The 71,263-nt window shown below is 38.5% G+C and overlaps 2 protein-coding genes across 7 annotated transcripts in view; both read left to right on the plus strand.

Moving 5' to 3' along the window:
- Nucleotides 1–3,469: 3,469 nt before the first annotated feature.
- MAP3K1 (mitogen-activated protein kinase kinase kinase 1) lies at nucleotides 3,470–60,248 on the plus strand. 3 transcript variants are annotated; one of them, XM_062609511.1, is made up of 21 exons: nucleotides 3,499–3,589; nucleotides 3,735–3,974; nucleotides 36,607–36,757; nucleotides 39,168–39,374; nucleotides 41,087–41,287; nucleotides 42,177–42,293; nucleotides 42,846–42,994; nucleotides 45,379–45,500; nucleotides 46,211–46,292; nucleotides 46,417–46,594; nucleotides 47,359–47,649; nucleotides 48,055–48,176; nucleotides 49,231–49,322; nucleotides 49,568–49,757; nucleotides 50,068–51,343; nucleotides 52,248–52,400; nucleotides 53,773–53,935; nucleotides 55,392–55,523; nucleotides 56,539–56,681; nucleotides 57,149–57,280; nucleotides 57,612–60,248. In XM_062609511.1, exons 2-21 carry the CDS (start codon nucleotides 3,967–3,969, stop codon nucleotides 57,759–57,761), a joined length of 4,059 nt encoding a protein of 1,352 aa, XP_062465495.1. In that variant the 5' UTR covers nucleotides 3,499–3,589; nucleotides 3,735–3,966; the 3' UTR covers nucleotides 57,762–60,248. The 3 variants fall into 3 exon arrangements, with proteins under 3 accessions (XP_062465494.1, XP_062465495.1, XP_062465493.1); XM_062609510.1 differs by having other exon boundaries at nucleotides 3,470–3,974; XM_062609509.1 differs by lacking the exons at nucleotides 3,499–3,589; nucleotides 3,735–3,974 and adding an exon at nucleotides 4,499–5,053.
- Nucleotides 60,249–62,887: 2,639 nt separating this feature from the next.
- The window catches only part of SETD9 (SET domain containing 9), an 8,897-nt gene continuing 521 nt past the window's right edge, over nucleotides 62,888–71,263 (plus strand). The window contains exons 1-6 of one of the 4 annotated variants that reach the window (XR_009962992.1): nucleotides 62,888–63,030; nucleotides 63,894–64,258; nucleotides 66,074–66,197; nucleotides 67,383–67,498; nucleotides 68,693–68,798; nucleotides 70,637–70,995. Coding sequence is in view for 3 of the 4 variants with exons in the window: in XM_062609530.1 (XP_062465514.1) it covers nucleotides 62,945–63,030; nucleotides 63,894–64,258; nucleotides 66,074–66,197; nucleotides 67,383–67,498; nucleotides 68,693–68,798; nucleotides 70,637–70,688 (849 nt within the window). In the remaining variant the exon portion in view is untranslated. Of the gene's footprint in view, nucleotides 63,031–63,893; nucleotides 64,259–66,073; nucleotides 66,198–67,382; nucleotides 67,499–68,692; nucleotides 68,799–70,636 lie in introns of all 4 variants that reach the window. The other 3 variants (XM_062609530.1, XM_062609529.1, XM_062609531.1) reach the window with 3 other exon arrangements.

Raw genomic sequence — 71,263 nt, forward strand, 5'->3', positions numbered from 1 at the left:
GAGAAAATTGATCCATGAAAGGATGGTGACTTATTCAAGGTCAGAAAAATCCTTGGTAGCACAGCCAAGAAAAATATTCAAAATAGACATCAAAGTAACAATATCTTAAAGACTGAGGTCACAAAATGAACTGATTTTAGTAGTTAATGAAAGATGTACAAAATGGTGATCAGAAAAAATCAAGCAGCAGATAGATTTCAGCTGTACAAGGACTGCAGTCTAGCTTGATGATTGCTCTGTTCCTTGTCTGCCTTCATATTTAAACTGCAAATTCTTTGTAAACAGATTACCTTTTGGTTTTGGATCATACGGTGGATAGACAAAAAGATTCCCCAGTCCGTAAGTAGATGATACAGGAAGAAAATTGATAACTGTCATGAATGTGACTAGACAGTGCAAGGCTGCTAGAAGAAACATCAGCACTCTTAGTTCTCAAAAAGAAACAGTAAACTGTTATCACATGTTTTGATAGAAAAAGGAGAGTTAAGTGCACCTCTTCTCTTATATAATGTGTCTGACACGTAGGTCATGACATATTCTTAAGTTTTGTGGATCCAAAATACATTTTTAATAAAAGTTCAGCTCTGTGTGAGGGAAGAAATTTTTAAACACATGTTCCATGGAAATCAATGCTGAAATTAATAGGTAAATCAGTATGAAAAATACTTAGGTAACAGTGAGACTAGATAATTCTCAGTGTCTCTACTAAATCCACAGAATTTCCTGTAACAGATTCTGATTTTACTCTCCTGAAAAGTCATATGTTATCCTGATTTTCTGAGGTGGAATTTCTTCTAAAAGGCATACACTGTGAAGTTAGAACTGGGCATCAGCAAGATGGCAAAGCATTTCTACAAGTGAGACACCAGAAGATTTTCATCAGGTCCTAGGAAAAAAGAATGAAAAGGACCTCAGATTCTATGTCCTAATTTAGCTGTTTGACTTCTCCATTACACACAGGAGTAAACAGGAAAGGGTTATGGCTTAGGAGCAAGACTGTTTTCCCTTCCTCATAATGGAAAGAATGAATGGAAGATCAAGGTTGGGATAAGTCTTTCTACACAGAAGTACAAGACTGGGAGGATCTAGTTTGTATGCAGTATTAAAGTACTTTTTGCATGTTTAGTCAAGATCAGAAGCTATGGACTGTGTTATCTCTCATATTTATTCTGTTTGCAGATGATGATGCCTAGGTTATGTATTCAGGGGCATAGCAGATTCCTATCTCTAGCATGTTGAAAATTGTTGGTAATTCATGACACTGTTACAGGTTTTGTGCAACAAGGAAAACCCTTGGCTTGCAAAATCTGAGTATGTTCCCAAACAGAAGTTTCTTTGTGTACAACAGTTGATGTTCCAAATGTTGCATGATGCTAATTTGAGGCCAAAGGCTTCTGTTTCATAACAAACCCTGGGTGCCGCTACTTACGACTTAGGGGAAACAGGCCCTCTGCAAACTGCTAAAAGTCTCATGTTACTCTCCAGAGCTGTACTTTAGTTAGACTGAGAAACAATCTGTGCAAAAGGTAACTGACTGTCTTTCTGAGCTCTTCTGTCAATTTTATGCTTTTTACAAAAAGGTCAACCAACTCACATTGATTAAACACAGAAGGATTTTTAAGAGCAGATCATAAAAAAACCACAGCTGTCAATCAGCATTTTCCAATACTGACTTCAGAATTTAGTACTTCCGTTAAAGTCTCAACATTGTGCATAAATCTACATTGCATACAGGCACTGCAGTACCTAGAATTCTGGAGTGAGGCCTTGCAGGTGTTTTCTTTTTGCTGCTGCACCTGTCCTGGTCAAAGTAGAGTGGAGAAACATCCATCTGAAAGAGTAAGGTGAACTTAAGGTTCATAGGCAAATTGTAACTCATTAGAGCTGGATTTCAGTCAGTAATCAGGGTATAAATAGCCCTTATAAGTCATGCCATGTATTCTTTAATGACTAAATAGTGAGGTTTTTTACACTTTCCATCTTATCCAAAAGTAACTCAAAACTTTGATAGACCTGGCCTTACTCAAAAGGCAAATTCATTCCTTAAAAGGGAAGGTGACAGTACTTGTCTGCGCTTTATTATTTCTTATACTGGTGCCTCCCACTGTCCTTGGAGTTCATGTTTTGCCCTGTTTAGCTGCTTTCCAGAAAGCATTTCACCTCAGTGCACATGCACATTCCTCAGCACCCATTGCCACCCTGACATTTTGCCTTGAATTTCCCAAGTTTTCTTCTCCTTTAAGCCTTGTTGGAGCCTTGGCACTCTGGGAGAGGTGTCCCATAGGACTTTGTCAGGCTGAAAGGATGTGTATGCACTCTTACCTCCTAGATTTACTTTTATTAGAAGTTTGCTTTTTCTTCTCTGTATCCTTTTCCAGCCACTTGCTATTCAAAGCTATATTCCTCCTCTCTGTGAAAAGTGTTTACTAAATTCATAAAACTTTTTTCTTTTCTCTTTAGAGTATTTTTAAAAGCATTGGTATTTGGGGAGTTGGGGGGGGGGGTGTTTGGTTTGCATTTTTTGTTTGCTTGTTTGTTTTCACATTATGGCAGAGAGGAATATTTGAAAAATATATTAGTGTAGTGTTTGTTGGTTTATTTTCCTATATAAGACTAGAGAATCCTGTGTACATGCAGGTTACACTACCAACAATTGGTAATAATTTGGTTTTGTTTCAACCATCTGCTTCAGAATTTGCATGCAACTAATCTCACGCTGCTTTTTCAAAGCACTTACTTTGCTCTCTTCTTCCCTGCATTTAGTAACATACTCAATTTGACAATAAGGCTTGGTTTAGGAATCTTCCAGAAAACTCTAATTTATAGTAGAGGGTTTAAACAAGTGTTAAATACTATCTTTATGAAAATCAGAGTTAATTTCTCTTTACATGTACATCCCTGAGTTATACATTATAGGAGCATATTTAGATGACCTGCTTATCCCAAAGGCACCCTACTTACAAGATAATAATGACGAAACTTTCTCACAACAACCTTCACTGAGAAACCCTCACATAGGTGGGTACAGTGTGGCATCTTGACAGACCACCTAAGTGACTCATTTAGTGTAACCTTGAGCATACTGACACGATTCTGCAGTTACATCCAGTGAAAAGAGATTCCTCGGGCTTTTCCTTCTGCAAGTCCGGGGGTAAAGACTTGTTCTAAATTGCCTGTTACACCGTTTAGCAAAGACTCTTAGGTCAGTATCTGAACACGGATGTACGGCACAAAAGAATCTGCCTCTGTTACGAGGCACTTCTCACTCAACTAGTGCTTCAGATCAAAGCAGTGATCCGAGCAAAGCGACCGTGCTAATAATCATTGCCGAAGTGCTTAGTTAATGTTACACTTGGGGTATACATAAGCAAATTCCGAAAAACAAGGAATTTATTCAGCTAACGAGAAGCACTTTGAACTGCGTGACTTCTACGTGCGTGGAGAATCACTCCAGCCCGAAAACAGCCTTGTTAACATTTCATTTTCCTTCCCTTATCTCAGATTAAATCAGCATTCAAACATGTAGGCTTGTTTAAGGGCAGCAAAACCTTTCTGACAGCAACGCGCTCCACTCTGTTCTTGTAAAACTGTAAGTCCCTTCTCTGCAGCCCGGGGGTTGAAAGCACAACCAGCCCGCTGTGGTCGGGTGGAAATCTAGACCAAGAGTAAATTCTGCTTGGACCTCCCCAAAGTTCTGGTCATGTGATGTCTCCTGCCTTTCTTCTCTCCCCCAGCCTGCTGGGACGCAGCCGCAGCGGTCGGGGTGTGTTATAACCCAAGTTGGATGTGCGTACGTGTAGTTACGGTGTGCTCCGCGGAGATCAGCGCTTCTGAGTAGTTACGGGGATGGAAAAGCGGCCGGGGACGGGTGAAGCGACGCCTGCCAAGTGAGGGCAGCCCCGGGAAGGACACGTGGAGGCTGCAAGCAAGGATGCGCAGTGAATTTCGAGCTAATCCCACAGAGGAATGAGCAGGTAAGCTCGGGCACAGCAGCGACTTCCCGGCGCCGAGGCACCGCGCGTAACTCAAACTGCCTCCTGCCCCATGGCTAGCTCCCTCCCGGAGAGCGCCGCCTGGGGATGTTTTATGGAACGGGGGCACACAGCACACATCAGGGTGCCGCGACGCTGCCCGGAGCCGGCGCCACTTTCGGGAAGGGCTTCCCCGGGCCTCAGCTCCTCACAAGACGGCGGCTGCTCCCCAGAGCCCCAGCCGCTCCCCTGCACGTGGGAAGGGCCCCGTGGGGGCGGGGACGCTCTCCCCGCCCGGCGCCTCCGCCGACTCCCTGGCGCGGCCCGTCCCATCGGTTGGTCTGCGGGTGGCCGGTCCCGGGCTGGCCCTTCCCCTCACGGCCGGGTGCGGCGGTAGCTGGCGCGGCGCCGCCAACCGCCAACACCTGCGCGGGGGCGGGCGGGGCGGGGCGCTGCACCTACAAGAGGCCGGCCCGCCCCTCGCGGCCTGCAGCCACCAATCAGCGGCCGCCTCTCTACGCCGGTTGCGCAGGCAGCGCTGTTTGCGCAGCGGGTCAGAGTGCTGTCTCTCCCCGGTCCTCGGGAGCCCGATGTGACCCGCCAGAGAAAATGGCGGCGGCGGCTGGGAATCGCACGTCGTCGTCGGGTTTACCCTCGGGCGGCGGCGCGGAGGCGGCCGCCGCCGCCTGCGGGAGCCTGAAGGGCGGCGCGGTCGCGGGCAGCGTTGCTGGGAGCGGCGGGGGGCTCTTGCAGGAGGCGGGCGGCGGCTGCCGAGAGCAGCGCTCCGACTGGAGACGGAAGCAGCTGCGCAAAGTGCGGAGCGTGGAGCTGGACCGGCTGCCGGAGGCGCCCCTCTTCCTCGCTACCGCCCCGGCCGCCGCTTCCTCCTCTTCCTCTTCATCTCCGGAGACTCCCGAGACGCTGCTGCTCCACTACCTGCCCGGGCCGCCGCGCTCCAGCCCCGCCAGCCCGGCTACCTCTCCTAGCCGCTGCGCCGAGCTCCTGGAACTGCTGACGGTGGGGAGCCCGGCGGGGACCGACCCCGCCGCGGAGCGGAGGATGGAGCCGTCCCCTCCCGGGAGGTGAGGGGACACTGGGGGGAACTGAAGCGGTGTGCTGGGCTCGACCCTGAGAGGTTGCGGTGACAGCAGTGGTGGCGCGGCTGTTTCTCGGGGAGAACTCGAGGTGGGCTCCGACGCGCCGTTCCCCGCGGCGGGTCGGCTGCAGATCGGCGGGAGCTGCCTGCGGAGAGCAGGGCTGGGGCTCATGGGCAGTCGGTGCGGTGTTGGGGTGACCGCAGTTGTCAGCGGCGGCGGCTGCGCGGAGCCCGGTAGCCGGAGGAGCGGGTCGGGCTGCGCGGCGTCCGAGCCGCAGGGGGTGGCTTGTGTTTTTGCGGGGGGTGCTTTTGTGTTTGATTCCTGCCGGAGTTCCGAAAGGCTTTGAAGTGTGAGTTGGGGTGGTGGCGGGGCCCGGGCCGGATGTGTCGGCTATTGGGTGTCGGGGCGAGCGCAGCCCGTGAGTTCTGCTGCAGCTCCGCCGTGCGGGGCCGGGAGCAGGCTGTGCTCCTGCCTCTTCGGTGCTCACCGGGCACCTGGCCAGTGCCTGCAGCTTCCCAGCGGTTCGCTGCACGAAAGTACGGGTTTGGTTTTTGTGTTATTGTTATTATTGAAGGACGTTTCCGAATTACTAATTACGATTTGTAGCATCGTGATATTGCAGAACTGATTTCTTTATGAACGGGGGGGCGGGTGGGGGGCTAGGGGTGGGGAACAGATCCTTTCATATGTCCACTCATTTCTCCAAGAGAAAGTATTTCTGTGGTGGTTTCCTCTAGACTATGCATTCCAGTGAATTAATTTAGTACATTCGTGTTTGTAGCCCCGATTTGCCTTCCATAAGTATTATTTGTTAAGTCCATTTTCTTGAGGTTTTATAGAACTACTTTTATTCTGCCTATTTGACATGTGTAGAAGTATGCAGGATGAAAGCGAAGTCATGTCCGTGGTGAAGCACTTTAAGTACTTCAGAATACTTTCATCTTTAACTTGCAGTTGATAGGTCTGGCTGATACATGTGTGGGAAGGCACTGCAGTGGGGATGGTGTAATTTTAATGTGAAGTTGACAGATTCATATGGATTTCTTGTATGGTTTTGTATGATGTGTACTACGTAGTTTAAGAACTTAGTATCAACATCCAAGGACCTGTTTTAAAGCTGCCTTATAGTTTGTGTGCCTAATTGTTTAAACTCCTTAACAAATCTAGTTTCAGCTTGGACACATGACTTGTATATTTTCAGTTGTGCCTTACATCAGGTAAACCTCAAGAATATTTTTTAAAGGTCGACTTGTCTTGGGACTACTGTAATAATAACCGTTTTGTAGAATAATGTTCTATTTAAATGAATTCCAAGCAATTTAAATGGATTTGGGTCTATTTTTAGGACAGTATAAAAATACGTAATACAGTGCAGTCATAACAGGTAAGAAATATCTCTGTACTTAGAGGATTAGTGAGAAATATTGTGGGGGGAGGATAAAGTTTTAATTTTACTGAGTTACTTGTCTTTTTATGACTCTTAGCACTGTCTTTGTCTCTATCAAGTAGTGAAATTATAATGTACTATATCTCGTATTACAATTGTAACCAGTTTCATGACTTTCAAAGAAAATAAGAATTGGTGTCAGGATGTGTTTAAAATAAATCGGAGCCTTATGGTGATAGCAAGTGAGAGGTTTGATATTAGAGGTTCAGGGAGGTCAATGTATGTTGCATTGATGCTAAAACACTTGAGTCTGTCCTTACTAGTCAGTCCCACAGCAGCAATGACAGAGGAGCTGTGGACTTCTTTACTTTCCCATGGACAGTTTTGCTTACTTTTAAGTACCTGCCTTTGGAGTATGTATACAAGTTAACCTTTCTTCTAAATGTTCTGACATTTTGACTGGGAATGTTAACAACTCATAGAAAATACTAAATGCCAAGTGCTTTTCTGTCTACTATTTTAGTAAGATAATCTACTTTGAATGTATCGTAAGTACAGTTGAAAGTACATGGCGACATTAATAGTCATTGTTCTTCAGAAATATCCTGTACATGCTAGTGTAGAGTAGATTCTGTATGTCGTGTTACCAGTAAACAGATGTTAGACAAAGTACTACTTTGTCTGGCTCTATCAAGAATTTAAAACATCTCTGCCCTTATTGTGATATTAATTAACTTGCTCTAGCCAAAGGAGGGAGGTTTAATTTTTCTGTAAATGTATTGCACATTAAATTTCTACGTGCAGCTGTTGGCCAGACATTTATTAAGAAGCAAACTGAAGGACATAATCAAAATATATTATGTGGAGGTTTTCTGATCTGTTTTCAAATACAGTATTCATACTTTCCTGTAGCGATCTACTGTTAAAGATACTGTGCTTGCTCTGAAGTCCCCCTACCAGTCTCCCTGGTATTACAGTTACTTTCCTTTTAAACAGATTTTCTGTTTCTGTTTATGCTGGAAGACCTGCATGAGCCTCAAAATGAACCTAAGAAAGGCAACTGACTCTGCTGTTACGTTCCAAATATAAATATTACCTTTTTTCTTTACTCCCTCAAGCATTCGGCTTGTTGCAGCAGACAGCAAATACCTTCAGTAAAAGCTGTGAAGGTTGTAATCTTTCTGTATCACTGTAAGGAGGAGGTGGTAGTTCTACTAGTAATTGCAGCTTCAGCATAAAGCACTTCAGACCTCTTATTCCATGTCTGAAGTGACAGTATGTTGATTTGGTTTATATTAAAAGATTCAAATAGTGAGATCAGTTATAATTGTAGTATGATTTCTTGTAACTTGAGGGAAATCCATGAAGGCAAAATGCACCCCCTTCTCTGCAGCCTTAACAAAATTCTTTTAAAACATTCCGACTCTGTAAGTGATACTTGTGTCTGAAATTGGTGTAGGTGACTTTACATCTGTAAATACAGGATTAGTTATACTGCCATGACCATGTTTTTATAAAAAAATGAAAAGCAGGAAATGCTGCAGTTGATCTCAGCATACAGTAACTCTGTGGTTTATGTGAAAATTGTTTGAATTTGAAAATGTATATGCTAGATATGGCAGATTTATCACAGTTCTGCTGCAAAACAATCTTGACAGATATTTATACTGTACTTTCTGCAGTTGCTGTTTGCTACCTGCTAGAGACACCAAAGACACACGGTGAAACTGGAGTTTTGACTGTATGGGCAAGCGTACTATTAAAAACTTACCTGTTTTAGCTCTGCTCATCAATTTGTAGCACCTTTGGTGACTTTCAAAGGAGGGCACATGCTTTAGAAGAGCATTGGACTGGGCAGTGGAATGGGAACAGAGAGCATGTACAGTGAAAGTACAGTGTAGCCGAGGTTTGGGTGTTTTGTTTTTGTTTTTTTTTTGTTGTTGCACTGAAATGATGATGACTTTTTGCTTTCTAAAATGCAGCTAGGGTAAAAAATGTAGCTTGGTATTGACCTTTGGTATTCCTAGCTAAGGTAAAATATTTTGTAACCAAGTCAATAATGCTACATCTTTTTAACTGGCTGCTTAAATAACCCACCAATTTGTCTGCTGGATATAGCTGTGAGAGAAAATTCACTTCCCACCTCTTCTATGCTCTGTAGCTTGAGAGTACTTTTGGAGAGGGTCACCCTCTACTGTGTCTGATTTTTATCACTCTTAGTTATTGCAAGTGGTAGGGTTCTGCTTAAATCGTCTGATGTGTTATGGCAGTTTCTTTGTTCCTGTGCAAAGTAAATAGATTGTAACTAACTAATCTGGAGCTTTCTGTCTCATTGGATGTACTGATACTAAAGGTTCAGTCTCCACTGTCAGTCAGTGGAGTCTAAGTACTGCTCAGTGCAATACCTGTGTGCAGACATGCGCAATTTGTGCCTTACCCAAAGGTCAAACATGTAGAGCTTGAGACTAGAAGATCAGTTTTTCCTTCTGTGTGATAGATTTGAGCTTCACGGGATCTTTCATTGTTGCTGATGCACTTGTTTTGAAGTTGGAGTAAAGGTGATGGTGCAGCTTTAGGAAAGCTTATCCTGGTGCAAAAGAGAATGAGGCTGGAGTGGAAATAGGCTGCTGGGGGTGGGGTGGGGTGGCTGTGGGAATGCTTCTTTTGGCTTTCACAGGCTTCCAGTATTGGTGAAACTTGGCTTAAGCTTGTTTAAAATAGAAATTATACTTTGGCATGTAGCTGTTCTTTAAACAAACTTGTAAAGCTTGTTTTCAGCAGCAGTGCTGATAAGAGAATGGATCTGGTTTGAGTTTCTAATGCTAATCTCTATGTTCTTGGAGGGATCTCTGCAAAGACCATAAGGTCATCTTATTTTACTTTTTATCTGCTCTCACTTAAAACTCTAAAATTACTGTTTATTCTTTTGCTGAAGGCAAAATGGACAGAAAGGCTTTAAAAGGGCTTCTATAACTTGTGCATAGCTGACTAGGAGAAGATGGTTAAGTTGAAAGTTGCTTTCCGTTGCTTCCCTCTCTATTTATCTTTACCCGGAGGCTGAGTGTGTTGCCTGCAGGATGCTTCCAATTTCCTGTCTCACTGTGCTGCAGAACTGGAGAAACCTGGTCAGTGATGAATAGTCTTGGTTATTTTTTGTCTGAGAGAGATGTTTGGGGACTTTTTGTTATTGTTTGTTTATTTCTTAGTTCGGGGGGGGGGGGGGGGTGTATCGTTTTTTCTTGGGTTTTGGTTGTTAGCTTTTTTTGGTGGCGGAGTGGCTTGTCTAAGTTTTTTTTGAATCTTGACTGAAAAATGTCCTGAAAAAAGAGCAGTACTATTTACTTGGTACTTAAGAGCCTTTTGAAATTGGGATTTGTTTACCTTCTGTCTGGAAACGGATGAAGCACTTCTCAAATTTTCCTAATAAAAGCTGATACAGCCATAACTCCCTGTCAGAAAATTGGACACTGCTGAGCAAAATTTATAGTGCTTAGCATCTGATGACTGAAGTTTGAAGGTGTTTGCAAAAAGGGACTTTTTTTTAATTTTTTTTTTAATGTAAGATGTCATTGAGTATTCCTATTTCACTGCTGTGAGATTAGACTGGTAATCAAGTCAGTCTACCTTTGTTTCATACCATCTCCACATATCGCTTTTGTGTCCCTAAAGCTTTAACTATTTACATCATTCATGGAAACATAATGCTGTTTGTTCTCATCGCTGTTACCCTCATATTCTAATTTGTAGTGAAATGGCTGCGAATTTACTTGACAGGTGACTACAAGTCTTCTGTAGTACTTCTCATCAGTAGATTTTTGCACTGCCCTTGATACTGCAGTTCCTTGTAACTTACACAGAGCCACTGTGGAAGGTGGGAGTGCTGGAAAAATGAATGGTGTCTGCTACAGTACACTGACATCCACCACATCTGACATCTTCTAAGCTCTTTCATCCTTTTCTTGAGCATCCAGTCATCTTGTTTTTGAGCAAACTGTACTTAGTCTTTTCTCAGCTGTCAGCAGTGATGATCAGGTCATTTTGTGAGCTGGTAAGTTAACCCTCAGAGATATGCAACTAATACTCCTTGTTTCAGCCCATAGATAATGCTTTTCATTTCACTAATTATTTCTCTCAAAATCCTCTTAAACCCAGAGGGTTTTTTTGTATGTCCTGTATGACTGTTGTGCTTGTATCTTCAGGATTGTTCTTTTCAGACACTGAAAAGTCTTAGTGTAAATATTTTGGGTGTTGAAGGAAAGAAATTTGTAATTACACCAAATTGAGAAGGTTTGGTTTTTTTTTATTTTTTTTTTACTTTGTTTTGTTTTTAAATTAATTGTTGCCACCCATTCTACTGCCAGTAAATGCCTGCAGGACGTTTTCTTAACTTTGTGTTTTCTAGAAGCAGTGCTTCAAAGCTCAGTGAATAATAGGATTTGCTGATTATGCCCAGGTAATATTTAACTGTTCTGCATCTGGAGAGGCATACAAAGTTTGTGGTGAAACTTGTAGTGACCTCCAGTTTGCAGTTCATGTAGAGTTTTTTGAGCTTGTCAGATTAATACACTCTAGCGCGCAAGTGTTTGTTTATTGTCGTGGTTAAGACAACATTCTAATTGCTTTGAATTATGACAGTACCTAAATTTCTGGTTGCTGAATCTGTACTTTGAAAATTCATGTGAGTCAGCGGGTTTTCTCAGTTTGTCAATTTATGTTGGGGTTTTTTTCTAAGTTCTTCCATACTTTTAGACCATGGAGATGCTAGGTATGATAATATTCTGTTTGATTTTTTTTCTCTTGTTTCAAGTTTTAACTTTATCACCATATATGTAATCAGTATCTTAAGTGTTCCCATAAAATACATCTGAAATAAGTTTATTTCACTAAATACTTCTGCAGATGTCTAGCTTATGACTAAGACTTGTTTGCTTAATATATGAAAATATTGCAGTTATCACTAGCATTGAGACTCACTGAAGTAGTGATAATGTGTTCTTAAAAATTTTGGAAAGGATCTCCCATATTAAAGATATGTATTGCTTACTGATTTTGTTGGATTATTCCTATAAATAAAACACAGGTGGTGGCTCTTACAGTTGTGTCAAGTTGTTATGCAGTTCAAACTTGAAATGGAGATGTGAACAGCTGGTTTTTAAAAGGAGTGGAGCTGGATAGTATTTCTCTTAGAACTGTACTAAGATGCAGAAGTTTATTTCTAAAAGTTATTTCAGTAATGCCAGCATATAGTTCCAGAACAGGAACTCTTCTGTAAATATAGGATGGGCATTAATTTCTTGGGTTTTTAACTGTCAGTTGTGCATTTATTCTGTAAGCTCAACATGGTAGGTTTCCTGATCTCTGCAGGCACATCGGATGCCCCAGCCTGTAGGAAGTGCCTGGGTGCTGCAGTCTGTAATAGGTTCTCCATGGTAAGTGTGAAAACTAGGTTTTCCTCACTGCCCAGCAAACACAGCCTGGTTCTTCATGGCCTGCCCAGCAGTGGTGGCTGCTGGCTTCTGGCAAGCTCACTATAAGGAGCAGAATGAACTTTTCCTTTGAACCTCCAAGGTTATGGCCAGGATTTTGTGCAGTGGGATGTCCTGCTCCACACAGCTTTGTTCACTCCTTCTTCTAACATGTTCCTAAAACCAAGTGTTCCACTTTCTTCCCCTGACAGGAATTTGCAACTACATGTTTCTTATCCCTTGCAGAGTCTCTTCTGAGGAAGAGCTGGGGTACATGAAGAAGGGGACTTAGACATGCATATTGGTCTCTGTATGTTTTAAACCCATATTACAGGAAGAGGGAAGGAAGGGAGCTCCCACTCCCTCCGGCCTTGTGGATTAGAAGGCACGAAACAAAACTCCTTAAGCCACACAGACCTCTAGCAGAGAGCAATGCTGATAGTTTTCAGGGTTGTTTTAGAACTGTGGTTTACTGAACTGATACAGAAGTGATTGGGTGACTGATCTATTTGGTTTCTCTCACTGTGAAGAGACATTCAGACTGGCTTTTTTTTTTTTTTTTTGTGGAAAGAAGGCAGATAATCCCCATCAGGAAGCTGAGTAATCAAATTTTTTTGGATTAAACTAAGATGTCTTCCATCTGTTCAAAGTTGTAAGGTGCTTTCATCTAAGGATGTGTTCAGTGTTGTAAACCTGCACATACTGAATCCCTCAGCGAGCAGAATGAGGAGAAATAGTAATGGCTGTCAAAGTGTTTGGCTTGGGTGGTACAGGGCAATTTAGAGTTGCTCCAGTGGGTTACAGTGGTGTCATGTCTGACCATGGCTTTTGGATTCTGCTGCAGGTCAGCATGCCTCTGTTCACAGTGGTTACTGTTATCAGTCATTTCAGCTGTGTGGTTGATAGTGAAAGATTCAGGTTTTGGAGACAGCTTTTTCTTTGGGTAGTTACTTTAGAGCCAGGTGGGTCCAAGTGACTCACTTGGGAATGGAAAACTGGGGGAAAGAGTTAGAAAGCAGATCAGTAAAATAAACAAATGTGAACAGTTCCCTTGTACATGCGGTGCTCATCATTTCAGCCCAAAAGAGTTCTCAAGCCAAGCTTTTTTTCTATCTGCAAAAGAGAATCTTGGGGTTGTAGACTGCACTCCTAAACTCTGATACAAAGTCTCTTCACAGTGGAAGCTGGACTTCCCTTTCTGAAGAGGGGAAAAAAAAATTGTTGAAAGGGTTTGAGCTGAAAGTTGCCCTGTGAGATGTCCATGAGAAAGGTCTTGATGACCTTATTCAAATGTTTACTGTCTGTACCTAATACATCAATGGCAGTAACTTTCCTGGGCTGTGGCTCTTGCAATACTCTCTCCTTTTTTTTTTTTTAATATCATTAAAAGTTCATATTTCTGTACTCAGGGTATAATTATTCTTGGTCTTGAAATAACATTATTTACATTGAAAACTTTGAAGTATAGATTAGCTCTTTCTGAAGTTATGTGTACTTATGGGAAAAGAGTTACTGTTTCTTCAGTTTTGTCCTTTAAGCATGTGGTTAAGTTCCAGCATGTTCAGGTACAATAGTAAACCATCTCATCCTGGTAAATATGCTGAAGTGTATAATTCACCTTAGTATCTCAGCAGAAAATTAGTACGCTTTACTGTTTGCTTGTTCAGACTTGCTGAGCTGCATGTTTATGGCAGAATTTTACAGTTCTGCCACTAGTGAGGATGCCCTGCAAAATCAAGTAGGGAAGGACAGTTGCTTCAGCATTTTGAAATCAACTATGTGTGAATTGTGTTCTAGTATTTTAAAACCAACTGCAAAGGGAATATAGGTCCAATGTAGGACCTTGGGAGGCGAGGCTGCAAGGGAGAGCATATCCAGTGCTTCTGGCTTCCTTTCAGCCCATAGGGTGGACCACCAAGTTGCTAAAAAGGGGAAGTAGTGGGAAATGTGCCAGCTTCTACCATGTAGACAAAGTTCCATTGGAGCTTCATCAGAATGGGTCTCTGACTTTTTCTGGACTTGCCATTTTTTTTAAAAGGTTTTTTTTTCTAGGCAACAGTTTAGCTGTATGCGTAAGTATTTCCACTGTCTTCAAAGTACTCACATGTGCATAAGTAGTTGAGACCTAAATAATCATAAATAGCTGGGACTTAAACAAAAATACAGGTTTTAATCTTGTGAGTGAGCCTCTAATAAACCCCTTATGCAGTGGTGGAGCCTTTTAGGCTTTTTTTGGTATCCTTTATAAGCAGTTAATTTCTTGTGTATATCTCATTTGCAGTATTGGTGCCTTAGACTGAGTAGGTGGAACTATTCCAAATTGGTTTTTGTTCAGAATGTGAATCCCAGTTTAGAGGAAAAACAGAACTTGGTTTACCACTATGCTCACCTTGGAGTTGCATGTCATTTGTAGGGCTCTGAGGGAAGCTTCTCTGCTCACCAACTCTGAAGCCTCTGGCAGCAGGCAGTAGTAGCATAAAACATGTTGCACTCACAATGACTATGTAAGTCCTGTGCATCTTCCAGTCTTTGGGGGGAAAAAAGAAGGATACAGGGTCTGGTAGTGTAGTATGTGTTACAAACTGCAAGACCTCCTGGTTCAAACAGGATCTCCACATATAAATGCATGTTTGAGTTTACATAGGTTTAATACTGTTAGGTTGCTTTTGCCTACACCATGATAATAGTGTTTTGGTACCTGCTAATTTGTGAAATATGTAAAAATGATGAGTTTCTGTTGATTCAAAGGATGTAACTGAAAATTGGCAAAAATACGGTGTTGTTTTTTTTCTCTAATACACCCAGGACCTTTTTAATTATAAATAGCTATACTTAAGGACCCATAAGATTTTCAAAATAATGTTTCTTCTGTTACTCTGAAATAATTTATCTTGTTTGTAAGGGGTAGACTACTGAACAAATTTGCCTTCTCTGGTTGCCACTGGTACAAAACGTTCCCTAAGTTTCTGTGATCATAGTACTGAACCAGCCACATGTCTCCCTCATTTACAATCCACTTTACTTAGTAGGTAAACTGGGTTGGAACAAAGCCAAAAACCACATGGAGGACTGATTTATGCGGTTGCAGCATTTTCAGATGTGAAACATGGTTATCTGTGTAAAAGCTCTGCTGGTTATACTAGTTGGGACCAGCTGTGCTCTGTCTCCCCTCTGTGGGAAGAATGCAGCACATGTTATGGGAGCTGATACCTTAAGGAGGCCAGGCTCTTTAAGTATTCTCAGTTAATCTCTAGGGAAGAAGACACCATTGCCTCTGGATTTCAGAACACTTTCTTGTGCAGCAAATGCATTTGTGATTTATTAGAGACACAAAGCAGGCCTGTGGATTTTGCCCTAAAGAAAACTTTAAAACTTTTTTTTTTCACTTGAAACCCCAGATAATTAGTGCATAATTATAAATGCAGTCAAAGTTTTCATTGTAGTTAGAATTGTGTAAGGTTTTGTCATCCGTCAGTAGAAGTCAGTCTATACAATTTTTCCTCTAGTTTCTTTACAATAACTTTTGGAAAATAAAATATACTATGCAGAACTTGTTCTTCCCTCACCCTTTATTCCCCACCAAAGTTCACTTTAGAGAATCAACATTTCACTTTCTCTTCTGAAGGTCCAGTGTCTGCTTTATTGCATTTCTGAGCCTTATTGTGACAAGGTCTGCCTTTTGATACCTAAAAGGAAATAGGAAATGAGGCAATATGCATCCTTTCCATGTTCAAATAAATGGCATGTTTTTATAGCCGGGAGGGGATAAAGCTGGCTCTCACAAGGGAAGTGGTTAGTGTAGCTGGTTCTTACCGTGGTGACTTTTGATAAGGATTTGTTGGGTTATTGTATACTTCTTTGCTGTTGCTAAAATAATCTGTAATTACAGGATTTAAAATGTTGGAGTCTTTTAGTTTAACTGTTCCTTCGGAAGCTGCAAATGGGAAGTCAGAATTGAAACCTGCTTATCCATATAGAAGCTGTGTGTAGAAATTTGTGTAGATGCGTGCCTGGCTGGCTAATGCTTAACCCAGACATATTAAGCAAGTAGATAGGTCAACAGTTTCAAAAGAGAGCCTTCCTATCTGCAGTGTTCAAAGAGCTACAGTTTGGGTCCTGTATCTGAATGTTCACCTAGTATTTGTTGCTAGAAATATGACTGAAGCTGACTATGCAAATACCTTTAGTCTTCCAGGGTAGGATTACATGACAGTATGTTCTTCACTGGTCCTGCGCAGTCTGGATTGAAGTTGGCCTTGTTCTAACTCTGTTTCAAAGGTGCATTTTCCTCTGACATCTCTGTGGACATGGGACTCCAACACCATAGTCATAGGCTGCCTGTCAGTTTAATGTAGCCATTAATTTAACAGGTGACATTAGTCTTTATCTCCTTTTTTACAGCCAGGTCAGTTCCAGTACACAGTATAAGATTAACTTGTTGAAAAAGGCATTTCCATAAACAGTCCATTAGTAAGACACAAGGGCATGACTTGTGTCACACGTGGACTTTCCCCCAGCTGTAGTTCCACTAGTGTTTCCTGGAAGCTATTCTTTATTTCTGAAACTGTATCACATATATGAGACCATAGTGATTTGGAAAGCACTTACACCCCTGTTTAAACAATTATGACTGCTTTCTCTGTTACTGTCCCATTCTTAAGAGGTTGCTTCTGTGATACAGGTCCCCATGGTAAGAAGTAAAATGAGTCTGAAGTCTTTTGTGATCTCAAATGTTTGCTAACTTTTTGAATATTTAATTAAAATTTAATAAGGAGTTTACCTGTGTTAGAGAAAAGCTTTTTACTTAGACATTTGTCTTGTAAAGATCACACAGTATCACAGTATGCTAGAGATTGGAAGGGACCTCAAAAGATCATCTAGTCCAATCCCCCTGCCAGAGCAGGAACACCTAGATAAAGATCTTTCAGAATAGCATTCTTCTCATTGACCTTAAGATCATATTGCAAATGTGTTTCAGTAATACAAGACATCTAAAATGTCTTACAAGTTTCACTACTACTAACAAGATCGTGCATTGATTTGACATAAAATTCCTTTTGTAATTTCTCAATATGTGGCAATGCCGTTACAGTGGAACACCTTCCAGAGTTGTACGATGTGTGGATTTTTTCCATCTGTTTTCATTCTTTCCAAGTACATTGCATAGCAGAGTAGAGAAAATGAAATTTGATTACAAGTCTCTAATAATTAGACATATTCTGTGATAGATTTCTTACTGTGTCATGTTAACAAAAGTTGTTTGTAACTAAGGGTGAAAGTCCATTCAGAAGAGTTGTAACACAGCAGGGTGGTCACAAATGGGGCTGTACACTAGTTGCAGCTGCCATGCTGGTCAGACTGCTTGGCAGGTCACCTGTTTAACTTGTTGCTGCCTTATCTGCTCATATGCTGAAGCAGAGCTGATGAGTAAAAGCTTTCTTGGTAGAACCTCAGGGAACTACTTCAGATTCAGTTGTTACAGAGGAAGTATCTTTCACCCAAAGGAAATCAGTAACAAGGGGGTTAATTTCCCTTCAAGTTGGTTCAGTGAAACCTTGCAATCTCATTTCCCATACTTTATGAGTATTTCACTACTAGAAATTACTAGGTATTACTTTACTGCTTCAAGTCACAGTCTGAGTTTGTTTCCTATATTTTTGTTTGTTAAAAACAAAACAAAACTCACAAAAAAAAAACAACCCAAACAAAAAAAAGAGCACTCTGCTTTGAATCACTACTGATTTGCGCATGGATTCAGATTTTAAATCCTGAAGTAGGTGGTGGAAGTGTGGACAACGTGCAACTTACTGAGATTTCATTTACGACTTTCTGGGAAAAAAACCTATGACACTTATAGAGGAAAGCTTTATAAGGCAGACTTGACAATTTGATATTTCCAAATAAGAAGAAATGAGCTTGAAGAAAATTAGCTCTTCATTTAATTTAATTTTGAGTAAGACAGTTGCAGCTGCTTGCAAATAAGTCAGTTTAAAAATTGTGCATTGGTCTAAGTCAGGTACTAGACCACTAGAGTGAGCCACTAATAACATGCTTCAGAAGAAAGAAAAAAATGCAAAGTCATTCATATAGACACTCTTTTGAGCTGTGCATGTTTAGATTTTTTTACAGTGTGAAGATACTTTAACCTAATTGAGTGTACAGAGAATTACAGGAATCAGTTCAAACAGAAATGAATTGTGCTTCATCAAATAAAAAAAAATCAAAAAAAGGATTAGGTGAGTTGGGCCTCACGTGTATATTAAGTACATGCTGATACTTGAATAGGATCACAAACCAAGCCAAAACTCCTAGCAAGCAGCTTCTTCATTTGGTTTTTTGTTTGCGGGTTTTTTTTATATCCAGTTGTATTCTTACTCAATGTTGTCTCATTTTCCTCATGATTAGGCTTTTTTCGAAGTAACTCATATTCCTTATTCAGTGTTCTTTAATATTGGACTTCTAAAACACATTCTAAGTCTTCTGTTCCTGCATTCTAGGTTTATATAGAACTTCCATCTGAATGTTCATACAAAAAAAAAACAAACCAAGTTACACAAATTTTGATTACATTTGAATAAATAGTTCGGAATTTCTCTTGCTAGTACTTGCTTTATGTTTTCTGGAGATGAATGCATTTTCTGTTTGCTTTACTGTGCCCTCTTTGATTAGAATTGCTTATGCAGAAAGTGAATGTTGGGTTTTAAGTACAGCTGAAATGTGGAATTAGGTACTTAATTTTTTTATTTTTTTTTTTCAGAAAACCAGATTGCTCCTATGGATACTTCCATATGAATTAGGAAGCTTTTGTAATGTGAAGGCAGGGAGGAGAACCATCCAGAACAGCAGTCACTGGTAACCTTTCACCTTAGAAATGTGCTGCTGTTGTTTTTCTGAAGCCAGCAATGGGAACAAATTAGCAGAAGAGTATGTTAGCCAGTTTGCTCAAGTGATGTGGTTTATTCTGACTTTTCTTAGGATTGAGTGCACATATTATGCAATGCTATTTGCATTATTAATTTGAAGTTGGAAGCTGTTAAGAATTGTCTAAGTATAATGCCAGAGTTTTACTTTTCTTTTGCTTGAGATGCTTTTTTAAGTGCTTTTGAAGAGACACTGGTTTGGCCTTTGTCCACCAATTTGAAAACCAATAAGATTTTTTTTTAAGGTTGTTATTCTAATGGACCAGAATTATTTGTTGCATGAAGAAATTTTCTGTTTGAACAGAAACGCAAGATCCAGTCAATGTTTGTATAACCTTCCCTTAGACAACTGATAGAAAATTTACTGGAAAAGCTCCAGAAACCAGATTAATATACGCTTGAAAGCACAGATTCACTTAGTCCCTTTCTTATTTTAGGACATCATGGTGATCAAAACTACAGTAAAATCTTCAGGAGAAAGTAGTAATAGATGGAAGAAAAAAATGCATCAGGAATATATGCATTCGTTTCAGAAATTTCTGTTAAAACTACAGTGCAGAAATACGGGCCCTTTGGACCTGTTGGAAGGTAAAATGGTTTCCCAGCCAGCCTCCAAAGTTGTAGTTTGTGTTGGTAGGGATTTGTGTCTGGCAGTGGGATGTGGGAGGAAAAGAGACAGGTCTTGGCATTACTAAAACTCTGGAGCTGGTTCAGCATTGTTATTTATGGCCAGTTCTGGGTTTGCTTTTGTTGTACACGTATATTTCAAGTATTTTCCATTTGTTGTTCTTTACTGTGCTAAACAGTACGGTCAAAGTTAAGGAAAAAATATTTCTGTAGTTAGGTTCTGTACTAGAACCTAGATCTTGGGAAGTGGGTTTCTGATTTTGGAATGAATGCTAATTTAAATAAAGATGGTTTTGTAGATGCAAAACCCTTTTTGTTTAAAACCCTTTAAATTTATGTAATATTTTTGAAACGTGTCTACTACCAAGTCAGTCTTGCACTTTTAGTATTTTGGGGATGGTTTCTTAAAGTTTTAAAATTGGAGAAATTGTATAATTATGCAGTTTGCTTTCATCAGAGATACAAAAATCCTAACCTGCAGTGTAAAATTTTCTATCAGATAAACATTTACATTGTGTCTCATGCATGAGTTAGAAAGGTGTCCTAGATACACGGGGATAAAATCACACACAGTATTTGCTATGAAGTAAGAAGTCTGGAAGCCGCTTTTAAAGAATAGAGGTTAAAAAAAATAAAAAAAAAAGTGGGAAACAAATATAAAAACTCCAGATAACTAACTTGCTTCACACATCGATCAGATTTTTTGTTGGCAATGCATTAGTGTATGGGCTACTTTTCATGCTCAGCTTTATTCTCAGTAAGAACATTGCTTTTAAGTTAATACTGTTACATAGATGTGAACACCTCTTTTTGCTTATTGTGCCCTGGTCTGAAGGGAATATGGTATGTTGTTGTATGGATAAGAGATACCCATGTCCTATGGATGTGTAGGTTGTTTACTCTTTAACGCACTGTGAAATTGGAGCTGGTAAGTTGCAAATGGAACAGCCAGCTGCTACTTGCATAGTAACATCTCTGAAATTAGCTAATGGGTTTTTTTTTTTTGCTGTACTGCTTCCAACTAGATGTATTATATGTGCATGACACAAGATTTCTTTTCCTGTAAAGACAATAATTTTGTAAGAGAAGTATTTGCATTTTGTGAACTGTAAAGTGACTCTCCTTAAAGGCAGATCTGAGTTTGTTGCTCCCGATGAACTTTTAAAAATACTGCTGTAAAAGCCTGCTGAGATAAATTGCAGGTGACAAGTGTCTTGTACTTTTTTAACTTAACTCATGCAGATGAATCTTTAGTGGATGGTGACTTTGCTGTGGATGAAGTTACATGAAGTAACTAACCAAATGGTTACTGCATAGAATGGGCCTAGCGAGTGCATTCTGCAGTGCAAGGAAACAAAGTCCTGATCTCCCCTGAAATGCTTCCTGTTGTGTTCTTAACAGCTCTGTGGCAGTAAATTGTTTATTACTTAAAACAAGTAGTCTGAGGAGAAGCTGAATTGTGACAGGTTGTATAGTGTAGTGAAGTTCAGTTCTATGCTGATCATATCTATTCAGTTTATTTAAGTATTATGTACTTTAAATTGAGTCAGCACGGTACTGTGCTGTTCATAACAATTCACTGCAAAAAATCATGTAAGACTGTCACATGCGTTTCCCTTTTTATAATTGTTGAAACACTGTATTTCTATGTTGTCCATCCATTCTGGCTCTTTGGGTGTAATGATCCATCAGAAAAGAATCATGTTGTGAAACACGCTGGGATGTTAGAACAGTACTTGAAAATTCTGTTTTCCAGATTTCTGCCTCCCGTTAACTGAGTTTCACAGATTTTTTTTTTTTGTGTGTGTGTGTGTGTGATACACTAGGAAAGAGAAGGGTTTTTTCTCAGCCAGATAAAAGAACCTGAAAGCATGCAGCTAACTTCTGCAAAATACCTTTTCATTCTCCACTTCCACAAGGGAAGGAGAACTTACGAAGCTGCCTTTAACTTTTGTTAGTAACTATCTTTGTCTTCATGCTGTTTGTGTTACAGCGAACGTAATTTGAAATTCCTGTCTTTTTGTATTTATGTTTCAGAGAGAACATGAGACTGTTTCTTTCTGAATAATGTCTGCTCTTGTTCTGTCTAGGCCTTGGGAAGAGATTGCCTATTTTTGTTGATGCCTTGAGGAATTTGAGGATTTTTTTGTTTTGTTTATCTTTAATTCTGCTGTCAGCTTTCCTTCATGGTGTGTTAATAAAACACTATCAGCATTGAGGTACGATAATCTCTTCATGTCTGTCTGTTAAATGTCGAAAAAGGGACAGTCATTTTGATAGCTTTGCAAAGCAGGAAATTGCGGACTTCTTACGCTTTGTCAGAAACTTCAATGCCTAGAGCAGGAAGAACTGCTGAGATCCATAAGAACATGTTCCAAGATACACAGTGTTTCTGTTTTAGCTTCACTGTTTGTGAGGAAATATTTGACTGAACACTTTTTTCTTTTTCTTAATAGTTTGTAGTAATTGATAATTATCTTTGTATTTGTTTAGGTATGACTTGCAAGTCATTTTTCAACAAGCCAAGGTGTGTTTGGACCTTACTTCTAAGAGTTCATTGCTAGTTTAGTTACCTCAGGGAAAGCCTTCGTGAAATGGAATTTTTCTGCCTTCATCTCTTCTGGGCTGTATGTATGTGATAACACTGACAAATCTGTTTGTTGAATGTCTGGTTGCATGGCCAGCTTCTTTCAGAGGTTTAACATAAACTGTAGTTGTACAGTTTCTCCTTGTTCCCTCCCCCACACGTCATATAGGCCATTTGGGATTTTCCATTTGCCAGTTTGATTTGAGTGAAGCTTACTGAGTACATCAAGCATTTTGTGGCAATATCAGATGTCCTAATCTTAAGTACTATTTCTCTTCCTCCTCATCCATCTTTTCCCAAAGGGGGGAGAAGTGTTAAGGAAAGCTAAGATAGATTACATATACTGCTAGGAAATGCTGTCTGTGTAACTCATGGTAATATATATTGGAGTCTGTTGTTCTTTGCATTGGGAGAATTATTTGGGGTTTGTAGTTTAAATGCAGTTGTATGTAGTGCATTTCTTGTGTAAGATTTTTCTAAATATTTAAACAGTGGGATTTCTTGAGTATTCTTGCGTATTAATGACATGTAATTAAGGATATGCAATGTCTTCTACATAGAGAAGGTAAGTATCTTCTTAAGATAAACTTACTCAAAGTAGAAATAAGGAAAGCAAAGCCTGTACTTTGTGTATCAAGTAGTTTTCTCAGCGCTTGGAAGGGTACCCGAGTACCTTCCTCCTTCTTGACTAAGCTGCAGGAGCGGATTTGATGATTACAGTTTTTTTTTTATCTTGCCTCAGGATTTCGAAAGAAAGGAGGAAGCTCAAAGTGTGTGTGTGTCTTTATGGGAATTCTTTAAGTTATTTTATTTGTAGGCCTTCGATATTTTGGTTTTGTAACAGTGAGTTTTGTTCCCTGACCTACATTTGTACAAAAAGTGGCATGTAAATTGAAATAACCAATGTGCATTTGCTGCTAATGTAACTTCTGTTAGTTTCAGCTGTTTTTCCCTGAGGTCAGCCGAGCTTTTTTTTAAACATCTCTGGTTACTTCATGTGACATACCTTTGGTTTCTAGAGTGCAGACTACCTACAACCCAGCAGAGGAGAGCTTACATCAGATAAAAAAAATCAGTTGGGTATATTCACATAGTCATCCTCCTCCAATTCCTCCCTGGAGCAACACATTGCTGGTGAACATGGGGAAGAAGCTAGGGGAAGAGGTTGAGAAGAGGTTGTTCCTGTGGTTTTACTACAGCATGCACAGGCAGTTGCTGTTCGACATAGGATACTGGGCTGGGTGAACTTCTGGTTTGGTCTTGTAGAGATGACAGACGAGGCAGCTGGGAGCCTTGTAAATGCACAAGGGTCTGCAGCTGCCTGTAAGCAGTAAGCTCTGTTCTTATATTTATCTTTGAGTCATGCTGCTGCGCTTGCTTTCTGTCCTGAAAATATAGTGGTTTATTCCTATCATAAATTGGAAACAAAGGAAGTAGTTATTTTTTGGGATCAACCTATTAAACATGAAAGAAACAAACAAAAAAGTAGTATTTGCTTTCAGAGTGTTAAGCTTTCTAATTCATAGAATAATAGAATGGCTTGGGTTGGAAAGGGCCCCAAGATCATCGTTTAGTTCCAGCCCGTGTCCCCCCCCCCCACCATGGGCAGGGACACTTCACACTAGACCATGTTGCCCAAGATGCTGTCAGACCTGGCCTTGAACACTGCCAGGGATGGAGCACTCACAGCTTCCTTGAGCAGCCTGTGCCAGTGCCTCACCACCCTCAAAGTGAAGAACTTCTTCCTTATATCTAACCTAAACTTCCCCTGTTTAAGCCCATCACCCTTTGTCCTTTCGCTACATATCTAATCTCATGGCTGCAGGACATAACCCCAGCTAACTTGCTGAATAAATTCAGGTTGAGGAACAAACTTCAGATTTTGGGGGCTGTGGTTCCTTCTTCTGCAGCTTCATTTTAATAATAAAACTTTCTTCATCCTATGAAACTCTAGTATCCAGTGTGATTAAATCCCACTGCATGTGGGGCATCTCCTCTACTGGAATAACTTTGCTGTCACAGCATGAATACTGTTGAAATGGAGCACCTTACTACTACGATGTTAGAAGACTGACTGAAGCTTGTTCATCAGAAATGCCATTGTGTCTATTTTCTTGGGAAATTGATGCAAGACCATGTTATGATTGTACTGGAGATAAAATCCAGTTAAGCAGTTTTCCATTTTCTTCTTACCAACCTCAAATTTCAGAATGTGTGGTGTTGGTTTTAGGTTTTTTTGTTGTTTTGTTTGGGGTTTTTGTTTGTTTTTAAGTCAGAGCTGTATCAGCAGGGAGGAATAGAAATTAATAATTGAGGTGGGAGCAGGAACTCCTCAAACTGACATTGCTGCTGAGAAGATGGTATATGGAACTGTTTCAACAGGTTACCTACGCAAGTTAGATAACTTCTGGCCCCTGCTTCCTCTGTAGTGGCATATATAGCTGTTCATTCAAAACCTAGGTATTTAAATTACCTAATGTGTTTCCAGGCTTGTTACTGTGCCAGTTCTAATGTTAGTACTTGATCTAAGAATATTCTAGCAGCAAATTCAAGTTTCTGCTTGCATGTAAATATTTTATGGACCTTCTATTTTTTTAAATACTGTGGTGTTTGTTGGTTTTTTTTAATGCTTAAAAGCATTTTACCCTATGTAACTTAAGTATTTATGGCTGGAATTTAGGTCCATAGCTGAACTGAATAACCTAAAGTACCCACAACAGCTGTAGCTTGGCTTTTCTTTAATTGATGTGGAATGGCACATAGGGGACTTGCAAGAAATTATATTTGGATGTCTTGCTCAAGTAGGTTTGCTTTTAGATGAAAAACTTTTTTGCTTTTCATTCCTCACAAATTTTGAAAGCTGCTTAGTAAAGAAACAAAAAAAATGGCAATTTTTTTTTTGTGTTGTCCCTGGAATAGATTTTCAGTAATCATTATGAATCTCCAGTTTTACAGATGTTCTGTATGTGGTTTGGTTTGCCAGCATTCACTGAGATTCAGTTCAGCTATTATTAAGGACTGTATTACAATGTTCTACTCATTCATGGTTCTATAATGTTAAAATATCTCTTGTCACGTACTGCTAGTAGATTGGAAGTGTTTAGATCTTTGTTGCAGACTGCTGTGAGCTGATTAACGTTGCAAAAAAAATGCAGTACTTGTCATTCTTCTGTTTTATGATCTAGTTCAACTCTGGCCTGTAATTTCTTTAAAAAGTCTAATTTCACTTTTGTTGTATGAGTACATCATTTGGAATATTGAAGATATTATTATTGGAGCATTAAAAATAGAATTGTCAGCTTTACTTGGGTTTCAGTTAAAATTCAACATTCCTGTTTAGTTGATTTTGTGTTTTCTGATGAGCTAATTAGAAAAAATGTTGTATCTTGTGTTTATGCATGACAGGATTTAAGAAATGAATTGCAGAGTGTTTTTCTTATCAGCTTAAGTATTTCTTAATGTATTGAACTTTAGGAAGCTGAACTTAAAAACTGCTGTCAGGAAGTAGTTATTTTGAACTGAGCTACAGAGAAAACAAAGCTTTCCATTGAGGCTTATGTTCGAAATCTGCTGCTTTCATGTGGTAGCTAGCTCTATGCCAACAATATATCATTTCTTAACTGTACCCCTTTCCTGAAAAGGGGAGCACAGCAGTCCTCATGAGTCTAAATGCATGTCACACACTGCTGTAACTGCATTTTGTCACTAGCACTTGAACTAAATTTAAGGATGGCATTTTTACAGTAGCGTGGTCTCCTGGTCTAACCGCATGTTTGCACACACCACCAAGTGCTGAATTCTGTATTACATCAGTTGCACTGGCAGTGCTAGGCAGTAAGTTGAAAACTGGTCTGCTCTGGGAGTCAAGGGCTGCAATTGTGTTGCATCCCCCTAGAGCAGGTGAGTGTGGCTGTAAGCATGACCGTGTTTCCTGCCTTTTGTTATATTTAAATTGTCTGCAATACAACACTGCTGGGGCAGCATTAAAGTTTAATATGTTGGCAAATACAGGTAATGGGTAAAACACATCTGTGCATTTAAACAGTGTTCCTGTTAAAAGTTCCCTTGTGCAGGATACATGTGATATGCTTGCAGCAGCATCCAGAGTTGTTCTGCTTTTGAAACTTGACAGAACTACAAAAGTACTGTCCTGTACATAGGGCATTTGTAGCAGGCTCTCCACTTAACGTGGATTTCTAGAATGTTAATGTATTTCTGGCAACAGAATTTACAATGAAGTACATTCATTTTATGATCCCTTCATAAATGAGACACTTGTACCGGAGACTGACACAGTTTTAAATGCTTTTCCTGTATTACTTTAACTTCCCCTGCAGGTCCTTTTTTATAAAAATTAGAGAAAATAAACAGTTTCTGAAGACAGTAGCAGTACATGTGAAACTCTGGTGGTACTTTACTTTACAAAACCAAAGGCATGCATGGATAATATGAATAAAATACCTGCTATTCAGGACCAAAGCTTCTATTGAGCTGTTTTACTTAAAACTGCAAAAATGTTTTCAGTTCCACTGCTGCCTGAATCATGCTCACTAATTTCTAATGATCATAGAATCAGCTAGGTTGGAAAAGACCTTTAAGATTATCAAGTCCAGTCGTTACCCCAGGACTGTTGTGGTGGTGGTGGTAGTGACGACTAGGAAGCAGAGAAATACAAGCAAAATATTTGTAATATGGCTTTCTCTTACTGCAGAATACTTCAGGATGGGCAGTGTTGGTTGGGGTTTTTTGTTTTTTTTTTGGGTTTTTTTTTTTTAGGGAGCATATTAAGAAATGTAGAAAAATAGTAGTTGGGACAAGGAAGTATTTTCACTTGAGTATGTTGCTGACGGAATTCTGTGTGAAAGATTTCAAGGGTTAAATGTAGATGAATGATACGCAGCTATGTAAGTTATACTATTAGTCTCTAAAAATCTCCTTAGTGATGGAAGACACCTTACCAAAAAAAAGTGGATGTTGATATTTCACTCTTTGTTTCTATGTTCAACAACAGGCACTCCTGAAACAGGGACCCATGTATTTCTCCAGGGTTTATAGCTTAGTTATATTTCACAAGTTCTGTAAAAATTAGCAAGGCTCTTCTATACTAAGGTGTCGTTTTAAAATGAAGAATAGTCTGCAAATCAAGATGTTCGAAAACCATGCTGTGAATTTGGGCTTGGTAAGAAAGCATTCTATAGAAAACTTAATTTATTGTTTTAACTTCATTATGGCCTTGCTTCTCATGTGTCGTAGTGAAATGTCATCTTCCAGACGGACGACAGGAGGTTTCTCTTTTGTTTATACAACTTTCTCAAATACATATCATGCAAAGTTTGAGAAAAATGTGGAAATTCTTTGCATGTGTGTGTAACTAAATGATCAGCCTGTCAAAGCTGGTTTTAACAATTTTAATCTTGGCACACTGGATCAAGTTTTCTTTCTGTATACCTAAGTTTTGGCTTTTAATAAAGTTGCTGTTATAAACACAAGTACATTCTTTTTTTCTGGTCTTAAGGAGGCAGTACCACTGCTTTCACTTCACTGTAAAGTTCAGATAAGCATTAATATTTCGTGATAGCCCGACCACATGTTTTATATCAGTTTTTTTAAAATTAGTGCTTTTGGGTGGGGATGCAGTGATGAAGCAAGGAAACCTTGTCATTGCTGTACATGAATACTTAGGCATTGTGAACTTCACATGGGAGTATCCCAGCATTCTTCCCTGTACTGGGAATATTCATGAAAGGGCCTCGCTGTTGTTGTTTTAGATTTCTCAATGTAGGTTGATTGATAACATCTGAATTCCAGAGAACTGCTCCATTAAATTTTAAGACTTGATTTATGGAGTGTGAACACAATTGTGGACTGCAGATGGATGTTTGAGGGTTGCATTGGTGAGCTTCCACGAGTAGTCCGCGAAAACTTAGTGTTAGCATTGCACAATGAACACAATTTTTGTCTTTTGGGCTATGTGAGAGAGTAATTTAAATATCTGAAAGTACAGCTGTGTGTTAATGTTTGTTTTTTCTTTGAAGCCATGGACTTAGCAGCTATCTCAGCTGAAACGGTGCTTGAGGGTACTGCACAAATGGTTAGTAACCATTTGCTCTCTTGCCCTTCAGGGTCCTTTAGCATGTATGGATTGCATGGCAATTCTTAGACAAATTTTAATTGCATTGCTTGCTGTTTCACAGCTTGGAGTCTTTCTGGCAGTTCTGCTTTGACTAAGTTAGTCAAAAAGCCTGAGTGGCCCCAGGCTTATTCTGTAAGCTGCCTTAGAAACTGTAAAAAAGTTAGTCATATTTACTGAAGAAAACTTAATATCACTGGTGTTCAGTGGTAACTGATAACTGGTCAACAACAAACAGGAAATCAGAACCTTAGTTTGAATGCTGACAGCCAATTCCTGATGAAATAAAGAAATTAAATAGGCAGATAGTTTAAAGGAAGTATCTAGTATCATGCACTTGTAGTTAAGTATTCTGTTCTATTTCTGATGATTGTCAGTATTAAATATTTAAAACAAGTGCCAAATAAAGCAAAACTCTAATTTTAAGAACATTATTGTAATCCTGTTTAAGTTCCCTTTTCAAGTGCATCCAGTATGTGAGAGAGATTTTTGTCATTGAAAACATGTCTCCTCTGCCTGATGTATACGTACATCTCTCTATTAGTCTGCTCCAGATAATTATCTTGCAGATACACTTGGCCTGCATCCCACCGAAAATACCTTTGGTGCTTATTTTATAACCACTGCTGTTGAGTACAGGTCTCTCAATAAGCAAGTAAATGCTTTTTTTTTTTTAAATCATACTTATTTTGTAGCTTCAGCAACATAAGATTACTTCCTCTTCTAAAACAATGGTTGTTTCTTTGTTTTTTGTGCTTGTGGGTGAGGATAAATGAAAAAGCTTTCTTACAAGTCACTTTAATGTGATACCTGTCCGTGGCAATAAAGAAGACTACTTGAGTGTGCTGCTCTGATGTTTTTGAAATGAGTGTGTTTGAGATTTTTGACAGTTTCAATTGATCGACTTTTTACAGTTTGTTTTTTGAACTCCCTTGTATGTCCACAAAACTTGGGTACCATGGTTGCCTGTGCTTATTCCTGTCCATAAATTCCATAGTTTTCCAACTTTTTTTCCTCCTTCCTGGGTGATCCGTTTCAATCAGACAAAGATGTCATTGGTAAATTTACCTGTTCTGATTCAACAGTAGTATATGAAAGTTGGAGTTGTTACAGTTGTAACTCATTTTAGCCAAAACCTGCATAGTTACCTTGGGGAGGAGATCTCACAGTGGAGTTAGAACTGGAATTACTCTTTGGTTCTGCTGTGCTGCTGATTACAAAGCACAGTGAAAGATTAACTCTCTAGGTAAAGAGAAAACTTTCTTTGATTCCTTTTCAACAGCAGTAAGAAATGGTTCATCATTCTGCCAAACATACAGTTGGCATGACTTAGTTTTACTAATTTTAAAATATTATTACTTATTCCCAGTCCATTTTGTGACCTCAAAGTCCTACATGAGTTTAGAGATAGATTTGTTCCCACTACTATATAGGAACATATACCAGAATGTTCAAATAATGCAATACGGGGAGATGGGTGAATATCAGCGTAGTCTTGGGGTTGTTCTGTAATGTGGTTTTTTTTTTTTTTGTCCTGTTGGTCATGTCTTAATCTTTACATACTTCTTAGATACAGAATTGCTTTCAGTGTTCAAAGTGGTGTAGTGGTGTAATCAGTTATATTTTATGAATTTTTACAAAACAATAACTACACAATCTTGATGGAAGGAAAAAGACTTCTTGTACCTGGCAAGCATGGAGATCCTAAAAAGTGCTATCCTTGAATCAGAAAGTGCTAGTTCATTTAAAAAATAAATGCAAGAAATAAGAAGTAGCCAAAGCATTTTCTGCTGAAAGGCAGAATTGAAGTCACCATCCCCAGCTTCCGCATATCATTTACTTTATTTGAATACAAAATGATATTTGACTTTTTGCGGAAAAGTGTGATGCTTTTTTGTGTATTTTATTCTTCACTTACTATTTTGCCTTTAATGATTACTGATCCCAGAGGTCTTGATAACGTGGGGAGTGTGGTCAAACTGGGATGCAGAGAGCTGGTTTGTAGAGCTCTACAAACTGAGCACTACTGTAGCAAGGAGAGAGATGACAGTGCTTGGTGGCCCACAAAACTTGCTGAGGGTTGGCAGTAATCTGGGAAATCAGTGGCATAACAGAAATCTGAAGGTAGTAAAGGCATTTTTTTTCACTACTCATGTCTATTTAAAGCTTTGCACATTGTCAAATAATGTTACTCGTTCACGAAACTGGACTTAGTAAGACCACATACATCTCAATAGATAAAAAGAAATCGTTTAAGATTGTTTCATAGGGTAATATAAAATATCCAGTTAACCCAATAGCTTTTACTTTCTACATTCCCCCTCAAATACTGTAGAAATGCTCAATACTGCTTCTGTTTGCTGTTGCATATATTAGCATGTTTTGCATAAGCATAATATCTATATGTTTTCATACACATGTATCTTTTCTAGATGTATGCAATGCTGTTTTTGTCTGTTTTGGCGGGGTGCCCATTGTTTGTGAAACTGTTTTTTTTCCCAGGTGCTTGCATATGGGAGTTTATTTTGTGCTTAGGAGCCTGGGAGGGAATGGCTAAACTGAAACTCATGTGCAAAACCTTTCTGATCAAATTCTGTTCACATGTAACTTAGTGTCCTTTCTCAAATCACTGATGACAAGCTGAAGCTCTTCTAGGTGATGTCTCTAGTGTTATGCTTCCAGACTGCTATGTGAATATGTTTGCAATTTGTATGTCAATTTTTAAGCAAATACTGAAGATACCCCTTTTCCTTTATCTGGGCTCCTTTTGAAGGAATGTGTACTCACTGCATTTTCACTCTATGTAATTTATAATTAATACCAAGAATTTAATTTCTAAAGAAGCATGTGTTACTATAAATTAAAAACCTAAGTACATTGTTAAAGTAAGATATGAATGCAGCAGAATGTTTTTCCTTAAACAAAATCTCAGAAATACACTGAGGACGATTAAAAAAAAAAAAGCATATTTTTGTTAAGGAATTGTACGTATACTTATTCTCCTGTAATCGGCTTCCTTGTTTTGTTATCACAGGCCTATATGGTTATTATGCTTGCTATAACATTGATTTTTAAATTATTTTTATTTTTAAACTCAATACTGCCTCCTCATCAGATAAGATTCCTGCTGTTAGTTTCTGTACTATAGATTTTGAAGAAGCTGAAAGAGGACTTACTGAAACTGAAGCCATTTTTAGCCATATGCTTGCAGAAGTTTTGAATGCCTTTTCCTGTCATTTTTTGTCATGCTAGCTTGTTTTATCTTACATAAATAAACATTTGTAATAGTAGCTGCCATTGTTAAAGTGGGTGTAGTTACTGTATGCTTGGCCTGTGGCTAGATTAGTTGACAGATACCACAGGAAAGTCTCCTTGTCGCACAGGGAGATCATGCTCTCCCCATACATGCAGAGCACTTGACAGGACGTACATGTGTACACACTGATGCGTTTGAGTTGGTACTGGGAGATTAAACAGCAGAAGGGATGAGAGCCCTAGGAGCTTTTGCAATACTTGTTTCAGATATCCTGTAACCTTCTTAGGAAACATGAAGAAGAGAAGTCCATTTCATTAACTTTGCAGCAAGCATCTGTTGCAAATACGGGCTAGTATTTATTTGCGTGTTTTGTAGGACTCATTTTCAGTGGCTCTTGAACAGTGCCAAAATCTCAAAGTGTGGCCAGGTTCCTTCAGAATCCAGCCAATGGGAGCAATACAGAGAAGCTGTTTGAGCAGCCAGGGATCAGGTTAGGAAAGCTAAAATCCTGATAGAATTAAATCTGGCCAGGGACGTTAACAGCAATCTGCAGGTACGCTGCTGATAAAATGAAGACTAAGGAAAATGTGTGCCCACTCCAGAAGAAAATGGGAGACCTTATTACACAGGATATGAGGAAGGCTGAGGTACTGGGAGAATAAAGAACCACTCACTGTAAGAGATCATGTTTGAGACCATCTAAGGAACAATAAGGTCCACAAGTCCGTAAGACCTAATGGCATGCATCAACAGGTCCTAAAAACTGGTGGAGTAGGTGGAGTAGCTCAGCCACTCTACATCGTGTCTAAGAAGTTTTGGCACTCTGGCACAGTGTGCTGGCTAAAAAAGGGGAAACATAACTCCCATTTTTGCAAATGGAAGAAGATGTGGGGAACTACAGGGTAGTCAGACTCACCTCTGTGCCTGGCATGATTATATAGCAAATCGTTCTGGAAGCTATGCTAAGGCATGTGGAAAATGAGGTGATTGGTGACAGCCAACATGGCTTCATTATGGGCAAGTTTGCTGGCCTTCTGCAACAGGGTAACTGTTTGTGAACAAGAGAAGAGTGACTTACATCATTTACCTGGACTTGTGCAAGATTTGACACTCTCCTGCATGATATCCTTGTCTCTAAACTGAAGAGGATGACTTGGTGGATAAGGAATTGGCTGGATGGTTGCACTGAAAGAGTTAATTCTTCTAATCTCTGTACATCCATCTAAGCCCCTCCCCAGTGTTGACTGTCACCATATATGACATTGGGACTGAGCAGAATATATGATTTCTTGTATATTTGTGCCGCGTTATTCAGTGCTTTTCCACAGAACCCAGGGCTCTTGTTCTGACAACCTGTTGTTAAATGCATTAATTGTTCTGATGGAGCTGCTGTGCAACCCCTTGTTCGTGAATATTTTCTGTGGTCACCAATGGTTTGACTACTGCTGATATGCAAGTTACATTTACCAATGCACTTCATACAAATGTAAAATAAATAAAAATAATTAAAAAAAAAATAATAAAATGACTCGGCAGCTTACAACTTTTTTTCCTCCCTTTAGGTATTTGTGGATATAGCAGACAGAGCTTCCCTTTTCTTGGTGAATTGACTCTTAGCTGTTTCAGAACTTGCCTTTTTCCTGTTTTCCTGCTGCTCATAAAATCTGGTCCAGCTTGGCTACTGAATAAAGCTGCTTGCCCAAATAAATAGCAGAGAAGCAAAGAGCTGTATCTAAACATTAAGAACAGGAAAATTATTTGGAACTATGATTCAGCTTTCCCAAATTGTTATATGCCCTTTGTAAGAATAATACTTGCAGAGAATAAGTACTAAATTTACTGAGCTATTCAGAAGTGAGTCTTGCTTGTGCATTTCATAGTAGTTTGCTAAATAACAAGTGTATTGCATGCCTTGATTTAAAATATTGAATCATTGATCCATAGAGAGCAAGTTGTTAATGATCTAACTATTCAATTACTCTTCACAAGTCTTCGTAATTAAGACAGAAACAAAGGACAATGTTTTGCTTTCTTTATTGCACAAGATGTTCAGTTGATTCTTTCCATGCAGTACGTTAATCTTATTGTAGTTAGTTTCATAGCTCATGAAGCAAATAGTCCAAAGTGGATAATGCAGTTACTAATGCGCAGACCACTGAGCTTATGCATTAAAAAAAATGGCAGTTGTCACACTGTTGAGCTTGCTTATTACTTTAGAATTAAAATTTAGGTTCCTTTCCTTGGCATTTCTTGACTAGTAATACAGGAGTGATGCTGTTGGTTTGAAACTACCAATGAAAATAATTGAGAAGATCTGTAATGCTGCCCTTTTGGGAGGGTGCAAAGTTTGAAAGTGAAGTTTTATCTGGAATAAAAGGTCACTTGTCTTTTTCTTCTGATGCATGAGAAGCTGAAACATTTGAAAGCAAAATGCTTGCTCCATTGTGAAGCAGGGGTTGGGCTGTTGAGAAACAACAGGCACTGTAGTCAAAGCTAGAGTTTCTCTGAGATTTGGGTTTTGGCCTGCTAATTAGTCACTGCTGTTCAAATAAAGCGCCACCTGGCAGTCACTTCAGCACTTTGTTACCTTGATTTATGAATAGGTTTTGCTGTATGAAGATCAGAATGCTCCCTATGCTGCAGGATTAAATCCTCAGTGGACTATACTCCGGATTTATTATTCATGCGTTGTTCTGAGGTACAGTGATAGGGAGACTGGCAACCGAGCCGTTGTGCATCTTACAGGGAAACTTCAGCTTGCCTGGAATAGATGAGGGGTTTGCTTTAAATTAAATTGAAACAATAAGAATTTTAAAAGTGCAGGTTCAGGGACACAAAATAAAGATTTCTTGTAGTATTCAGGAGCTCTTTGCAGTCACAGGGAAATATTTTTTCCACAGACCTAACAGCATCAGAATAGTCAATAAATATTTTAGCCAAGCTTGAGTTAAAATATGAAGTTTTCTTGAGCACTTCAGGAAACATATTCTATAAAAATACATGTAATACTTCTGCAAAAAATATAATCACGGTTTACTCAGCAAAACCTTTCAGACTTGGTTGGTCTTTCCCACCTGCACAGAGGAACTGCACAAGAGTTCTTTGTGCAGGCAAGAGTAGATCAGTTTAGCTGTCACATGAGAGGAAGATAGCTGCTTCTGCTTTTTAGAGAACAAGCACAGATTGTGAAGCCTCTACTGTTGTATTACATTGTTCAAGGGCCTCTAAAAGGCCTTTTTTTTTATATCAGTAGGGAAGTTAATCATGGTTATATGAACAGATGAAATACTGTGTCATTCTTTCACTCCTGGGATAGTGTTTTCTGTCTTGTACACAAAATACTCGTACAACTAAGACGGTTCATGTAATGGAATAACTAACATAAAAAAGGGTATATTTAAAACTTGAAGCTGTATAATTTCAGAGCTGTACTGTTCTTTAATGCCAAAATTTTTGAATGGATTTTTTGACTGAGGACAAAATATGAAGTTGACCCTTCTTACACATAAGCTGTTCCCTTATTTTAAACTTTTAAGGCACATTCTCCATTTGAAGTCATCCTGCTGCTATTAAATCTTTGTTTGCCATGAACTATCACTACAGGGTTTTCTTTAATCTCTGTTTCTAGAAAGCAATAGTATGGAATTCGGTGCTGGAACATAAATGTCAGTCAGCACTAGTTTTGAAGTTACGCATTAATACTTAACTGCTGAAAAAATCTTAGGTGGATTGTGTTTCTCTGTATAAACATTTTAAAGTCTTTAATTGCTAGACAGAGTTCTGAGTGTCTAAGATCAGTTATTAACAGTAGGTTTAGATGCTGCTTGAAAGAAAATATATTTTGTTTACAGTATCCATCTGCTTATTAAGTTTCAGCACTAAACAGGAAGACTTATTTCCTGCCTCAGAATACTTTGTTTCCTTTGTCTTTACAATGAGAGAAAACAAATATAACAGGAATGCTCCTTCTGACCAGGGAAAACTTGTAATTTTTCTAAGTAGGGTTTTGTCATAGGTAAACCTTAGTAATGCATTGCTGATGCAGATAGGAATTGTAATTTCAACATCTTATTGCAGTGAGTGTTACAGGGAGTATGCTGTAGGTCATCATGGCATACATAAATGTAGTTTGAACTGCGTAGATAAATGTTGTAGAAGCTAAAGGCTACATGCATGAAATCAGCGGTTGAAACTAGTATTACAGCCTTATCTCCTCCCACTTTGAGTTGTGATTTGATTTTTTCAGATAAAATTTCATTTTGAGACTTGGCTTAATCAACTTGCTTACTTTTAAAGACAGCTAACTTCAAGAAGATGGGTGGGGATCATGTGCTGCTGCTTAAGAGTGTGGTTTTCTTGGTGATTTAGTAGATAGCTCAGCAGAGTCAGGAAATCTTCCAGACTCTTCGTATTTTTCAGTGTCTGACAGTGTTTTTTGCTTTTTTGTTGTTGCCAGCAATCACAATGAACTACTTTGCTGTAGTTCAAAAAGCACAAGCCTAAATGGATTACACTTTCATTTTACAGATATGAACTTGCTGTGAATTCTGCTGTAATTATATCTGACTTGAAGAGCTATTGAGTCATCAGTCACTTGGAAAGCAGCTCTCATGGCCAATAGCCATGAGTTTAAACATACATACAGTGTATTAGTTTTGAAGTAGTTTTTTAAGGAAAAGTTCATGTATAGGAAGAGGCACTGTATACATAGTTTCACACTTGTGCACTGTATGAAGGCAAAAAATTTTCACCACTGATTTACATTGATTTTTGTAAACTGTTTTAAGGCAGAGACTGCAAGCTTTGAATTGCCAAAGATTCCACAAACCACCACAATGCTCGTGAAACCTTTGGTGAATTGCATGACATGTAGGGTTATTTTTGTATTGGTTTAGTATTTGCCAAGACTTTCCTTTTTACTGGGTGTCCAAACAGAATATGCATTTTAATGGAATAGCCCTCCAGACAGGTATGCTGCAAATGGCAGACTAGCAAATTATTCTTGAAAGGCTGGCTGCAGTTGGTTGGAAGTAATGTTTTAGCAGCTGCAGTGTAAAGAGAGGGAGAACAGGATGGCACAAAATTTAGGAATGTTAATGGTGGTATACTTTAACCAAAATTAATTGTGTGTATGACTTTTGTTGGTTTTATTTTTCTTTGCTGTAGTCGTGACATGGAGAATAAAGAAACCCTCAGGGGGCTGCAAAAGATGGATGACCGCCCAGAAGAGCGCATGATCAGGGAGAAACTCAAGGCAACATGTATGCCAGCCTGGAAGCATGAATGGCTGGAAAGAAGAAGCAGGAGAGGCCCTGTGGTAGGTGGCACTTACGAAATGGCCATATCTGTAACACCTGTTACAAATTAAAATCCTTTAAATTCCTTTCTATTAGAAATCTTGTTTTTTTAACAATTTGCATACTCATAATTATGGTCCTCCTGTTTTTTTGTTTTTTTTTTTTTTTCAAGTGGTTTAACGGGAAACTGTAGCTGACTTTCTGAAATGTATGCATTTCTTAAGCTGTATCTTTTAGGAAAAAGACATATAGCTGAGCAGCTGACTTGTGTATTATAAAATACTGGGACAACACTGCCCTCTAATGTCTTTAACAATAGCAGCTCCCGTTCATTAGGTTAAAACCCACGCCTATGTGCAAAACTGCACTCTGGTGCTTTATACTCCCTTGATACGTAGAGGTTTCATGACTTCAGTTTTCCTTAGTTGGGAAGTGTTAATCTTCTGTGTATTGAAACAGAAATATATGGAATTTTTACTAGAAGGAAAATCAAACTGCAGTCTTACTAGAACCAGACAAAACCAAACTTGTGTAACTCCTTCACACAAGTCTCAGCTCTGCTAAACTTTGGTTGCCAGAGTATTCAAATAGCCTTTTGGGTAATGCTTTTGAATGAATGGCTCAGAAGTGGTTTTAAGAATTGCAGGTAGATCAAATACAAAACTTATTAACAGAGTAACAATTCTATTTAATATAATGCTCACTAATTAATAGCCATTAGTTATCTGTTGGTGCAGTTGCATTGATTCATGTGATTCCCATATACTGCTTGATGGCAGTGTTAATTTAAAGATAAAAGCATCTGATTCAGTAAAAAAGTGTTTGGGGACAGCTTTTCTAGGACAGAAATAAGAGGGTTCTGTGGTTAACTTTTTGTCATTAGAGAGAACATTGAAAATACTTAGTGCACCAAAAAAACAGTTCTTCAAAGGGTAAAATAACAAAACAGTTCTTTAATAATTTTTAAATGCATCTTGGTTACTGCATAACTTGAAGTTGTTTCCTTTCTCAGGCCACTTCCCTTGAGGTTTCTGGTATAACTTGTCCATAGGCACATGAATCTGCATTCTGACCTTCCAGGAATGTGAAAGCCTTACAGGAATCAGTAGGACTTGGAAAAAAAAAAAGAAAAAAACAAACCAAGAGGCCACCCTGCTTTTTATACTTCTCTTTTGTCGTGTTCACTTTCATAATCAGATGCCAATCTCTTTAAAAACAGTATGATGCCTTTTTAAAGTAAAATGAGCAGTTCTTGGGTCAAGGCTATAAAAGTGGGTTTTCCTACTCTTAGACAGTGCCTAACTACTATGTCACAACCTCCTCATTGTCCTCTTCTCTGTAGCCTGCTGAAACTGAAATGCATTTCTGGATAGTGGAATAGCTTCGGTTCGATGAGTTAAATACTTCAGTTTAAAATAGCATTTGACCTTGTGGATGCAGTCCAAATCATCAGGTAGAAAGGCACTGAGTCTGTGTATGTCTTTCTCCTTGTACCCCAAGCAGAGGAAGCCCCTTCCATTTTTTGCCTAAACCAGAGATCTCTGGAACTTTTAGGAGAGGTCTGCTCTTAACCTGAGGTGTAACCTGGAGCTTCCTTCCAGCTTTGAGTCAAGCTCTAAGACATGGAAACATTTAGAACTAAAATTGAATTACCCTCTGTGACTGCTTTTAATTTGATTCCAAGGGCCTTATGCATTGTGCGCGTCTGAGAGGCAGACAGCCGAAAGTTGTCTTGAAATATTCCATACCTCACTGTCAAAGTGCAGTGTTAGTACAACAAAGCACTTTATTGGGAGCGTATGTACTCACTTCTGCTTGAGCATGTGTCCGCTCTTGTAATGCAGCGCTGTGCACAATAGATTAGCTCAGATACCAGATGTGGCATAGCTGTTTTACTTCTATGGCAGGCAGAAAACCCAGGTGTGCTTCTTATAGAGCACAGTACACCTTAATTCTGCTTCAGTGTCTCCAGGTTTAAAGTAGTTTTTATTTTGCAACAAGCGTGCTGGAAAAATAGCAACCATAGTTTTCTCAATTGATACTGTATAAAACAGATCCAATGTTTTGGCTCTTAATAAGCAGGCAATGCCTGTAGAAAACAGTCTTTTGGCTCCAGCTATCAAAATTGGTGAACTGCTGTTCTTTGAGATGTCATGAATGACAATTATGGAAGTACTTTGAGAATCAAATCAGTTGCTGCTACAACTAATGTAAGCAGCACAAACAGAAAAAAATCTCACTTTTTTTTGTTGCATGTAGATTAAAACATAACCCATATTAGATGTTGATACTAGAATCTAGGAAATAAGCAGACTTCAGATGTCTGGATAATGTATTAATTACATAATGCTAGCAAAACAACTTTTAATGAATTTTGCTGTAGTGTAAAACAATCAGTTTATTACTCTAACATGTTTTAATTTCTGCAAGGTGGTGAAACCTATCCCTGCTAAAGGAGATGGATCAGACATGAACAAACTCTCTTTAGAACCTCAAGCTGAAGGACAAAGTACTGCTTCTTCACCTACACAGAAGGGAAGACGTAGTCCTTCTCCTAGTAGCTCCTCTTCATCTTCATCTAGAACAGTTAAATCTGAATCACCCGGTGTTAGAAGAAAAAGGGTATCTCCAGTGCCTGTAAGTAGCAAGCTGTCATGTAATTTTCAGTTTGCCTATATTCTGCAATCCTTTGCTTACAGAGGCAATTAATCCTCCTTGTGTAGGGCAAAATGCTGATACAAATGGGTTATGACAGGATATCACTTGAGTGAGATATGCAGAGCGTCTGATGTTACATTTCTCGTGTATGCAGTTTTAGTCTCTGAAGTTTGAGGTTTTTGTTACTTCAGTCCTGCTTTAAATTTTTATTTGTAGGAAATAATATAGATACTTAGTCATGAAGACGTGTATTTGCTCTTAACTTGATTTGCACAAGGAGGTGCTAATACTTCGGGTTTTTTCCTGCAGTTTTGCATGTCAGTTCTCCAGGCAGGTATATTCCATCAGGGACAGCATTATTGACTGTATTAAGATTCCTGCAGAAAAGCATTACTGGTATGCTATTTGTGATCCTCTATTCCAGAACTGATCTTTATGTACAGATTAATAAGATTTATGATATATGCTTTGTTAGTAGACTAAACTCTGTTATGGCATTTGAGAAGATCTGGAATAGAATCTCTTGAGCAATAGTAACTGACTTCATTAAAGAAGATCAAGAGTATAATGTTTTGAGTGACAGTATTTAATGGGTTTCCTTGTTATAAAAATGCTCATCCACAATTAAGCTTCAGTTGACTTGTCTAAAACTTCACAGTGAATTACAGCAAGAATAGAGTCTTATTTGCTTTTATTGTCCTGTTGCTCTAAACAAGGTTTCAAAACCAAAATCTGTACTGCCATTCCACATTCCTCTGAACTGGAAATGAGTATCACAAGTTACAGTACTTCTCTTGACAAGAGAAATTGAAAGGGGGGGGGGCGGGGCAGAAAACCAACCAGAAAAAAAAATGGAAAATTCAAAACCCCACCAAACTACTTAGACTTTGATCCATATTTACTTGATTGGTTTTCTTTGTTTTACCTTAACCTTTCACATGGAAAACCTTAGAAGTCTAGACTGTCTCTTACTCGTCTGATGGACAGTAAGTTTATTATAACTTGTATTGTAAAATAAAATTCAAAGTGGATGTAAATCAAAGCAGAAGAGCTGAAGTTCAACAAAGTCATTAATGCATATTGTAGCATTAGAAAGGTGAAGAATTTAAATGAAAAAACGTTTAAAAATGTTTAGGCCATTGAATTTTTGATCATGGGCAAATGAAACACAAAAAACCATCCTGAGCTGAAAGTTGCTTTAATTGTGCAAAGGAGAGGAAGCTGTGTCCTTTTTCCTTTTCTTTGGAATTTCTTTTGTTCTTCATTGACTGTATGTTCCCTTTTGTAAACTGTAGTCATAGGATTTCCTCATTTCTGAAGTGTGTTAGCATTATAACCTTATATAACAATTTCCTCTATTAAGTCACAAGTCTATGATTATCTTCTGATTGAATTATACTTGATAATTCCATAGTAATATGGTAAGGCAACCAATGAAGGCTTGAAAACAGAAGCAATTTAAAAGACTTCTGTAATAATGAAAAAATTTCAGTTACCAAAAGCTTCAGTTTTCCTTCTGCCCTCAAATTCTGGGCATGGAAGAAAAGAAATCCTTTTATTATCATACAGTCTAAGCAGGTTTTCATAGTTTCAGGGACCAACAAAACCCAACAAAATATACCCCACCAAATCAGCACCTAATTAAACTTGGTGTAATCCTGGAAATGCTTATGATGGTACTGCATATTTAGTTTCAGACTGGACGAATAACACCACCTCGACGAGCTCCATCTCCAGATGGCTTCTCTCCATACAGCCCTGAGGAAACAAATCGTCGTGTCAACAAAGTTATGCGAGCCAGGCTGTACTTGCTGCAACAGATAGGACCCAACTCTTTCTTAATTGGAGGAGACAGCCCTGACAACAAATACAGAGTGTTTATTGGGCCTCAGGTAGAGAACATCTTTGTGTTGTCTGTAGCTTTTATTAATTTAGACTTTATGTATTTATTTATTTACTCTTGGAAAACTGTTCAAAACCAAATTAGGTCAAGTTAGTTGCCAACCATGATAATGGCTGTGCAAAGTAATGTTTAAAAGTTGTAATCTGTGCTGATGTAATGTAGTGATCAGCTTATATTTTGTCAAATACATAGCAAGTATCTTAGTTTTGTCTTAAGTCTGTCTTTAAAGAAAGACTCCAGTCTTTTTCTCCTTCCTAGAAATGGCTTCAAATTATGTCTTAAGTACTTCAGTAAGAATTTGGCCGCTTCATTTTCCTAGTTTCTCACTCTGAAACACTTTATCCCATCTGTTCATGGGATATATATAAATGACAAGCACATAACATCATTCCTTTAATATTGTGATAACTTCGTTAATAATACCCAAAGTGAGGTCCTTTTTGTAGACTTTAATAGTACTAATTTGATGCTGCATTAGGGAATATTTAGGGTTTTGAGTAAACAGACGCATCTCATTTAAGTTTGATTGCTGTCATGTTATGGGTATATGGAGATTATATGCATAAATTCTTTCCAGTAGGAAGCATAGCAAGAACTTCAGTCAGTGTTAAAAAAAAAAAAAAGTTGGTAAAAAAAAAAAATCAGTTGAAAACTGATGTTGTAATTTTCTGCTTTTCACTGTATATTCCCGAATAATGCTTTAGGAAATATTGTAGACTGTGTAAGCCATTTATGCCTATATGTGAAATATTTTGCATTAACTTTTTTTTTCTTCTCAGGGCTGGGGGGCAGTGTACATTCTGTGATGCATTTGAATGTGTGAAATTATCTATGTAACTATCAATTCAGTAGAGCTTTAGCATATACTTTCTTTGCAGACTTGTAGCTGTGGCCGTGGGACGTTTTGTATTCATCTGCTGTTTGTTATGCTGCGTGTGTTCCAGCTTGAACCCTCAGATCCAATGCTCTGGAGAAAGACACTGAAAAACTTTGAGGTAATCGATTTCTAAAAGATCTAACAGCAGATCTAAAATATACACTCTAGGTAAAAGTCTTTAGGACAGTATCTTAAAAATGCTGAAAGCCATTGCTTTGAAAAGCAATAAGAATATATGTTTTTAATTATATCTTTAATTCAATCTCAAGAGCTCTCTAAATAGAAAGAAAGCTGAAAATAAGAGACATGACTAAGAGGAACAGTGGAGAGCTGTAGTTTAGTGAGCAATTCAAATTCTGGATTTTCTGCTCAAGTTTGTATACCTGTCTAACCAATTAGCTGAAAAATAAACAGAATGAGGGTCTTCAGAAGTAATAGTGTGTATACTTAAAGCTCTTGTTTAGTAAGCAAATAAGTTTTTTCTTGTAAAGTGTCTTCTTTGATCTGTTTGTTAGACTTGTGAAATTCTTGCTGCTGCTACTACTGCTAATGCATTATTGTGAAGGTGAATAGAAATTTTGTAGCAGTAGTTAAACTTTGGTAATGTTACTTTTAATTACAAGCTATTCATAGCATAAATACAACTGTTGCTATCTCTTTCTGATGTTAGGTTGAGAGTTTGTTCCAGAAATATCACAGTAGGCGTAGCTCGAGGATCAAAGCTCCATCTCGTAACACCATCCAGAAGTTTGTCTCACGCATGTCAAATTCTCATACATTGTCATCATCTAGTACTTCTACATCTAGTTCAGAAAACAGGTTAGTATTTTTCTAAGGGAATTAAAAGCTTTATTCTGTAATTTTCTTTGAATTTTGGAGGTTTAGAGTCACCTGCATTCTTTTCTGTTGAAAGCTGCTTTCATTTCAAGCCATGTTAAGTCTCTGTATTTGCAAACAATTGACTCAAGCATGCGTTAGTCACTGTGGGACCAAGTGGGCATATTTGCTTTAAAACCCTGTTTGAAAAATATTAGGTAGAGCTGTAGAAAGTTTTTAGTTTTGTTTGGTTTTTTTTTCTATTTTTTTTCTATTTTTTTTTTTTTATTTTTTGGACCTTTTATGAATTTGGAAAACAAACTTCTGAAATGTAAGTGCATGTATTAACCTTGGAAACCTATTTGTGTGCATTTGTTCAAATACAGCACTTGTGCAGAAGTTGAGAAATGAAGAAACAGGATTTTTCTTTTTCTCTTACCCCACTTTGGAGAATGCTTGTGTCTGTGATAGTATGCTGCAAAACTTTGGGGCAAATGCACTCTGTTTGTGTAAACATATATAAAATACAGGTTTACTTACATTTTTATATATGTATATATAAAAAAAATCATCACCTAAAATGGGTGGGTACATTATTTTGAGAGCTGTTAATCTATTAATTTTTTTAAAGTTGATATAATATTAAGCAGTGCCTTATTTATCAATGTTAAGTGAAGTTTGATTCTTCAGTTATTTTTCCCCTGACTCCTTCTACTTGAGTGCTTTTGCATATTCTTTTCCTTGATTTTGAAAAGATAATGGTTAATTTTTAAACAAGTGAGCTGTCCATTCATTGCTGGGTGGGCTAAACAACCTCTAGAATTGTCAAACTATAGAAGGCAACCTAAATTGTGTCGTGAGTAAAGTGAAGCATAATTTAAGGAGTACATTGATAGGTTACTTTGTGATAATAAGCTTATAGTTAGATTAATATATTCAGACAGGTTTATAATCCTGATGTACAGATTGAGACCTTCATTTCCTATCATCTTTTATTTATTTTTCCAGCTTGCTCAATTGTGTCAGCGTAAAAAAAAATTGATAAACAAAGCAGTTAAATACGTAGTTTCCTCTGGAACTACTTATCTGTCAAGCCAGTTCCTTTAAAAAAGGAACTTTTTTAAATTTTATTTTATAGAATTGGCTTCATTGGACTGTGAACTTCACTACAATAGTTCTCATTTTTACAGGATGAAAGATTTTTCAGCTGTTTCACAGTACAGCTGATATTAGTTCCTAGCATTACTGGTTCCATGAGATAAGTTACTGTTTTGTGCAAGTCTAATCTTGCATGATGTAAGTATGTGAGCATCAGCTTCGAGATAAGAGTTTACTCTGTTCTTGTAATTATTGTGGCTTGCAAATATCTTCAGTTTATTGCTAATTCTTCAAAAACAAGGTTTAATTTAATACTTGCCTTTCTGTACTTGCTGTGGAAATGAGTTTGTAAGATTATTTTTGTGGATTTTTCAAGGCAAAAAGCATCAACCATTTGCAAGGAAGTAGAAGTAAATATACGTATATAGAAATTAAGCATGAACAAATTAATTTAAAGATACATCAGGTATGGGGTTCCAGCAGACTTCTGGACACTCACAAATTATAACTTAAATTTTTGCTGTGAATAGTAAGCTTTGTACATTTAAACAATATTACTGAAGATTAAAATCTGTGTTTTTCACTATGTGTTGTTTAAATTCAGAATAATTTTTCTAAGTCTTTTGTGATATGTACTTAAAAATTAAGGTGAGGATAAACAAAGTGGAAGCAAGTGTAAAATAGAAATTTTTTTTAAAACAAGCTACATGTGATGTGTGTTCACATGTATCTGCTGCATCTGTTTCTGCTAGTGGCAGAGAATTATTGAGGGGCTGTTAACTTCTGGTAATTTTTTGTGTACTATGTAAGTTTGTTAAATAGTATTTACAGTTTCCTGTAATGGGCTAAAAACTACCTTGTGACTCAATACTGTGAAAGGATTGTGATAAAAAAAAAATGTGGGTAGCTTTCAAAATAGAAAACAATCAAGTTTTTTTCGAAACCAGATGATGAGTAAAAACGTAAAGGTCGGTTCATTTTAAGAAGAAACCTTAGAGGAAAAAAGTGCCCAGCACTGGGCCTTTCAATCTGATTGGTATCTGACCTTGTTTGAAGAGTTGTCATGGGTTTTATGACTTTCATTTTAACAAAGTGTTGTCTGTACTCAGTGCTTCTAAAGTTTGATGGCTTAATTACTCAGACCAAAGTTCAGCAGTATGATTTGTAAATAACTGTAGTTATTCATAAGTGACTTTTTCAAAGCTGGAAGTTGTTCTTTTTTTCACTGTTACAGGCTGTTCTGAATTCTGATACACCACTTTTACAATCACAAATATCTATTTTTGTAGCATGAAGGATGAAGAAGAACAGATGTGCCCCATTTGTTTGTTAGGCATGCTGGATGAAGAAAGCCTAACTGTGTGTGAAGATGGCTGCAGGAACAAATTACACCACCACTGCATGTCAATATGTACGTTGTCATCTTTGTCTGAAGTTCTGGTGACTCTAAATGTGCAAAAGTTTTACAACTTAGTGTGTTTTCATTGTTTTTTTTGTTTAAGTCAAAAAAAAAAAAACAACCCCAAACCTGCTCATAAGTCATGACTGGTATTTCTATGTGAGAGTTTGGTATCATTGAGGTACTGTTGATGTTCCTTACTTAATCAGCTATTCACAAATAAAATATGTAATTTGATGCTTTGAGAAAGAAGTTAACTGCGGGGCTAGAGGTTTGAGCCTCTTTCGCCTGAGTGAAAAGACTATGTCCAGTTTGAGCAATGTTAGGAGTAGATTTTTAGATTTATAGATTATATAGTGAATTACGAAGTATGCTTACATGCTACATTAAGTATATGAATACTTACATTTTGCTTTAACAAAAAAAAAATCCATCTCCTGTATTTTAATACTTTTGAAAAAATTGCCTATATTTGAGGTTCAAAAGGAAATGCATTTCAGTTCATAACTTTAAATGTTAATTGTAGTGATAAACTGAAGCATTCCTTCATGCAAAAAAAAAGTGTAAATTCCTGTATTTATCAGGCTGCTGCAAATGGCTCAGTTCAGAAGTGTCTATGCTGAAACTAACATTCTTCAGTAGAACTTTAAACCAGAAGATGGCGTTACTGTTTCTATACACTGTAGAACAGAAGTCTGCATTATCCTGTTGCTGTGTTTCAGGGGCAGAAGAATGCAGAAGAAACAGAGAGCCACTTATTTGTCCTCTTTGCAGATCTAAATGGAGATCTCATGATTTCTATAGGTAAGGATTTAGTCTGTGTATAACAAACTGTTTCTGGATCCTAAGCTGATGTTCCCAAACATGTTGAAGTATTTACTTCAGTACGTTTAATTTGTTAATCCACATCATTTGTTGTGCTCTGTAGTCATGAATTGCCAAGCCCTGTGGATTCTTCTGTTCTCCGTATGGTTCAGCAACAAACTCAGCAGCAGTCTACAGCTGGATCACAGAGAAGAACCCAAGATAGCAGTTTCAACCTTACTCATTATGGAGTCCAGCAGGTCCCTTCTGCCTATAAAGATTTAGCTGAGCCATGGATTCAGGTAATCTTACTTTATATAAGAAGCTTCAAATGTAAAAACTGATTTTTGACTGGTTTTGCCAGATTCATCATAGCAATTCAGAAATTTTATTCTAAATCCTATCAGCTTTGTAGTTGATTGGAAAGCATTATATTTAATGTGCATAAGAGGAGAAGGTTTTCCAGTCTTGTTTAACTGGAGTTTCAGTTTTGGACTTCATCTCAGGCCCCAAATGAAGGGTCCATGTAATAAAATGTAGTATTCTAATTTTGCCTGTGCAAGTGTGACATCAATACAAAGCTGGCATTTGTTGTTACTCAAGTTGTGCTACAAGAGCTGAATGACATTCTAGTTAACATCTTCTAGAGGTGGGTTCAGCAGAGCAGGGGGTCACACACTTAAAAGTGGGAGAACTTGTATTGCCTTTATTTCTGCTGTTGTTTTTGTCCAGTGTAGCTGCATTGTTAATATCTGTGTCTAGAAACAAACTCCATAGTGCGTAATTAAAATTCAGAGTGAATGAAACCATGCAGTCATCCCCTTACTTCTTTTAAGAAAGTTTTTGAAGAACCAATAACTTACCATTTATGACGTTTCTTTTCTGTCACAGAATCTTTTTTTTAAGACACTGTACCTTCTTACACATTTTTATTGTCAGGCTTCTTGAGGTGTGTGTTTGTTTTTCACCAGAAACATTTGTTTGTTGTTCTTGATTTCTCTTCTTGGGTACTTAAGTTGCAGTATCACTCAGTTTGACTTCTGTAATGTTGCTTGTTCCTTGGCAGGTATTTGGGATGGAGTTAGTTGGCTGTTTGTTTTCTCGGAACTGGAATATACGAGAGATGGCGCTTAGACGTCTTTCCCATGATGTTAGTGGTGCTCTATTACTGGCTAATGGTGAAAGCACAGGAAATTCTGGAAGTAGCAATGGAAACAACACAAGTGCTGGAGCTCTGGGAGCAGCTAGTGGGTCATCTCAGACCAGTATCTCAGGAGATGTGGTGGTGGAATCCTGCTGCAGTGTGCTGTCCATGGTCTGTGCTGACCCTGTCTACAAAGTGTATGTTGCTGCTTTAGTAAGTAGTTGTTTTCTTGTTGTATCCTAGTAGGGAAGGGAAAGGGAGGTGATGGATGAAGTCAGGAACCCTAGTAATCATTGTCGGGCACCACTGATAACTTTTAACCATCATCTGAAATTGGGATGACCAGAATCCTCAGCAAGAGTGAAATGATGTAACTCCACTGGCCAAGTAAAAGGAAATGCTTACTGCAGTGCTAACATTAACAGTACTTGTATGATTAGGTTCTTTCCAGTCTCAAAAGATACATGACTACTCTTAACAGTGAACATGTAGTAAGCTGTTTATCATTTGAATGTTTCACTGGTATTTTGAATGCAATTTATGTAAAACTATTTAAAACTCTTTAAAAATATGTACCTGATTTAATTTCCTGGGTATTGTTTTTTTCCTTCCTCTTAGAAAACTCTGAGAGCCATGCTGGTGTATACTCCCTGTCATACTTTGGCAGAGAGGACTAAACTACAGCGACTTCTCAAGCCAGTTGTAGAGACAATATTAGTTAAATGTGCTGATGCCAACAGGTATGATGTCTTACAAACTTCACATTCCTTTTGGATTGTTACTGAAATGTCTTCAAGCTTCATTTATGCAATTTATGTGGAACTAGGAGACCATTTGTAGTTGGGGATGAAATGTGTGAATTGTAAGTATAAATATATCATGTTAAAGTCTGAGTGCTACCAGCAAACATTTGGCTTTAAATATGCAGGTTTTGAAGGCACCTCACTGTACTTTTCTAAAACTCACAGATCTTAGATGATACTTTCATAAGGCCTTTTTCTCCCTTAAAGTAAAGGAAGATGTTAGGTGCAGTCAGGGACCATCCCATCCATCTCGGATGATATTGTTTTGGTTTAATGCACCTTTAAGCAGTCAGCAAGTACCCTTCAGCAAGTACCAGTCATGTGTTTCCTACTTCAGCAAAAGCTGTTGTACATCTGTGCCATGAAGTGTTAATGTAACACTTCTACTTCCGTTTTTTTTTTTTTTTTTTTTTACAATGTGATATTAGGAGATAGCTGTTGTGAGTAAATGCCCTTGGCATTTCTGGCTTGAGTAGTCCTTGTCTTCCTGTCCTTAGCTAAACAGTTTGATTTGCTGCACCAACCATTTCTTCTTTACATGTGCTGTAAGATAGATGCAGAAGTCCACCAGCTTGATTTTGTGCCTGTTTAGGTTTGGTTCCTAAGCAGCATTTCATCTGATACTGTAGCTAGAGATGCTCAGGCAATAGTCTAGCAATAGAATATCTAAAGTTAAGGGAATAAGTGAAATCAGACTGCTCCTGGATGCCTGTTTTTGCAAGAGGAAGAGTTCCTACTTGTTTTTTTGTTTATTAGTGATAGACATTACACTTCTGGAAGTATCCTTGTAAAAAATCCTACAACTATTGGTAGGTTACAGATGGGATTATAGATGGGATTATACAGATTATAGAAATCATTAGGAATAAAGTGATGTGAAATTCTTTTCCACACACAATTCTAAGCTAATGATTATTGTAATATAATTGTTAGTCTGTTTTTCTCTGAAAGCATCTACTAAGAGAGTTACTTTTATTTTAATTTCTTATAGTCGAACAAGTCAACTTTCAGTCTCAACACTATTGGAGATGTGTAAAGGCCAAGCAGGCGAGCTGGCAGTTGGGAGAGAAATACTTAAATCTGGTAATAATAGCTTTTCATATATAAATGAATTATAACTATAAGCAAATACACAGAAGTGTTTTAAATTTAATACAGGATTTATTCAGTATCAGCATGACAAAGAGAATAATATTTCAGCAATTTGGGAGGGGAATAATTTGGGCACACAATGTGTATTTCTGTACAGTACAGTCCTGATATTTATTTAACTAAGATATTTGATTGTGAACATATCTAATCCTTAATTTATCAACTTTATTTTGTAGGATCCATTGGTATAGGTGGTGTCGATTATGTCTTAACTTGTATTCTTGGAACCCAAACCGAAACTAGCAACTGGCAAGCACTACTGGGGCGACTCTGTCTAATAGACAGACTTCTGTTGGAATTTCCTGGTGAATTTTATCCCCACATTGTCTGTGGAGATGTTCTGCAGGCTGACACTGTAGTAGACAGGTATTTGCTTACACTATGTGACTATTACTCTTTGTAGTTGAATGTGTTGTTAGTGACTTCTTAAAAAAAAACAGCTGTTCCAAGTCCTGTAAACAAATAGTATATGTTTATATGCAAAAGTGTCCTTACTGTAGAGAGTATATGGTTGCCTTTTTTTAAAACTTCTGACCTGTGAATCAGTTTTGAAGCACCAGTGTAGCAATAAGTCTCCTTTCTGCTAAATAGCTAAATAAGTTCTCTTGAAATGGCTTTCTTGGCACTAATTAACTCAAACATACTGGTTTATGAAACACCTCTTTTCATTTTTTAGGTATAAGAAACTTCTTTCCCTCTTGACTTTCGCCTTGCAGTCAATTGACAATTCCCACTCAATGGTTGGTAAACTATCACGGAGAGTATTTTTGAGTGCAGCAAGAATGGTGGCAAGAGTGCCCCATGTTTTTGTAAAGCTGTTAGAAATGTTGAGTGTGACAAGCTCCACTCATTATGCAAGGATGCGCCGACGTCTGATGGCAATAGCAGATGAAATGGAAATTGCAGAAGCCATCCAGCTAGGCATGGAAGACATGCACTCTGGGGAATGCCAACATGAAGACTTTTTGCAGCCACCTGTACCAGATAACTCTCCAGAAGCCACAGAAAGTAATACTCCTAACAATACTGTCCAGTTATCAGGGAAAAGTGGGAAAGGGTTAAGCGATAAAAAAATGAGTGCAAGTCCAGAGGATGTTTCTGAGATGCTGGCTGGCCTTGCTGTGGGACTTCCTGTTTCACCAGCAACCACTGAGCAACCAAAGCCAGCCATTCAAACAAAAGGAAAAACCCCCAGTCAGTGTTTGAACTCCTCTCCCTCATCCAGTCATCCCCAGTCAGTATTCCCAACACTTCTGTCTCCTTCAAACCCATCTGTATCAGCTGGCACTGTAACAGATGTCTCTAAACTCAGAACTCCAGGATTTGTGCCCTGCAAAATCCCCTCACCTTCTCCTCAAACACAGCGGAAACTTTCTCTCCAGTTTCAGAGAAGCTATTGTGAAAATAAAGAATCAGAGAAGCTCTCTCCAGTTTTTACCCAAGCCAGGCCATTGCCATCCAGTCACATACGCAGGCCAAAGCCATCACGGCCCACCCCAGGTGATGTGAACAAGCAGGGAGAAACCTTAAAAAAGAGTATGACACTTGATCTGAATGATATTTCACAGTGTGATGGCAATAGTAATAGTAGCAGTGCAGTTATACCGAGTGAAGAGACGGTGTTTACACCAGTAGATGAAAAATGTCGATTGGATGTTAATGCAGAGCTCAATTCTAGTATTGAGGACTTGCTCGAGGCCTCCATGCCAACGAGTGATGGCACAGTTACATTCAAGTCTGAAGTTGCAGTTCTTTCTCCTGAGCGGGCAGAAAATGATGATACTTACAAAGATGATGTAAATCATAATCAGAAATGCAAAGAAAAGATGGAAGCTGAAGAGGAGGAAGCTTTAGCTATTGCTATGGCAATGTCAGCCTCTCAAGATGCTCTGCCAGTAATCCCCCAACTACAGGTCGAAAATGGTGAAGATATCATAATAATTCAGCAGGATGTAAGTATACGCATGGGAATTTAGCCTAAGTCATAATTGAGATTCACTGAATTTATAAAGTAGGGCTGTTTTATTTCTAAAGTTACACAACACACAAAGGTGCTCAATACCTTCTCATAAGAGTTAGGATATAAACATGTTGCCAGTTGAGGGTGCTGACAAGACTTCTTTCATGTTATTAACAAGGTCAGAGAGGTTATTTGGAAGAGAAACATATATATATGCTTATGTCATATACCAGCCTTTCAAAAGGCAGAAAAGTAGAAACTGGGAAATCAGAAAATAAGAGCAAAGTTTTTAAGTAGAACTGTGCTGAATCTTAATGCTGATCTACTTTGAAGGCAGTTGTATAAAAGCAAACAAGTTTCTGAAAGAAAAGGTAGAGTTGGAAGAGATTTTGTTGTCAGTGCACCTTGAGAGAGAAGATGCAAGATCCTTTAGGAGTCAGAAAAAACATTCTTGTTTGTAAATATACAAAAGCCTAAGAAATAAAAATCAAGAAGTATTTTATTTGTGATCCTTTGAATGATTTAACAATATGTGAAGCATAAAATGGGGGAAGTAAGTAAAAGAAACATTATTTTGGTTCTGCTTACTATAGGGGCTGATGAAAACCTTAACTAGATGTGAGATCAAGAATGAAAAAGAGGTCTTGCTTCCAGTTGTGTCATTAAATCTTGCCTTTCTTCTTTGGATAGTAACGTAGAGGCAGCTGTGTTCTTGCATACAGTAGAAGTACGTGGACTACAGAATACACTGGTGTTCCGATCTCAGCTAAAAGTATATGACCTGCAGAACACAGAACTGTAGGGGAGAAGCATAAGAGCTTGGATATTTCATGACATTCCAGGATGTCTACATTTTAGGTGCATGCTGGTAAATTGATTTCAAATTTAATTTGCAGACACCAGAAACCCTGCCTGGACATACCAAAGCAAAACACCATTACAGAGAAGATTCAGAATGGCTTAAAGGTCAGCAAATTGGTCTTGGAGCTTTCTCTTCCTGTTACCAAGCTCAAGATGTAGGAACAGGGACATTAATGGCTGTAAAACAGGTAAGTATTTCAAATACTCCACTTTCCTGAATATATTGTGCTTGTTTTTCTTCAATATTTCTTTGGAATATTAAAGCTCTCTGCTCTCACAGACTTCTTGTATTCCTTGCTTCCTATGCTCCCTGTTATTTTCTCGCATAACAAAATCTACATGCATATTAACATAACATTTTCAGGTTTTTACTTCTCCTTAAACTGAAAGCAAACAAACAAAAACCGCTGTACTTTTTTATATGTTGCACACTTTTTTCATAATTCTTCAAATGCATATTTATTAATTCCATAAATGAGTGACAGGAACGCAGCCCAGATTTCCTGATTCCAAATAAATCCCATATATGCAAGGTAGCTATTAAAAGTAGTTTCCCCTTACTTGTCAAGTTGCTTTTTGTTTGTTGGTTTGTTTTTTTTTTTCCAGAAAATAGTTTCAGCAGAGGAAATGTAGCTTAATATTTTTTTCCACTGATCTAACAGCAGACTTTAAGGCAACTGTTTTTAATACTTAAATGAATAAACACAGAATTGTGACTGTGAAGAGGCTCAAATACACATTCTTCACTCAAGATTCTTGGAAGGTTCTAGGTGTGAGTAAATCTTTGACACTTAAGGTGCCCTAGGTCTAAGTCAGTGATGCCAACATAGAGAATCTTAGTCCTAACATTTCAGTCTAGAATTGATAAGAAACTTAGTTAGGGAATTCAGCAATTTCAAGACATTTAGTCAAGGAAAAAATCTGCCGTCAGCTATTCAAGCTTTGAAACTCTCTTGTTTGTGAAAGAGTAGGACTGTCCATGTAGTTGTTTGGGCTTCTCCTAGAGATACAGAGTTGATTCTGGTGCCCAGATGACATTCTCTGCAGCATATTGTTGTTTCAGATTTAATACGGGTCAGAGCTGGGATTCGCTCCAGTTCCATTACATGACTTCTGATCTGTTTCCCTCACCACCATCGCACCCCCACTGAATTTCTGGGATAAAAGACTTAGTTATGAAACAGCTAGTATGGCATTAAAATCATAAAATTCTGACAAATAACATTGTCATAATCACATTTTGAGTCTTATCTTTCTTCCTTTTCTTCAACATCTGGAATTTTTTTTTCCTAGTTGATGCAGAGGAGAGTGAAGAGGGAAATTTCCTCACTCCATTCTTGGAGATATTTTTGTTAATATTTTCCCAGAAGATCACTCTTAATTTTCTGTGACTGTCTCACATGGAGATACATTCAGCTGAAGAAGCTTGAGATAAAAGAATACTTGCTTTTTACAGATAGTGAAAAGGGACAGAAAACCATCCATTCTTGTTACTGTAATGATGGGGGGTTTACAAGACTGGTAAATTATATAAGTCTGAATACCTGTGTTTCGAAACAGGTGACGTATGTCAGGAACACATCATCTGAGCAAGAAGAGGTAGTTGAAGCACTAAGAGAAGAAATAAGAATGATGAGTCATCTGAACCATCCTAACATCATTCGAATGTTGGGTGCTACATGTGAGAAGAGCAACTATAACCTCTTTATTGAATGGATGGCAGGTAAACAACTACTGTGCCAAAGAAAATGAAGATATTGGTTGAGTGTAGAACTATGTAATTTCATACTGCGTTTTGCATCACTTTAGTTTGCAAATTCGTATCTTCATTGCTCTTGGTAACCAGTATAAAAGTCTACTTACAGAACAGCTTAAGTGGTCATAGCAACACTCTCACTGGTGCATCCTTTTTGTTTTAGATTTGGAATTTTCCATACCTAATCTGTGATGCAGTTAAAGCAGTAGGAAGCCCTGAACAAAAGTTCTACTTTTTCCTCACTTTCTAAATTCAAATGGAGAATTAGAAACTTTGCATTGAAACAGGCTGCCCAGGGCAGTGGTAGAATCACTGTCCCTGGAAGTGTTCAAAAGCCATGTAGTGTTTAGTGACATGGTTTAGTGGTAGACTTGGCAGTCCTAGGGTAATGGTTGGATTTAATGATCCTAAAGGTCTCTTCTAGCCTGGCTGATTCTATGATTCTAAACTGTTGAATTTTTGGTGCATTTTTTCTATAAAGTTTGGAATACCTGTCACTTGTTTTTGTCCCAAGTGTTTTCATAAAAATTGTCTGAGGTAACAAGCCAAAGACATTTAAGAACTTAAAGTAATTTAGTAATAAGTATTATTATTATTATTATTATATTATATATATAATAATATATTATTATAAGGAAAAACATGTTCAAATCTCTAGTTGTTTAGTATCAAATAGTAAAATCTTTTCATTATTGTAGAAGCAGGGATAAGAAAGTCTGTATTTTTTTTTTAAACTAATTTTGTGATGAGGTTATATGTCCAGTTTGCCAAGACTATATTTGGTGTTATATATGCTGTTATTTCTTACAAAAGGAAGCATTGCCCCTTAACTTACATTCTTTGGCAGAAACCACTTAGCAATACCTAAGTGCTAACAAGCAAGGCCCAAGTATGTGTTATTACAAGAAGTAGTGCAGAAAATATTTTCTCAAAACTAAGGGTGGGGTTTTTTTGAGTATAATTTTCCTGACATAATATTTAAATAATAAAATACCTCATTCAAGCCTAACTTCTATTAGAATACTTTGAGAGGCACAATGGAAATAAAAAATCTTGAGGATTTATATACCAGCTGGGGGAGAAGAGGGGTAAGAGGTAGATAATACTTTTTCTTGCTTTTCTGCTTGCTTCTGTATACTAGTACTTGGGCAGAAACAGAAGTAAATTAAGATCCTCAGAGGGAGTGCTTGCTGGAGGCACTTATCTGTTGCCCCGAAGAAAGCTGCTGTTAATGCAAAATATGGATAAATATGTGTCTTTGTGTACAGTTCCAGTTAGAAAGTAATTAAGTGTATTACTTTCTGCCTATAAAACTTATCTTATGTGTTGGGGGAGGAAATATAAGTTAGTTCCAATATCAGGAAGCAGTGCTGCATTCTACTAATAAAAAAATGTAAGTGATCATAAAATGTTCTATTTCTAGGGGGCTCAGTTGCTCATTTGTTAAGTAAATATGGAGCCTTCAAAGAATCGGTTATTATTAATTACACAGAACAACTGCTACGTGGCCTTTCTTACCTCCATGAGAACCAGATAATCCATAGAGATGTTAAAGGTAAGAATTACCTGGAATGTCTTTTCAAATGGTATATTCAGAAAGCAGCAACCTGGAATGTCTTTTAAAAGGGATATTCGGAAAGCAGCATCTATTTTGGATTGAGAACTATTGCTTCTTTCAATATCATCTTAGGAGTTCTATTTCTCTTGTGTTCTCTGATCATTCTTAAGAATCTTCAATTGCTGAAATTAATCAGAACGTTCATAGCATGATTGGGGATATTTGCTACTTGTGCTGATATAGGAAAAAATGGTTTTCTGAATTGGTTCAAATAAAATATTAAGTTGCCATGTAGCTTTGAAGATTGCTAGTTTAACATAAATGTTTACACTGAAATAATAGTAAAATTTGTGAACAAACCAAGATAAAGGGGTCAGGTTTCCAAGGTATAGGAATACTGTGACTTTTTTTCATCCTAATTGAACATAAATACGGTTGTATTGTGTTTGGACAAAATGTGGACTTGACTGGGAAATACCAGTCTTACTAAACTTTTTCCTTTAATGTCACCAACTGTCCATGAACTCGTGAGATACCCAGATAAGTAGCAACGTAGCTGTGGCAAATATTTGTCTTTTAGTATTTGTTCTTGAAATAGGAAAACTTTTAATTCACTAATTCTCTTCAAGACAACCCAAAGTTGCTTAAGGATGAAATAAGTCTAAATTTCAAAGGCAGCTGCAGACAATGAAAACCTTCAGGGTTTTCGGTTGCCATTTTCTTTCATTATTCTGTCTCCAGGCATTGCTCCAAAATCCTGTGTTTGTCCTGCTTTGAAAGTTTTACTGCTTCTCTAAATCTCTTGACAGCCTCAAGCTTTGTGCAGTATCATTCAGGCATAACAGAAAGCTGACATTATTAGACTTTGTGCTTGATTTTTAGATTTTCTTGATACTGGGGGTGGAGAACATCAACCGATGCAGTTTTGAAACAGAGGGTGGAAGAGTGTCTGTTCATCCTTCTGCCTTTAACAGAAAGCCAACTAGCAATATTTTTATTATACTGTTGACAGGTGCCAATTTGCTAATTGACAGCACAGGTCATAGATTAAGAATTGCCGATTTTGGAGCTGCAGCCAGGTTGGCATCAAAAGGAACTGGTGCTGGAGAGTTTCAGGGACAGTTGTTGGGAACTATTGCATTTATGGCACCAGAGGTAAGAAACCAGTTTTGGAAGTTACTTCAAAAACTTTGTTTAATTTCTTTGAGCTAATTCATACAGCCAAATAACAGAAAATTGCTGCAAGTGCTTTGAATACATGTTAAATGAACTTGTTAGAAAGAATGATTCCAACATGGAAGTAATGACATTTCTTTCTTGCTGTCAAAGTTGGTTTAGTTAGTTTGTTACAAGATGAATCTAAGTATTGTCACTAAAGCCCAAACGACCATTTGGTCAAAAGCTAAATATTACAAGGTACTTATGTTTTTCCCCTGATCAGGCATTTTACTTAGTAGCTCTCTGCAGCTGTATAGATCTTACAATATTTACAGCACTGATCACTGTATCAACCTGAAATGTCAATCAGAGTGCACTTAGCTGATGATATCAGGGGGTTTTACATCTCTGTTACTTACAGAGTTAAGCAGATAATCTGAGCTTTGGTCTGTCTGTCTGTTCAGGTTCTGAGAGGCCAGCAGTATGGTAGGAGCTGTGATGTATGGAGTGTTGGCTGTGTTGTTATAGAAATGGCATGTGCTAAACCTCCCTGGAATGCAGAGAAACACTCCAATCATCTTGCTCTGATATTCAAGGTGAGGTATTTTGTTGCTACCAGTATGCTACAAAAGATGCTGACTAATTTAATGAACAGCAGTACGAATTACACAAAAGTATGCTAGTAGGGGTTGTTGCAATAGCTCTTCTTTGTATTGGAGCTGTTTATACAAAATCAATACTAATACCAGTGCTTTTTTTTTTTTTTATTAAAGCAGTAATGACCTTCAGATGGCAGTAAAAAATATGCTAAGGGGAGATAAGCTCATAAATACGACTTGCCATCTGAAAATTATAAGCTTGTGGAATGTTTTGGGGGTAGGAGAGGGTGCTTGAGTGACTTCTAAAAGTTATTTTCCCTTTGTTCAGATCGCTAGTGCAACTACAGCTCCATCAATCCCTACACATCTGTCTCCTGGCTTGAAAGATGTGACTCTTCGGTGTTTAGAGCTTCAACCTCAGGACAGACCCCCATCAAGGGAGCTGCTGAAACACCCAGTCTTCCGTACTACATGGTAGCTACTTACGTACAAGGCTGACATACTGAAGAAGATGCTACTGTATATACAATAACTGTCTCACAGTGCAGTTAAGCACAGCAACTTGTGTTACTCTGCTGGCCTTAATAATAGATACATCAAGGACTTAAGTCCAGTAGAGGACCCTATCTAAGTATGTGATTGACAAATCGAGATCTTTACCTAAGCTCAGTATGCAATGTTTCACAACTTGTGCAGAGATTTGTAAACTGTGCCTTTTTCAAATATCTGGCTTTTTGTGAACACAAAAGCATTTTTCCTTAAATCTGCATGATTATTTAGCAGATAAGTGACTTTTATTTTATTTGGAGCACTTTTTCAGCAATATTAGCAGCTGAGGGGCTCAAGATCTACTTTAATATAGCAATCGCTGTTCTATTTTACATCAGTAGATGTAAGCAGAGGGCTCTGCAATTAATCAGTTTTCAGAACTGGTTAAAAGGAAGTTCTGTATTTGTCCCTTTCAAGTATACAAAGTTCTCTGAGTAACAAATCCAAACATTGATGGATACTTTAAAAACATTTTGCCTTCCTTCAAGTACGATCAAACAGTTATGGGTCACTGTGCATTTACTGCTGGCCATGTAATTTCTTTTGAAATTAGTTTGTTTTCATTGTTTTTTTAACTTTGAGATAAAGGGGATATTTTAAAATAGTCTTTAGAAAAAGATGCAAGCTGTGTCATGGAACATCATTGTGACACAAGAGTTTTAAAAACAGATTTGCTGGAAATCTGGAATAAAATACCACCTTCAACAAGGTAGTGTTGAAGGCTCTGATAGTAAAGGTTATTTAAATAAACAGTTTAGTCTGAACCATGCTAAAAGTTGCTGAGCCTTTTTACATAGCAGCTTCTTCTGGCAAATCATGTAGAGAAGTTTCATGTCAAAGGCTCTAAACCCAGCTCCCGTTAAAATTTATGGGAGGCTTTGTCCTGTACTTCAGTGGGAGCAGGTGCAAACTATGAGCAAATCTCATTCTTTGTGTAACAAAGCTGAGGTCACATTCTCTACTGATAATAAGTTTTACCTGCTGTTTTCCTTCTGCCGTACATCATCTATTTACTGTAGCCATTAGTGATAATTTAATTTGAAAATGTTAAAAATATTACCACAAGAAAGGTATTTATTTTAACAAGAAACAAACTTGGACTTGAAAAGCAAGATAAAGTAAAATGTGAAGTAAAGCTTCACCTCTAGTGCAAAACTTGTGGGTTTTAGCAGGTGTTTTTTTAAAAACAGGTTTTTAAAATTATTTTAAAGGCAGGCTTTTAGATTCTGATGCATGTAATTCTGAAGGAAAATGGCAGCTTTTCTTTTGCTTTTATTAAAGGGGATCTTTTTAAATCAGATACTGATTGTGTTTAATCCTTTTGGAGAAAAATACTGTTTGTCTTCTAACTCTTCAGAAGCCAGTTGGATTGTTGGACTGAAATAGAATTGGTTATTTCAAAGACTCAGGACAAACTAAATAAGCTATAGTACCTTAAAAATGTACAACACAAATTGGAAGTAAAACATCTTTAAGATAAGTTTACAGAAATGATAGTGCTCATACTAATAAAGAAAAAGCGGTGTCATTAGTTGTGAATGTGTTTCTTTTGGAAATTTTACATTCCTTTGTTTTGGAAGATTGGTGGACTTTGAAGAGTTAAAAAGATACTATTGAAATGTGAAGTTTGGTAGCTCTGTTTTGTACTTGACTTTTTTGTTTTTTTGACCACTTTAGAATTTCTCATTCTAGTAAAAGATTGTTTCCAAGTCTTTCTTATGTGCAAGCTTTAAAGGATGCACTCTTGCCAATTCATGTACTGGAAGATCAGTTGTCAGATTAATACTGTTTCTGACAGAAATGTAAACTGTATAAACTGATGAACCTCAGCTAATCAGTATTACTTTGTAGATCACCATGCCTACCACATTTCAAACTCAAACTGCCTCTTGGTGTCCAAATGCATTTGTTTGAGTTTGTTTGCATTTCCCCTGGCTTGCTGGTAATTGTGGTGTTTTTAAAATGCAGATGTGATGTAATATTCTTATTTTCTTTGGATCAAAGCTGGACTGAAAATTGTATCGTGTAATTATTTTTTCGTGTTCTTAATGTTATTTGGTACTTAAGTTGTAAATAACGTCTACTGCTGTTTATTCCAGTTTCTACTACCTCAGGTGTCCTATAGAGTTTCTTCTACCAAAGTTCACTTTCACAATGAAACTATATTTGCTATGTGACTGATTCCTAAGACTTCCAGGGCTTAAGGGCTAACTTCTATTAGCACCTTACTGTGCAAGCAAATTTTACAGAGATCTCTGGGTTAAGAAATTTGGCTTCATTGTATCCTTTGTTATTTTAAATATATCAAGATATTTTAATTAAAAATTTTTACCCCATTGAACCAATTTTATATAGTATAATTTGTATGTATTTTGGTGGTCTCTGTCTTTATAGTAAATAAAAGCTTTTGAACAAATCTTGTCCTTTGCTTAAACACATTCAGTTTACTGATGTGAATAAAATTTCTGGTACACTTCACTGTTTAAACACAATTTTCATACACAGTATTAGTTTCTAATATTAAATTGCATTACCATTAAATCTAACATTAAAATTAAGTCTAATATTAAGTCTAATATTAAGTCTAATATTAAGTCTAATATTAAGTCTAATATTAAGTCTAATATTAAGTCTAATATTAAGTCTAATATTAAGTCTAATATTAAGTCTAATATTAAGTCTAATATTAAGTCTAATATTAAGTCTAATATTAAGTCTAATATTAAGTCTAATATTAAGTCTAATATTAAGTCTAATATTAAGTCTAATATTAAGTCTAATATTAAGTCTAATATTAAGTCTAATATTAAATCTAATATTAAATCTAATATTAAATCTAATATTAAATCTAACATCAAATTATTAATTATTATTGGCTGATATATCTCAGTTTTACCAAAGAATGCTTGACTAAAGGGCAGGAACAAGCACTAATTTTTTTTAATACTGATAAATGTGTGAATTTCTCTTACGAAACACTGTAGCTATGAACCTTGCTTGCTTATTCCTTAGCTAAAACATGAAATGCCTAAATTTTGCATTGCTGCAAATGTAGCTGTTAATTACCAGGTCAGGTGAGCTGGAGCCATTGAGTTCTGGAGCCATTGAGGCGGGAAGTCAGTCTGCTGTTTCATGTTTTCAGTGAAATGATGCTTTTCCTTGTGATTTAAGTAGCAAACATAAGCCTTTCCTTATTCAGACCATCTGAATACATATTGCAAAGCTAGAGCTTGTTTCAGTTGCTTGTCTTAGGTTGTTTTTTTGGTTGGTTTGGTTTTGTTGTGTTTTGTTTTTTTTTTTTTTGTGGTGGGGGTGTTAATTTTTAAAATTAAGCCATTTTTTAATAATGAAAAATCCAGTGTTCTGTAGCCTTTTTTGTGAGGACTAAATTCTGCATCTCATGAGACCCCACCTGCAGTACTGTGTCCAGCTCGGGGGGCCCCAACACAAGAGGGACATGGACCTGTTGGAGCAAGTCCAAAGGAGGCCATGAAGATGCTCAGGTGGCTGGAGCACCTCCTCTATAGAAACAGGCTGAGAGAGGTGGGCTTGTTCAGCCTGGAAAAGAAAAGGCTCTGGGGAGACATCAGAGCAGCTTCCAGTGCCTAAACGGGCCTACAAGAAATCTGGAGAGGGACTTTTTACAAGTAATGACAAGTCAATGGGGGAATGGCTTTAAGCTGGGATAGGGGAGATTCAGATTAGAAATTGGAAATTCTTTACTGTGAGGGTGCTGAGGAGCTGTTACAGGGTGCCCAGAAAAGCACCCAGCAAAGTTCAAGTGTTCAAGGCCAGGGTGGATGGGGCTTGGAGCAACCTGGTCTACTGGAAGGCATCCCTGCCAAGGGCAGGGGGTGTGGAACTGGGTGAGCTTTAAGGTCCTTTCAACCCAAACCATTCTATGCTTCCATGATCACTCTTTTTACAGTCTCCCTTATTTATGTGACTTTCTCCAAATAGAAATGAATGTATCAATTCACCAGCAAAACGTGGCAACAGAAATCTTCTAATACCTGATTTTTAAAATCAGAAAAATCTCCTAACTGAAATACCAAGAAGGAAAGTGTGTAATGAGGATTAAATATAAATTGAGTCTAGTGTATCTTCCTTTATTTGATTTACTACAGAACTGAATCTTTACAGTACTGTGTGGTAATTGCAGTGTTGCAGTCTCCTTTTTAGGAACAAGGAATGGCAGAGATCACTGTCCCGGCAGTCAACTGTAAATGTCAAAGACACCTACTTAGAGAAACATGCGTCTTCATTTGCAAAGGGCATGTTCAGTTCTTCTGAAGGCAAGTAGTAAACTAGGCCCGCTTTGGTTTTTCTGGTGGGAGTAACATTACAGCGTTCCTCACAAGCTGAAGTCTGATAGTGTCTCAACTTCACGAGCTCCTGTTGAAAGGTTCCAGAGCATGTTGGGGTGTCATGATGACCATGTATTTCCTCATCACCATCTGAGTGGGAAGCTTGGATGTGTGGCTCCTCTGACCTGATTTCCACTTCCCTGGACACTGTACCTCCCTTACTAAAGTTTCTCCCATTGCTTAGTGTTCCTTGCTGCGCTGAATCACGAATGTGAAAGGCTTTTTAAGAACCACACTGTGCGCGTACGGCGGACGCTGTTCCGCTATGGCACGCAGCTGCCGGAATGCGCAAGTTGCGAATCCTGACTTTTCTTCCCTGTTATTACCAGGGAAGCCCAGCAGGTGGCAGGGAAGCCTTATGAGGCAGCGGCTACGCCGTTTCCCTTTATTTCCTTCAGTTATTTCAGTTTGCAATGTATCACCGCTTGGCCCCTCTTCTGCGCCAGTGCTCCACCTCCCTCTCAGCGGAGGACTTCTTCACCCTACTGTAACTCGACCCTCTTTTAACGCGTAATTAACAACCCCGTAACGGCACCTCGCCGGCCCACTCGCGGAGCCCGGGGCTTGTCCCGGCTCCTCCGAACCCCGCGAGCCGTTGGACCTAAAAGACCAATGGTAGCTCCGTACGCACAGAGGGCACCGCCCGTCCGGCGCGGTGATTGGTTGGGCCGTTCTCGCGGGCGCGGTGGCCATGGCGGCCGTGAGGGAGCGGAGGTGAGGGGAGTTGTGCCGCTCGTCTCCTGCCATGCTGCGAGGCCTGCGGCGGCGGTGGGACTCCTACAAGTACCGCTTCGTGCCCTGGGTGGCCCTCAACCTCCGCCGCAAGCGCAGGTGAGGCGGAGGAGAGGGTCCTGAGCGCCGCGGGGTAGCGGGGAGGTCTGTCCCGCCGTCCTTTCTGCCTTCCGGCGGCGTGGAGACAGCCACTGCTGGTGGGTTTCCCGCAGGGTGTTTCGGCCTGGAGTAGCTCTTGGAGCAGGGTGGGAGCTTTCCTCAGGGGGCGAGGAGCTGCTGTGGCCGAGATCACGCTTGCAGCATGAGCTGAGGAGCTGCCTGGTGTCTTCCACCGGGGGTTTTGCGAGTGGCTCCTCCTTGTGTGTCACTGCACTGGCCTAAAACTCTTAACGCTGGCATACTTCGAAGTGGTAGTTAATGTTAAATCTAGGCAGATAGTTTTTTGTTTGGGGGTTGTGTGTGTGTGTTTTATGTAGGGGCTTTTTTATGTGTTTTTGCCTAAAATTCTAATACTGGGATACTTTGAAGTGGTATTCTATGTTAAACCTAGGTAGATAAGGTTTTTTGGTTTGCTTTGTGTGTTCTCTTTTTAAGCATGAAAGTAGTGCTTGAAGTTGACTGCACCATTGTTATATGTAGCATAAATCAGTCTCCCTAGTCAGCATAATGTTTGTCCTCACCTCATTTGAAGTGTAATGAGCCGTACGTAAACTTAGGTAATCACATATATTTTGGTTTTGGTATGCCTATCATTAACAGCTCAGTTTAACCTACTTGTCTTGCTGCAAATACACAGATGATGATTTTGTAGTAGTCTGGGCATGAAAGAATGTTTTTTAGAGTTTTTGTTTGTTTAAACCAACAGTGCATATAAGCTGCTGCTGTGAAATTGCTCTTCTATATTTTATTTAAGATAAATGTAATTTTAAAATACCTTTTTTTTTTCCTTTTTTCTCTTACAGGACGCTCCGATATGTTCCTGAAAGCTCCCAAGACAAGATTATCTCTGATGAAAATGTCTTTGAAACACTACTGAAAATATTCAAAGCTCTGTTCATAAATGACTTCAGTAGACAAGCACATATTTTGGCCTTTCTTCCAGAAATCAAACATAAATACCTGGAGTTACTGACTGCGGAGCAGAAGCTATCAAAAGTACACTCGTGTAACCATCTAAATCAACATGTGTTTAGTCCAGAGGAAGTTCTGTTTAATACACTAGGGTTCATGGTTAGCCGGGACCGAAGTTCCCTGGTGTCTGCTGGAAGTGGAGTCTTTGTTACCAAAGGTTTTGTACCAAAGGGGACGGTTGTATCTATGTATCCTGGTAATGCAGCATTCTTATTTCTGGTTGAGTTAGATGTGATTTCTAACCATCTAATTATAGAATGCCAAAGCGCCGCACTAGTTTTTATTTCACAGCTTTAATTTTTGTCATCCCTTAACAAAATCACAAGTTACAGTGAATGAAAATATACCTGTGTAAGCTAACTTTCATTTGGAAATGAGCTAAGCGATATGGAGGGGGAATAATTTTGTTTATTAAAAAAAAAAAAGACCAAATAGAAACAAAACAAAAACCCAAACAGGTTTCAGTACTCAAAGTTTGATTTTTTGGCTGCTAGAAAAGTTGTTCCACATTTTTGAAATACAGATGCAGGGGAGCAGTTTCAAGTGGATGAATGATACAGTTTAATTCTTGAGGGCTACTGTTGAATAGGGATCTGAGAATGAGGTTTTGAGATACCCACACAGATCAGCAGACACGACTATAAACTTTTTCAAGCACAAAAATGCAAATTGGAGAATGAAAGTAAAACCTTTATTTAGCAGAACTGTCTTAGAATCCTAGAATCGTTAGGGTTGGAAAGGACCTTAAGATCATCTAGTTCCAACCCCCCTGTCTTCCATGAAGTATACTTGGAAAATCGGCATTTTTCTGTTCCTCCTCCTTATTGGACCTGTATTTGTTTACATTTAAAAAAAATTGTAATTCTGCCAGGATGGTCAAGCTAAGACAGCTCTGCTGAAGTCCTTTGGGTTTGTTTCCATTTCATCTGTCAATAAAATTGTCTTTTGCATGTGGTCCCTCGCTTCTACCAGTGTTGCCAGTCAAGACCAGTTGAAGCACTGGGCAGCGGAGCATGTTTTTGCCATGGCAAAGCAGGAGCGTGGCCATTACCACTGACTAGTAAACCGACTAATGATCAAATGACAATCACGGAATGAGCCTGCCACCTTTCAAATTTCTTCAAATTTCAGGCACATGATAAATGTGAGATTAGGTTTATTGAGAGTCCCCAGTAATAGCTCATGTAGCAACACAGGATGAGCTGCTGCCATGCCTTCCTTCTTCAGGGGCATGAAGGAAGCTGCAGGGTTGCTGACTGGGGAAAGGACCCTGTGGAGAGAACAGGTCAGTGCTCTCCTGCTTGTTTGGCATCGTGCAGCCTGCTGGCGAGGCCTTCACCTAGCTCCTTGTGAGATAGCAGTGAAGGGTTTCTGCAAAGGATTGTAGAAGATGCAGTGGGTGTGAGAGATGTAAGACTGCAATATCATGAAAACTTGCAAGCTAGTCTGCAGTCACTTCTCTTTGCTTGGCACCCAGGGCAGGTTAAATCCTGTCTTGAGAAATGCTCTGCTGAAATAACTTGTCTGTTCTTGGTTTATCGTTTCTCTCTGCTGTTCCACACAAACTCCCCTGTCCAGGTGGTGGAGGGGGGTGTTTCAGGTTCTTCGCTGTCTATGTGTGCGCTTCTCAAAGACTCCTGACACACCAGTAACAATACAGCTGCACTTTCCTAAATAAACTTCATGTTTTCCTCTACAAAGCAGAGCAGCTGGCTATGATGCTTTATCTACCTCTCACACTGATTCTGGACAAAGGTCTTTTTCACGATTTCCTTCAGTGGCTTTTCTCTTTGGAATATCTCAGCTCATGTAGGGTTGCATGTTTTTGCATCCCACAAAATGGGTCTAAAAGCTTGTAGGTTAACAAGTGTTAATGTTATTAATTAAGAGAGGAATTCTATCCCCTCTGTCTCCTTTGAATTTCTGCATGGATGGGAGTGCATGAAACCATAAGCCCATTCTGACAATTAACTTACTTTCTTCTGAAATAACCATATCTGTCTTGCAACAGGTACAGTATACAGAAAGCATGAGCCCATCTTTTTCCAGTCCCTTGGCAATCCCTTTATTTTCAGGTGCATAGATGGTGTCCTTATTGATGGGAATGATAAAGGACTATCAAGATCAGTGTACAGGTAAGCAGTCAAAAGAAATGGGGCAATGCCACTCAACTGATTTCAAATAGTGGTACTAATAGTCTCAGTTCCCTTTTTTGTATGCTAAATCGAGTTATATTTGAGTATCATCCATCTATATGCACAAGGGTGGGATCCTTTATGTACTCCTTGTGTCTTCATCTGTAATACGAGTGAAAGGTGTTTTGATGTACAAAAACTGTTCCCTGTAAAGAAAATAGTTTTAATAGGAACAGGATGTAGCATAAAAATTTTTAAATGCTTCTGAGCTGTTACTCAGATCTGCTTAGTGTATAAAAAAAAAAACAAAACCCAAACTAAAAGGCCTCTATGTACACCTGCTAATACCACAAAGTGACTGGTACCTCTGGCACTGTCCACAGGCGAACAGCATTTAGGAATGGATCAGTAACTCTTACAATAATGATAATCATTTTTATCTCACATTGGAAGGGGACCCATAAGGACCATCAGGTCCAATTCACTGCTCCTTGCAGGACTACCTAAAACTAAACCATATGACCAAAAGCATCATCCAGGCACTCCTTAAACTCTGACATGGTTGGTGCTGTGACTGTTTCTCTGGGGAGCCTGTTCCAGGGATGGACCACCTCTCAGTGAGGAACCCTTTCCTAATGTCCAGTCTGGATTCCCCTGACCCAGCTAGCCTGGACTGTTTTAGCTTACCTGGAAATATAATTTGTAGCAAGTTGTGTTCAAATATGACATGAAAAAAAAAAATTAATAACAAGCAAAATGATCTAAAATAATACCTAATTTGAATAGTGATACCTAACTAATACCAGATTTTAATTCCAGGAATGGGTTTGAAGTCAATACTGTAATGATCCTTCACATTTTTAGTGGTGGATGAGATGTGTTGACACTTCTGAAATGGTAACGTTTGATGCTGATTTCTGGAACTGCATGTAGTGCTCTTGTACTGGTTCTTGCACCAGAGTCTGAAAGACACCACACACTCGTGGGAGGTATAAATGTACTTTGAAAGTATCAGCGAGGTGCTGATCCATGCACACACACACACCCCCCCTAGTGCTTTCCTGTCTCCCAGGTGGATTGGACAGCCATGGCTTTGCTTGGTGATCATGGCCATTTCTGCAGTAGGAAGTACAGGTAACCCTTAAGTGAAGGAGGGATTCCTGTTAAGGCTGTTGGTCCTTACAGGTCTTGCTGCAGAAGAGACCAGCTTGGCCCGTTTCAGATGAGCGATGAGAGCTGGCTCACAGCTGCCCCTCAGAACCCACTGGCAGTGGGACAGTATGTCAACAACTGCTCACACGGTGAGTTGCCCGGAGAATTTTCCTGTTTATGGATATAAATTATTTTGGAAGTGATACAGAGAATCAGATGCTGGGTACAGTAGTGCTGTTTAAAACAGGGCAAACACTTAATGGAATAAAAAGTTTTTGAGACCTTTTGTGGCAGCTGGGTGTTAGAATCCTTCAGTGCAGCAATGCTTCAAATATTCTTGTGCTTTTCTCACCAACTGCCCCAGTCTCCATCCTGGTATGTAGGATTAAAGGCACACATCCCAAAATGTGAGATGGTGGGAAAGGGTATCTGGCAAAGGACAGTACAGCTGAGGCGGCACACAGAGTTACAGATCAAATTACCATACACAAAGTGACATATACAGTAAGATTCTGTCACTGCTTAGTTTGAACTATAAAACTTCTTTTAGACTTCATTATGTTTATGTGCAAAATCTAGGAAACTGTTGGTATGGTCTAGCTGTTGGGCATGAAGGAAACTCTTCACTTACTCTATCTCATGCAGTATGTGTTGGTCTTAAAGGTCTGGGGGACTAAAGAACTCATGGGAATGGTTGTGATTCAGAAGATTGAACTGCTAGCATACCTTCTAAGTGCCTTTCAGAGCCTCCATTACACTAAAAATACCCTGCCTCCAGGCAGCATCCAGAAGGGTTGCCGGAGTAGCAAACCAGGTATGCTAGGAAACTGGTATGGAAACAAAGGCAATCCCATCAAGCTGTTTTTCTCATGCTCAATGTCCATGTAAGGAAAATTCTCTTCTTCCTGCTGGGCAGATGGTGACTTTTATCCCTGGCTTTATTTATGACATATTCTGCCACCAGGAATTATTTTTTTAAGATTTTTCTTTTTTCACCTATGAAAGCAGATGTTGTATATTAACAACATTTAGCAGTGCAGAGAGCTACCCCTGGTGCTACGCAAAATTGTGCCCCTTTGTCCACATGTTGATAATCAGGTAACCTGTTGAATGCAGTAAGGATGAATTAAAGCTCTTATAGTTGGTTGTGCATATCTTGTGTTAGTTCAAAGTAGGACTTCAGAGGGGTGTAGTAGCTCCCAACAGAGGCATGGTTTTCAGGCTTGGTGAAGCATCTGGTGCTTTTGCAGCAGTACATTTGATGGTTTTACACATCTTTAAACCCTGTCTGAGATTTTTTCTCAGTATCACAGAGACCTTTTTTCTTTTTTTCTTGTTTCTAGAAAAAGCAGCCAACGTGTGTTATCAGGAGATTGATGTGCCAGCATATTTTCCAATAGAACTGAAACAGTATCTTCCAAACATTGTCTACAGCCACGACATAGAGAGGTTAGCAGTAAAATCAAAGAGCTCATAGATTTGTGTGATACAAAACATACTGCATGTGTAGAAAAGACAAACTTTGTTGAAGAATAATGTTATTCTGTATGAAGATGAGTTACACGAAGTGTGCACCTCTATGAAAAGAGCTAGCTCTTTGAGTATACTCATTTTAAGTGATTTATGAGACTGTTTGGTTTTGTTCCCTTTTCCACATCTTTACAAATGAGATCAGAATAGCTCTGAAGACATGTTTTTACAGGCAGTGGTTACACTGTAGTGTGACTCTTCTGAATCCAGTGAGGCACTAGTTATATTTTGCTTGTGTCATAATGCCAAGGTTTTTGAGTATGTATTCCAAATGCAGTTAGCAACCCTTGACCAATCAAAGCCCTTCTAAGGTAGTTGAGATGTAGGCTTCTTACACTCCTGTTTTCCATGGCTTCTGCTTATGTGAGAAATAAGCAGATTAATTTGCAAAAAATACCTCCTAATAGTAATTTGTATTGAGACAAGTGAAATACTCTGCAGTATAAAGGCATGTGACTTGTAGTTACACTGCACAATTACAACATCCTCATTATGACCTGAAAATGCACCTCTTTTAGAAATTAAAACATCTAAAAACCTTTCTAAGATTTCTGTTTGGAAATGTGGGAAAAGCAACAATTAGGTGAATATGTACAAGGAGCAGTGTGGACAACAGGGAGAGATAGTATGCCTGAGTGTCCTGTACTGGGATGTAGTCAATAACTTTGAAGCTGTGACAAAGTAAGTTGTAATGTTGGTGATTAATTTAATACAAAAAAGAAATTGCTTCAAGAGGATGTATAAGGATTTTAAAGCGGATCATCTAGACTTTTTATGTAATTCTGGGGCTATTTTAAAACCCTTGAAATTTGCTTGGAAAAACTTATGGTGCATACTGGAAAACTGGCTTTTCTGAATAAGCTTAGAATTTGTTGAGGCAAGGTTAGACACAAGCAATCTGCAGATAAATAAAAAATGCTAATAAAATTAAAACTGTGAGACTGAACTTTCAGGAAGCCTGAATGTTGTACTTGAAGTGTGAAAGCACATGAGCAGAGCTAAGCTATGGCACCATTTCAGGAAGGGGAAATTTGGTCTGTTCCTTGGAATCTGTCCAAGAAAATACAGTATTTCAGTCATCAGTTCTCCCAGTGTACACCTGTTAGATGGAAGATCCCATCTGCTTCCAGCTGCTTGTTTTGATGCTGATATTTACAGTACTGACAACGTAGGTAATCTGGTTTCTAAATCTTTTTCTGTGTTGTAAAAGAGTCCCTAGTACTTATTTACCTTTTTTTGAATGGCCTCACACTGTGTTTCTGAGTGGTAGGGGCTGTGTGGGTTGATGCTGTTCTTCACTTTCATGTTCCTCAGCATCAGAAGAATGTGCTCTCCTTCCTGGGGTAGATACTCAGCTTTAGAGCATGGACATTTACTTAAGAAGTTGGAGGGGTGGGTTCCCAAATCTCTCGAAGAAAACAGTTTGCCAGCCACTGTCAGGGTTTGTGGAGAATTCGCTCATCACTGTCAGTTGCAGCAGGTCTCTGATGTAGTTCAGAGAGTGAACTAGAGAGAGTGGGTTTAGCCAACTAGCACCTGTAGGTGTGTCTACAGGAATGATTTCTGCTCTGTCAACCTTGCTGTAGCCTCTGTCTGTGTGTCTTTTTCTGTCTTGACTAATTCTTTTCGTTTCTGAATAATTGTGTGAGTTGAAAAGTTATTTGTATACCCACAGAGGCTGTGCTTTTTATTTTATTTTTTGAAATTATATTGTTTTGCTTATACTTGCTATCTGTATTTCAGTGTTGTTTTTCCAGGGTCCCTGGCCTGTGTTATGCATACATGTCATGGTTTAAGCCCAGCTCGTAACTCAGCACCGTGCAGCCACTTGCTCATTCCCTCTTTTTCCCCCATTCCTGGGTGGGATGGGAAGGAGAATTGAAAGAATATAAATCCCACAGATTGAGATAAGAACAGTCCAGTAACTAAAGTATAACATAAAACTACTAGTACTATTACTAATAATAAAGAAAAATCATGAGGGAAATAATAAGGAGAGAGAATATAAAACTAAAAGAGGAAAAGAAACCAATAAACACAAGTGATGCACAATACAATTGCTCACCACCCACTGACTGATACCCAGCCCAACCCGAGCAGCGATCTGCCCTTCCAGGTAATTGCCCCCAGTTTACAGACGGGGCATGACATGCTGTGGTATGGAACACCCCTTTGGCTAGTTTGGGTCAGGGATCCTGACTCTGCTTCCTCCTGCCTTCTTATGCCCCTCCTCACTGCCAGAGCATGAGAGACTGAAAAGTCCTTGATCAGAGTAAACATTATTTAGCAGCAGCTAAAACATTGGTGAGTTATCAGCATTGTTTTCAGACTAAAGCCAAAACACAGCACTGTGCCAGCTACTGGGAGGGAGAAAAAAATGACTG

Source organism: Pezoporus occidentalis, unplaced genomic scaffold (genome assembly GCF_034315485.1).
Source record: "Pezoporus occidentalis ecotype Australia unplaced genomic scaffold, CSIRO_AGI_Poc_V1 ctg139, whole genome shotgun sequence".
Lineage (NCBI taxonomy): Eukaryota > Metazoa > Chordata > Aves > Psittaciformes > Psittacidae > Pezoporus > Pezoporus occidentalis.

Excerpts from the sequence above, each read along its gene's own strand:
- MAP3K1 (XM_062609509.1), top strand. The coding sequence starts at position 4,581 with ATGGCGGCGGCGGCTGGGAATCGCACGTCGTCGTCGGGTTTACCCTCG. Across the intron at positions 5,054-36,606 it reads GAGCCGTCCCCTCCCGGGAG|TCGTGACATGGAGAATAAAG; the intron begins GTGAGGGGACAC and ends TCTTTGCTGTAG. Across the intron at positions 57,281-57,611 it reads ATCTTGCTCTGATATTCAAG|ATCGCTAGTGCAACTACAGC; the intron begins GTGAGGTATTTT and ends CCCTTTGTTCAG.